This window comes from Heptranchias perlo, unplaced genomic scaffold (genome assembly GCF_035084215.1).
Source record: "Heptranchias perlo isolate sHepPer1 unplaced genomic scaffold, sHepPer1.hap1 HAP1_SCAFFOLD_76, whole genome shotgun sequence".
NCBI classification, from domain to species: domain Eukaryota; kingdom Metazoa; phylum Chordata; class Chondrichthyes; order Hexanchiformes; family Hexanchidae; genus Heptranchias; species Heptranchias perlo.
Genome location: NW_027139793.1, coordinates 37,922 through 110,010, shown reverse-complemented (window position 1 = coordinate 110,010; position 72,089 = coordinate 37,922).

Here is a 72,089-nt window from a genome sequence, read left to right as displayed (position 1 = left end):
CTGGGGTGTGTATATATGAGTGTGATGTTCATATATGAACTGTGGGTGTGTATATATGAGTGTGATGTTTATATATGAACTGTGGGTGTGTATATATGAGTGTGATGTTTATATATGAACTGTGGGTGTGTATATATGAGTGTGATGTTTATATATGGACTGCGGCTGTGTATATATGAGTGTGATGTTTATATATGGACTGTGGGTGTGTATATATGAGTGTGATGTTTATATATTAACTGTGGGTGTGTGTATATGAGTGTGATGTTTAGATATGAACTGTGGGTGTGTATATATGAGTGTGATATATATATGATCTGTGGGTGTGTCGATATGAGTGTGATGTTTATGTATGAACTGTGGGTGTGTATACATGAGTGTGATGTTTATATATGAACTGTGGGTGTGTATATATGAGTGCGATGTTTATATATGGACTGTGGGTGTGTATATATGAGTGAGATGTTTATATATGGACTGTGGGTGTGTTTCCATGAGTGTGATGTTTATATATGAACTGTGGGTGTGTATATATGAGTGCGATGTTTATATATGAACTGTGGGTGCATATATATGAGTGTGATGTTTATATATGAACTGTGGGTGTGCATGTATGAGTGCGATGTTTATATATTAACTGTGGGTGCATATATATGAGTGTGATGTTTATATATTAACTGTGGGTGTGTATATATGAGTGTGATGTTTATGTATTAACTGTGGGTGTGTATATATGAGTGTGATGTTTTTATATGAACTGTGGGTGTGTATATATGAGTGTGATGTTTATATATGAACTGTGGGTGTGTGTATATGAGTGTGATCGTTTTTATATGAACTGTGGGTGTGTATATATGAGTGTGATGTTTATATATGAACTGTGGGTGTGTATATATGAGTGTGATGTTTTTATATGAACTGTGGGTGTGTAAATATGAGTGTGATGTTTATATATGAACTGTGGGTGTGTATATATGAGTGTGATGTTTTTATATGAACTGTGGGTGTGTATATATGAGTGTGATGTTTATATATGAACTGTGGGTGTGTTTATATGAGTGTGATGTTTTTATATGAACTGTGGGTGTGTATATATGAGTGTGATGTTTTTATATGAACTGTGGTTGTGTATATATGAGTGTGATGTTTATATATGAACTGAGGGTGTGTATATATGAGTGTGATGTTTTTATATGAACTGTGGGTGTGTATATATGAGTGTGATGTTTATATATGAACTGTGGGTGTGTATATATGAGTGTGATGTTTATATATGAACTGTGGGTGTGTATATATGAGTGTGATGTATTTATATGAACTTTGGGTGTGTGTATATGAGTGAGATGTTTATATATGAACTGTGGGTGTGTATATATGAGTGTGATGTTTTTATATGAACTGTGGGTGTGTATATATGAGTGTGATGTTGATATATGAACTGTGGATGTGTATATATGAGTGTGATGTTTTTATATGAACTGTGGGTGTGTATATATGAGTGCGATGTTTATATATGGACTGTGGGTGTGTATATATGAGTGTGATGTTTATATATTAACTGTGGGTGTGTGTATATGGGTGTGATGTTTATATATTAACTGTGGGTGTTTATATATGAGTGTGATGTTCATATATGAACTGTGGGTGTGCATATATGAGTGTGATGTTTATATATGAACTGTGGGTGTGTATATATGAGTGTGATGTTTATATATTAACTGTGGGTGTGTGTATATGAGTGTGATGTTTATATATTAACTGTGGGTGTGTATATATGAGTGCGATGTTTATATATGAACTGTGGGTGCATATATATGAGTGTGATGTTTATATATGAACTGTGGGTGTGTATATATGAGTGTGATGTTTATATATTAACTGTGGGTGCATATCTATGAGTGTGATGTTTATATATGAACTGTGGGTGTGAAGATATGAGTGTGATGTTTATATATTAACTGTGGGTGTGTATATATGAGTGTGATGTTTATATATTAACTGTGGGTGTGTATATATGAGTGTGATGTTTATATATTAACTGTGGGTGTGTATATATGAGTGTGATGTTTTTATATTAACTGTGGGTGTGTATATATGAGTGTGATGTTTATATATGAACTGTGGGTGTGTATATATGAGTGTGATGTTTTTATATTAACTGTGGGTGTGTATATATGAGTGTGATGTTTATATATTAACTGTGGGTGTGTATATATGAGTGTGATGTTTATATATTAACTGTGGGTGTGTATATATGAGTGTGATGTTTATATATTAACTGTGGGTGTGTACATATGAGTGTGATGTTTATATATGAACTGTGGGTGTGTATATATGAGTGTGATGTTTTTGTATGAACTGTGGGTGTGTATATATGAGTGTGATGTTTATATATGAACTGTGGGTGTGTATATATGAGTGTGATGTTTTTATATGAACTGTGGGTGTGTATATATGAGTGTGATGTTTTTAAATGAACTGTGGGTGTGTATATATTAGTGTGATGTTTATATATGAACTGTGGGTGTGTATATATGAGTGTGATGTATTTATATGAACTTTGGGTGTGTGTATATGAGTGAGATGTTTATATATGAACTGTGGGTGTGTATAAATGAGTGTGATGTTTACATATTAACTGTTGGTGCATATATATGAGTGTGATGTTTATATATGAACTGTGGGTGTGTATATATGAGTGTGATGTTTATATATGAACTGTGGGTGTGTATATATGAGTGTGATGTTTTTATATGAACTGTGGGTGTGTATATATGAGTGTGATGTTTATATATGAACTGTGGGTGTGTATATATGAGTGTGATGTTTTTATATGAACTGTGGGTGTGTATATATGAGTGTGATGTTTATATATTAACTGTGGGTGTGTATATATGAGTGTGATGTTTATATATTAACTGTGGGTGTGTATATATGAGTGTGATGTTTTTATATGAACTGTGGGTGTGTATATATGAGTGTGATGTTTATATATGAACTGTGGGTGTGTATATATGAGTGTGATGTTTTTATATGAACTGTGGGTGTGTATATATGAGTGTGATGTTTATATATGAACTGTCGGTGTGTATATATGAGTGTGATGTTTTTATATGAACTGTGAGTGTGTATATATGATTGTGATGTTTATATATGAACTGTGGGTGTGTATATATGAGTGTGATGTTTATATATGAACTGTGGGTGTGTATATATGAGTGTGATGTTTTTGTATGAACTGTGGGTGTGTATATATGAGTGTGATGTTTTTATATGAACTGTGGGTGTGTATATATGAGTGTGATGTTTATATATTAACTGTGGGTGTGTGTATATGGGTGTGATGTTTATATATTAACTGTGGGTGTTTATATATGAGTGTGATGTTCATATATGAACTGTGGGTGTGCATATATGAGTGTGATGTTTATATATGAACTGTGGGTGTGTATATATGAGTGTGATGTTTATATATGAACTGTGGGTGTGTATTTATGAGTGTGATGTTTATATATGAACTGTGGGTGTGTATATATGAGTGTGATGTTTTTATATGAACTGTGGGTGTGTATATATGAGTGTGATGTTTATATATGAACTGTGGGTGTGTATATATGAGTGTGATGTTTTTATATGAACTGTGGGTGTGTATATATGAGTGTGATGTTTATATATGAACTGTGGGTGTGTATATATGAGTGTGATGTTTATATATTAACTGTGGGTGTGTATATATGAGTGTGATGTTTATATATTAACTGTGGGTGTGAAAATATGAGTGTGATGTTTTTATATGAACTGTGGGTGTGTATATATGAGTGTGATGTTTATATATGAACTGTGGGTGTGTATATATGAGTGTGATGTTTTTATATGAACTGTGGGTGTGTATATATGAGTGTGATGTTTATATATGAACTGTGGGTGTGTAGAGATGAGTGTGATATTTATATATGAACTGGGGTGTGTATATATGAGTGTGATGTTCATATATGAACTGTGGGTGTGTATATATGAGTGTGATGTTTATATATGAACTGTGGGTGTGTATATATGAGTGTGATGTTTATATATGAACTGTGGGTGTGTATATATGAGTGTGATGTTTATATATGGACTGCGGCTGTGTATATATGAGTGTGATGTTTATATATGGACTGTGGGTGTGTATATATGAGTGTGATGTTTATATATTAACTGTGGGTGTGTGTATATGAGTGTGATGTTTAGATATGAACTGTGGGTGTGTATATATGAGTGTGATATATATATGATCTGTGGGTGTGTCGATATGAGTGTGATGTTTATGTATGAACTGTGGGTGTGTATACATGAGTGTGATGTTTATATATGAACTGTGGGTGTGTATATATGAGTGCGATGTTTATATATGGACTGTGGGTGTGTATATATGAGTGAGATGTTTATATATGGACTGTGGGTGTGTTTCCATGAGTGTGATGTTTATATATGAACTGTGGGTGTGTATATATGAGTGAGATGTTTATATATGAACTGTGGGTGCATATATATGAGTGTGATGTTTATATATGAACTGTGGGTGTGCATGTATGAGTGCGATGTTTATATATTAACTGTGGGTGCATATATATGAGTGTGATGTTTATATATTAACTGTGGGTGTGTATATATGAGTGTGATGTTTATGTATTAACTGTGGGTGTGTATATATGAGTGTGATGTTTTTATATGAACTGTGGGTGTGTATATATGAGTGTGATGTTTATATATGAACTGTGGGTGTGTGTATATGAGTGTGATCGTTTTTATATGAACTGTGGGTGTGTATATATGAGTGTGATGTTTATATATGAACTGTGGGTGTGTATATATGAGTGTGATGTTTTTATATGAACTGTGGGTGTGTAAATATGAGTGTGATGTTTATATATGAACTGTGGGTGTGTATATATGAGTGTGATGTTTTTATATGAACTGTGGGTGTGTATATATGAGTGTGATGTTTATATATGAACTGTGGGTGTGTTTATATGAGTGTGATGTTTTTATATGAACTGTGGGTGTGTATATATGAGTGTGATGTTTTTATATGAACTGTGGTTGTGTATATATGAGTGTGATGTTTATATATGAACTGAGGGTGTGTATATATGAGTGTGATGTTTTTATATGAACTGTGGGTGTGTATATATGAGTGTGATGTTTATATATGAACTGTGGGTGTGTATATATGAGTGTGATGTTTATATATGAACTGTGGGTGTGTATATATGAGTGTGATGTATTTATATGAACTTTGGGTGTGTGTATATGAGTGAGATGTTTATATATGAACTGTGGGTGTGTATATATGAGTGTGATGTTTTTATATGAACTGTGGGTGTGTATATATGAGTGTGATGTTGATATATGAACTGTGGATGTGTATATATGAGTGTGATGTTTTTATATGAACTGTGGGTGTGTATATATGAGTGCGATGTTTATATATGGACTGTGGGTGTGTATATATGAGTGTGATGTTTATATATTAACTGTGGGTGTGTGTATATGGGTGTGATGTTTATATATTAACTGTGGGTGTTTATATATGAGTGTGATGTTCATATATGAACTGTGGGTGTGCATATATGAGTGTGATGTTTATATATGAACTGTGGGTGTGTATATATGAGTGTGATGTTTATATATTAACTGTGGGTGTGTGTATATGAGTGTGATGTTTATATATTAACTGTGGGTGTGTATATATGAGTGCGATGTTTATATATGAACTGTGGGTGCATATATATGAGTGTGATGTTTATATATGAACTGTGGGTGTGTATATATGAGTGTGATGTTTATATATTAACTGTGGGTGCATATCTATGAGTGTGATGTTTATATATGAACTGTGGGTGTGAAGATATGAGTGTGATGTTTATATATTAACTGTGGGTGTGTATATATGAGTGTGATGTTTATATATTAACTGTGGGTGTGTATATATGAGTGTGATGTTTATATATTAACTGTGGGTGTGTATATATGAGTGTGATGTTTTTATATTAACTGTGGGTGTGTATATATGAGTGTGATGTTTATATATGAACTGTGGGTGTGTATATATGAGTGTGATGTTTTTATATTAACTGTGGGTGTGTATATATGAGTGTGATGTTTATATATTAACTGTGGGTGTGTATATATGAGTGTGATGTTTATATATTAACTGTGGGTGTGTATATATGAGTGTGATGTTTATATATTAACTGTGGGTGTGTACATATGAGTGTGATGTTTATATATGAACTGTGGGTGTGTATATATGAGTGTGATGTTTTTGTATGAACTGTGGGTGTGTATATATGAGTGTGATGTTTATATATGAACTGTGGGTGTGTATATATGAGTGTGATGTTTTTATATGAACTGTGGGTGTGTATATATGAGTGTGATGTTTTTATATGAACTGTGGGTGTGTATATATTAGTGTGATGTTTATATATGAACTGTGGGTGTGTATATATGAGTGTGATGTATTTATATGAACTTTGGGTGTGTGTATATGAGTGAGATGTTTATATATGAACTGTGGGTGTGTATAAATGAGTGTGATGTTTACATATTAACTGTTGGTGCATATATATGAGTGTGATGTTTATATATGAACTGTGGGTGTGTATATATGAGTGTGATGTTTATATATGAACTGTGGGTGTGTATATATGAGTGTGATGTTTTTATATGAACTGTGGGTGTGTATATATGAGTGTGATGTTTATATATGAACTGTGGGTGTGTATATATGAGTGTGATGTTTTTATATGAACTGTGGGTGTGTATATATGAGTGTGATGTTTATATATTAACTGTGGGTGTGTATATATGAGTGTGATGTTTATATATTAACTGTGGGTGTGTATATATGAGTGTGATGTTTTTATATGAACTGTGGGTGTGTATATATGAGTGTGATGTTTATATATGAACTGTGGGTGTGTATATATGAGTGTGATGTTTTTATATGAACTGTGGGTGTGAAAATATGAGTGTGATGTTTATATATGAACTGTCGGTGTGTATATATGAGTGTGATGTTTTTATATGAACTGTGAGTGTGTATATATGATTGTGATGTTTATATATGAACTGTGGGTGTGTATATATGAGTGTGATGTTTATATATGAACTGTGGGTGTGTATATATGAGTGTGATGTTTTTGTATGAAATGTGGGTGTGTATATATGAGTGTGATGTTTTTATATGAACTGTGGGTGTGTATATATGAGTGTGATGTTTATATATTAACTGTGGGTGTGTGTATATGGGTGTGATGTTTATATATTAACTGTGGGTGTTTATATATGAGTGTGATGTTCATATATGAACTGTGGGTGTGCATATATGAGTGTGATGTTTATATATGAACTGTGGGTGTGTATATATGAGTGTGATGTTTATATATGAACTGTGGGTGTGTATTTATGAGTGTGATGTTTATATATGAACTGTGGGTGTGTATATATGAGTGTGATGTTTTTATATGAACTGTGGGTGTGTATATATGAGTGTGATGTTTATATATGAACTGTGGGTGTGTATATATGAGTGTGATGTTTTTATATGAACTGTGGGTGTGTATATATGAGTGTGATGTTTATATATTAACTGTGGGTGTGTATATATGAGTGTGATGTTTATATATTAACTGTGGGTGTGTATATATGAGTGTGATGTTTTTATATGAACTGTGGGTGTGTATATATGAGTGTGATGTTTTTATATGAACTGTGGGTGTGTATATATGAGTGTGATGTTTATATATGAACTGTGGGTGTGTATATATGAGTGTGATGTTTTTATATGAACTGTGGGTGTGTATATATGAGTGTGATGTTTATATATTAACTGTGGGTGTGTATATATGAGTGTGATGTTTATATATTAACTGTGGGTGTGTATATATGAGTGTGATGTTTTTATATGAACTGTGGGTGTGTATATATGAGTGTGATGTTTATATATGAACTGTGGGTGTGTATATATGAGTGTGATGTTTTTATATGAACTGTGGGTGTGTATATATGAGTGTGATGTTTATATATGAACTGTCGGTGTGTATATATGAGTGTGATGTTTTTATATGAACTGTGAGTGTGTATATATGATTGTGATGTTTATATATGAACTGTGGGTGTGTATATATGAGTGTGATGTTTATATATGAACTGTGGGTGTGTATATATGAGTGTGATGTTTTTGTATGAACTGTGGGTGTGTATATATGAGTGTGATGTTTTTATATGAACTGTGGGTGTGTATATATGAGTGTGATGTTTATATATTAACTGTGGGTGTGTGTATATGGGTGTGATGTTTATATATTAACTGTGGGTGTTTATATATGAGTGTGATGTTCATATATGAACTGTGGGTGTGCATATATGAGTGTGATGTTTATATATGAACTGTGGGTGTGTATATATGAGTGTGATGTTTATATATGAACTGTGGGTGTGTATATATGAGTGTGATGTTTATATATGAACTGTGGGTGTGTATATATGAGTGTGATGTTTTTATATGAACTGTGGGTGTGTATATATGAGTGTGATGTTTATATATGAACTGTGGGTGTGTATATATGAGTGTGATGTTTTTATATGAACTGTGGGTGTGTATATATGAGTGTGATGTTTATATATTAACTGTGGGTGTGTATATATGAGTGTGATGTTTATATATTAACTGTGGGTGTGTATATATGAGTGTGATGTTTTTATATGAACTGTGGGTGTGTATATATGAGTGTGATGTTTTTATATGAACTGTGGGTGTGTATATATGAGTGTGATGTTTATATATGAACTGTCGGTGTGTATATATGAGTGTGATGTTTTTATATGAACTGTGGGTGTGTATATATGAGTGTGATGTTTATATATAAACTGTGGGTGTGTATATATGAGTGTGATGTTTTTATATGAACTGTGGGTATGTATATATGAGTGTGATGTTTATATATGAACTGTGGGTGTGTATATATGAGTGTCATGTTTTTGTATGAACTGTGGGTGTGTATATATGAGTGTGATGTTTTTATATGAACTGTGGGTGTGTATATATGAGTGTGATGTTTATATATGAACTGTGGGTGTGTATATATGAGTGTGATGTATTTATATGAACTTTGGGTGTGTGTATATGAGTGAGATGTTTATATATGAACTGTGGGTGTGTATATATGAGTGTGATGTTTTTATATGAACTGTGGGTGTGTATATATGAGTGTGATGTTGATATATGAACTGTGGATGTGTATATATGAGTGTGATGTTTTTATATGAACTGTGGGTGTGTATATATGAGTGCGATGTTTATATATGGACTGTGGGTGTGTATATATGAGTGTGATGTTTATATATTAACTGTGGGTGTGTGTATATGGGTGTGATGTTTATATATTAACTGTGGGTGTTTATATATGAGTGTGATGTTCATATATGAACTGTGGGTGTGCATATATGAGTGTGATGTTTATATATGAACTGTGGGTGTGTATATATGAGTGTGATGTTTATATATTAACTGTGGGTGTGTGTATATGAGTGTGATGTTTATATATTAACTGTGGGTGTGTATATATGAGTGTGATGTTTATATATTAACTGTGGGTGTGTATATATGAGTGTGATGTTTATATATTAACTGTGGGTGTGTATATATGAGTGTGATGTTTTTATATTAACTGTGGGTGTGTATATATGAGTGTGATGTTTATATATGAACTGTGGGTGTTTATATATGAGTGTGATGTTTTTATATTAACTGTGGGTGTGTATATATGAGTGTGATGTTTATACATTAACTGTGGGTGTGTATATATGAGTGTGATGTTTATATATTAACTGTGGGTGTGTATATATGAGTGTGATGTTTATATATTAACTGTGGGTGTGTACATATGAGTGTGATGTTTATATATGAACTGTGGGTGTGTATATATGAGTGTGATGTTTTTGTATGAACTGTGGGTGTGTATATATGAGTGTGATGTTTTTATATGAACTGTGGGTGTGTATATATGAGTGTGATGTTTATATATGAACTGTGGGTGTGTATATATGAGTGTGATGTATTTATATGAACTTTGGGTGTGTGTATATGAGTGAGATGTTTATATATGAACTGTGGGTGTGTATATATGAGTGTGATGTTTACATATTAACTGTTGGTGCATATATATGAGTGTGATGTTTATATATGAACTGTGGGTGTGTATATATGAGTGTGATGTTTATATATGAACTGTGGGTGTGTATATATGAGTGTGATGTTTTTATATGAACTGTGGGTGTGTATATATGAGTGTGATGTTTATATATGAACTGTGGGTGTGTATATATGAGTGTGATGTTTTTATATGAACTGTGGGTGTGTATATATGAGTGTGATGTTTATATATTAACTGTGGGTGTGTATATATGAGTGTGATGTTTATATATTAACTGTGGGTGTGTATATATGAGTGTGATGTTTTTATATGAACTGTGGGTGTGTATATATGAGTGTGATGTTTATATATGAACTGTGGGTGTGTATATATGAGTGTGATGTTTTTATATGAACTGTGGGTGTTTATATATGAGTGTGATGTTTTTATATTAACTGTGGGTGTGTATATATGAGTGTGATGTTTATACATTAACTGTGGGTGTGTATATATGAGTGTGATGTTTATATATTAACTGTGGGTGTGTATATATGAGTGTGATGTTTATATATTAACTGTGGGTGTGTACATATGAGTGTGATGTTTATATATGAACTGTGGGTGTGTATATATGAGTGTGATGTTTTTGTATGAACTGTGGGTGTGTATATATGAGTGTGATGTTTTTATATGAACTGTGGGTGTGTATATATGAGTGTGATGTTTATATATGAACTGTGGGTGTGTATATATGAGTGTGATGTATTTATATGAACTTTGGGTGTGTGTATATGAGTGAGATGTTTATATATGAACTGTGGGTGTGTATATATGAGTGTGATGTTTACATATTAACTGTTGGTGCATATATATGAGTGTGATGTTTATATATGAACTGTGGGTGTGTATATATGAGTGTGATGTTTATATATGAACTGTGGGTGTGTATATATGAGTGTGATGTTTTTATATGAACTGTGGGTGTGTATATATGAGTGTGATGTTTATATATGAACTGTGGGTGTGTATATATGAGTGTGATGTTTTTATATGAACTGTGGGTGTGTATATATGAGTGTGATGTTTATATATTAACTGTGGGTGTGTATATATGAGTGTGATGTTTATATATTAACTGTGGGTGTGTATATATGAGTGTGATGTTTTTATATGAACTGTGGGTGTGTATATATGAGTGTGATGTTCATATATGAACTGTGGGTGTGTATATATGAGTGTGATGTTTTTATATGAACTGTGGGTGTGTATATATGAGTGTGATGTTTTTATATGAACTGTCGGTGTGTATATATGAGTGTGATGTTTTTATATGAACTGTGGGTGTGTATATATGATTGTGATGTTTATATATGAACTGTGGGTGTGTATATATGAGTGTGATGTTTTTATATGAACTGTGGGTATGTATATATGAGTGTGATGTTTATATATGAAGTGTGGGTGTGTATATATGAGTGTGATGTTTTTGTATGAACTGTGGGTGTGTATATATGAGTGTGATGTTTTTATATGAACTGTGGGTGTGTATATATGAGTGTGATGTTTATATATTAACTGTGGGTGTGTGTATATGGGTGTGATGTTTATATATTAACTGTGGGTGTTTATATATGAGTGTGATGTTCATATATGAACTGTGGGTGTGCATATATGAGTGTGATGTTTATATATGAACTGTGGGTGTGTATATATGAGTGTGATGTTTATATATTAACTGTGGGTGTGTCTATATGAGTGTGATGTTTATATATTAACTGTGGGTGTGTATATATGAGTGCGATGTTTATATATGAACTGTGGGTGCATATATATGAGTGTGATGTTTATATATGAACTGTGGGTGTGTATATATGAGTGTGATGTTTATATATGAACTGTGGGTGTGAAGATATGAGTGTGATGTTTATATATTAACTGTGGGTGTGTATATATGTGTGTGATGTTTATATATTAACTGTGGGTGTGTATATATGAGTGTGATGTTTATATATCAACTGTGGGTGTGTATATATGAGTGTGATGTTTTTATATTAACTGTGGGTGTGTATATATGAGTGTGATGTTTATATATGAACTGTGGGTGTGTATATATGAGTGTGATGTTTTTATATTAACTGTGGGTGTGTATATATGAGTGTGATGTTTATATATTAACTGTGGGTGTGTATATATGAGTGTGATGTTTATATATTAACTGTGGGTGTGTATATATGAGTGTGATGTTTATATATTAACTGTGGGTGTGTATATATGAGTGTGATGTTTATATATGGACTGGGGTGTTTATATATGAGTGTGATGTTTATATATGGACTGTGGGTGTGTATATATGAGTGTGATGTTTATATATGAACTGTGGGTGTGTATATATGAGTGTGACGTTTATACATGGACTGTGGGTGTGTATATATGAGTGTGATGTTTATATATTAACTGTGGGTGTGTATATATGAGTGTGATGTTTATATATGGACTGTGGGTGTGTATATATGAGTGTGATGTTTATATATGAACTGTGGGTGTGTATATATGAGTGTGATGTTTATATATGAAATGTGGGTGTGTATATATGAGTGCAATATTTATATATGAACTGTGGGTGTGTAGATATGAGTGTGATGTTTATATATTAACTCTGGGTTGTTTTTATGACTGTGATGTTTATATATGAATTGTGGGTGTGTGCATATGAGTGTAATGTTTATATATGAACTGTGGGTGTGTACCTCTGAGTGCGATGTTTATATATGAACTGTTGGTGTGTATATATGAGTGTGATGTTTATATATGAACTGTGGGTGCATATATATGAGTGTGATGTTTATATATGAAATGTGGGTGTGTATATATGAGTGTGATGTTTATATATGAACTGTGGGTCTGTATATATGAGTGTGATGTTTATATATGAACTGTGGGTGTGTATATATGAGTGTGATGTTTATATATGAACTGTGGGTCTGTATATATGAGTGTGATGTTTATATATCAACTGTGGGTGCATATATATGAGTGTGATGTTTATATATGAACTGTGGGTGTGTATATATGAGTGTGATGTTTGCATATTAACTGTTGGTGCATATATATGAGTGTGATGTTTATATATGAACTGTGGGTGTGTATATATGAGTGTGATGTTTATATATGAACTGTGGGTGTGTATATATGAGTGTGATGTTTTTATATGAACTGTGGGTGTGTATATATGAGTGTGATGTTTATATATGAACTGTGGGTGTGTATATATGAGTGTGATGTTTTTATATGAACTGTGGGTGTGTATATATGAGTGTGATGTTTATATATTAACTGTGGGTGTGTATATATGATTGTGATGTTTATATATTAACTGTGGGTGTGTATATATGAGTGTGATGTTTTTATATGAACTGTGGGTGTGTATATATGAGTGTGATGTTTATATATGAACTGTGGGTGTGTATATATGAGTGTGATGTTTTTATATGAACTGTGGGTGTGTATATATGAGTGTGATGTTTATATATGAACTGTCGGTGTGTGTATATGAGTGTGATGTTTATATATGAACTGTGGGTGTGTATATATGAGTGTGATGTTTATATATGAACTGTGGGTGTGTATATATGAGTGTGATGTTTTTGTATGAACTGTGGGTGTGTATATATGAGTGTGATGTTTATATATTAACTGTGGGTGTGTATATATGAGTGTGATGTTTATATATGAACTGAGGGTGCATATATATGAGTGTGATGTTTATATATGAACTGTGGGTGTGTATATATGAGTGTGATGTTTATATATGAACTGTGGGTCTGTATATATGAGTGTGATGTTTATATATGAACTGTGGGTGTGTATATATGAGTGCGATGTTTATATATGGACTGTGGGTGTGTGTATATGGGTGTGATGTTTATATATTAACTGTGGGTGTTTATATATGAGTGTGATGTTTATATATTAACTGTGGGTGTGTGTATATGGGTGTGATGTTTATATATTAACTGTGGGTGTGTGTATATGAGTGTGATGTTTATATATGAACTGTGGGTGTGTATATATGAGTGTGATGTTTATATATGAACTGTGGGTGTGTATATATGAGTGTGATGTTTTTGTATGAACTGTGGGTGTGTATATATGAGTGTGATGTTTATATATTAACTGTGGGTGTGTATATATGAGTGTGATGTTTGCATATTAACTGTTGGTGCATATATATGAGTGTGATGTTTATATATGAACTGTGGGTGTGTATATATGAGTGTGATGTTTATATATGAACTGTGGGTGTGTATATATGAGTGTGATGTTTTTATATGAACTGTGGGTGTGTATATATGAGTGTGATGTTTATATATGAACTGTGGGTGTGTATATATGAGTGTGATGTTTTTATATGAACTGTGGGTGTGTATATATGAGTGTGATGTTTATATATTAACTGTGGGTGTGTATATATGATTGTGATGTTTATATATTAACTGTGGGTGTGTATATATGAGTGTGATTTTTTTATATGAACTGTGGGTGTGTATATATGAGTGTGATGTTTATATATGAACTGTGGGTGTGTATATATGAGTGTGATGTTTTTATATGAACTGTGGGTGTGTATATATGAGTGTGATGTTTATATATGAACTGTCGGTGTGTGTATATGAGTGTGATGTTTATATATGAACTGTGGGTGTGTATATATGAGTGTGATGTTTATATATGAACTGTGGGTGTGTATATATGAGTGTGATGTTTTTGTATGAACTGTGGGTGTGTATTTATGAGTGTGATGTTTATATATTAACTGTGGGTGTGTATATATGAGTGTGATGTTTATATATGAACTGAGGGTGCATATATATGAGTGTGATGTTTATATATGAACTGTGGGTGTGTATATATGAGTGTGATGTTTATATATGAACTGTGGGTCTGTATATATGAGTGTGATGTTTATATATGAACTGTGGGTGTGTATATATGAGTGCGATGTTTATATATGGACTGTGGGTGTGTGTATATGGGTGTGATGTTTATATATTAACTGTGGGTGTTTATATATGAGTGTGATGTTTATATATTAACTGTGGGTGTGTGTATATGGGTGTGATGTTTATATATTAACTGTGGGTGTTTATATATGAGTGTGATGTTCATATATGAACTGTGGGTGTGCATATATGAGTGTGATGTTTATATATGAACTGTGGGTGTGTATATATGAGTGTGATGTTTATATATTAACTGTGGGTGTGTGTATATGAGTGTGATGTTTATATATTAACTGTGGGTGTGTATATATGAGTGCGATGTTTACATATGAACTGTGGGTGCATATATATGAGTGTGATGTTTATATATGAACTGTGGGTGTGTATATATGAGTGTGATATTTATATATGAACTGTGGGTGCATATATATGAGTGTGATGTTTATATATGAACTGTGGGTGTGAAGATATGAGTGTGATGTTTATATATTAACTGTGGGTGTGTATATATGAGTGTGATGTTTATATATTAACTGTGGGTGCATATATATGAGTGTGATGTTTATATATGAACTGTGGGTGTGAAGATATGAGTGTGATGTTTATATATTAACTGTGGCTGTGTATATATGAGTGTGATGTTTATATATTAACTGTGGGTGTGTATATATGAGTGTGATGTTTATATATTAACTGTGGGTGCATATATATGAGTGTGATGTTTATATATGAACTGTGGGTGTGTATATATGAGTGTGATGTTTATATATGAACTGTGGGTGTGTATATATGAGTGTGATGTTTTTATATTAACTGTGGGTGTGTATATATGTGTGTGATGTTTATATATTAACTGTGGGTGTGTATATATGAGTGTGATGTTTATATATTAACTGTGGGTGTGTATATATGAGTGTGATGTTTATATATTAACTGTGGGTGTGTATATATGAGTGTGATGTTTTTATATTAACTGTGGGTGTGTATATATGAGTGTGATGTTTATATATGAACTGTGGGTGTGTATATATGAGTGTGATGTTTTTATATGAACTGTGGGTGTGTATATATGAGTGTGATGTTTATATATGAACTGTGGATTTGTATATATGAGTGTGATGTTTTTATATGAACTGTGGCTGTGTATATATGAGTGTGATGTTTTTATATGAACTGTGGGTGTGTGTATATGAGTGTGATGTTTATATATGAACTGTGGGTGTGTTTTTATGAGTGTGATGTTTTTATATGAACTGTGGGTGTGTATATATGAGTGTGATGTTTATATATGAACTGTGGATGTGTATATATGAGTGTGATGTTTTTATATGAACTGTGGGTGTGCATATATGAGTGCGATGTTTATATATGGACTGTGGGTGTGTATATATGAGTGTGATGTTTATATATTAACTGTGGGTGTGTGTATATGAGTGTGATGTTTATATATTAACTGTGGGTGTGTATATATGAGTGTGATGTTTATATATGAACTGTGGGTGTGTATATATGAGTGTGATGTTTTTATATGAACTGCGGGTGTGTATATATGAGTGTGATGTTCACATATGAACTGTGGGTGTGTATATATGAGTGTGATGTTTATATATGAACTGTGGGTGTGTATATATGAGTGTGATGTTTATATATTAACTGTGGGTGTGTATATATGAGTGTGATGTTTATATATGAACTGAGGGTGCATATATATGAGTGTGATGTTTATATATGAACTGTGGGTGTGTATATATGAGTGTGATGTTTATATATGAATGGTGGGTGTGTATATATGAGTGCGATGTTTATATATGAACTGTGGGTGTGTATATATGAGTGTGATGTTTTTATATGAACTGTGGGTGTGTATATATGAGTGTGATGTTTATATATGAACTGTGGGTGTGTATATATGAGTGTGATGTTTTTATATGAACTGTGGGTATGTATATATGAGTGTGATGTTTATATATGAACTGTGGGTGTGTATAGATGAGTGTGATGTTTTTGTATGAACTGTGGGTGTGTATATATGAGTGTGATGTTTTTATATGAACTGTGGGTGTGTATATATGAGTGTGATGTTTATATATGAACTGTGGGTGTGTATATATGAGTGTGATGTATTTATATGAACTTTGGGTGTGTGTATATGAGTGAGATGTTTATATATGAACTGTGGGTGTGTATATATGAGTGTGATGTTTTCATATGAACTGTGGGTGTGTATATATGAGTGTGATGTTGATATATGAACTGTGGATGTGTATATATATGAGTGTGATGTTTATATATGAACTGTGGGTGTGTATATATGAGTGCGATGTTTATATATGGACTGTGGGTGTGTATATATGAGTGTGATGTTTTTATATGAACTGTGGGTGTGTATATATGAGTGCGATGTTTATATATGGACTGTGGGTGTGTATATATGAGTGTGATGTTTATATATTAACTGTGGGTGTGTGTATATGGGTGTGATGTTTATATATTAACTGTGGGTGTGTGTATATGAGTGTGATGTTTATATATTAACTGTGGGTGTGTATATATGAGTGCGATGTTTACATATGAACTGTGGGTGCATATATATGAGTGTGATGTTTATATATGAACTGTGGGTGTGTATATATGAGTGTGATGTTTATATATTAACTGTGGGTGCATATATATGAGTGTGATGTTTATATATGAACTGTGGGTGTGAAGATATGAGTGTGATGTTTATATATTAACTGTGGGTGTGTATATATGAGTGTGATGTTTATATATTAACTGTGGGTGTGTATATATGAGTGTGATGTTTATATATGAACTGTGGGTGTGTATATATGAGTGTGATGTTTTTATATTAACTGTGGGTGTGTATATATGTGTGTGATGTTTATATATTAACTGTGGGTGTGTATATATGAGTGTGATGTTTATATATTAACTGTGGGTGTGTATATATGAGTGTGATGTTTATATATTAACTGTGGGTGTGTATATATGAGTGTGATGTTTTTATATTAACTGTGGGTGTGTATATATGAGTGTGATGTTTATATATTAACTGTGGGTGCATATATATGAGTGTGATGTTTATATATGAACTGTGGGTGTGAAGATATGAGTGTGATGTTTATATATTAACTGTGGGTGTGTATATATGAGTGTGATGTTTATATATTAACTGTGGGTGTGTATATATGAGTGTGATGTTTATATATTAACTGTGGGTGTGTATATATGAGTGTGATGTTTATATATTAACTGTGGGTGCATATATATGAGTGTGATGTTTATATATGAACTGTGGGTGTGTATATATGAGTGTGATGTTTATATATGAACTGTGGGTGTGTATATATGAGTGTGATGTTTTTATATTAACTGTGGGTGTGTATATATGTGTGTGATGTTTATATATTAACTGTGGGTGTGTATATATGAGTGTGATGTTTATATATTAACTGTGGGTGTGTATATATGAGTGTGATGTTTATATATTAACTGTGGGTGTGTATATATGAGTGTGATGTTTTTATATTAACTGTGGGTGTGTATATATGAGTGTGATGTTTATATATGAACTGTGGGTGTGTATATATGAGTGTGATGTTTTTATATGAACTGTGGGTGTGTATATATGAGTGTGATGTTTATATATGAACTGTGGATTTGTATATATGAGTGTGATGTTTTTATATGAACTGTGGCTGTGTATATATGAGTGTGATGTTTTTATATGAACTGTGGGTGTGTGTATATGAGTGTGATGTTTATATATGAACTGTGGGTGTGTTTTTATGAGTGTGATGTTTTTATATGAACTGTGGGTGTGTATATATGAGTGTGATGTTTATATATGAACTGTGGATGTGTATATATGAGTGTGATGTTTTTATATGAACTGTGGGTGTGCATATATGAGTGCGATGTTTATATATGGACTGTGGGTGTGTATATATGAGTGTGATGTTTATATATTAACTGTGGGTGTGTGTATATGAGTGTGATGTTTATATATTAACTGTGGGTGTGTATATATGAGTGTGATGTTTATATATGAACTGTGGGTGTGTATATATGAGTGTGATGTTTTTATATGAACTGCGGGTGTGTATATATGAGTGTGATGTTCACATATGAACTGTGGGTGTGTATATATGAGTGTGATGTTTATATATGAACTGTGGGTGTGTATATATGAGTGTGATGTTTATATATTAACTGTGGGTGTGTATATATGAGTGTGATGTTTATATATGAACTGAGGGTGCATATATATGAGTGTGATGTTTATATATGAACTGTGGGTGTGTATATATGAGTGTGATGTTTATATATGAATGGTGGGTGTGTATATATGAGTGCGATGTTTATATATGAACTGTGGGTGTGTATATATGAGTGTGATGTTTTTATATGAACTGTGGGTGTGTATATATGAGTGTGATGTTTATATATGAACTGTGGGTGTGTATATATGAGTGTGATGTTTTTATATGAACTGTGGGTATGTATATATGAGTGTGATGTTTATATATGAACTGTGGGTGTGTATAGATGAGTGTGATGTTTTTGTATGAACTGTGGGTGTGTATATATGAGTGTGATGTTTTTATATGAACTGTGGGTGTGTATATATGAGTGTGATGTTTATATATGAACTGTGGGTGTGTATATATGAGTGTGATGTATTTATATGAACTTTGGGTGTGTGTATATGAGTGAGATGTTTATATATGAACTGTGGGTGTGTATATATGAGTGTGATGTTTTCATATGAACTGTGGGTGTGTATATATGAGTGTGATGTTGATATATGAACTGTGGATGTGTATATATATGAGTGTGATGTTTATATATGAACTGTGGGTGTGTATATATGAGTGCGATGTTTATATATGGACTGTGGGTGTGTATATATGAGTGTGATGTTTTTATATGAACTGTGGGTGTGTATATATGAGTGCGATGTTTATATATGGACTGTGGGTGTGTATATATGAGTGTGATGTTTATATATTAACTGTGGGTGTGTGTATATGGGTGTGATGTTTATATATTAACTGTGGGTGTGTGTATATGAGTGTGATGTTTATATATTAACTGTGGGTGTGTATATATGAGTGCGATGTTTACATATGAACTGTGGGTGCATATATATGAGTGTGATGTTTATATATGAACTGTGGGTGTGTATATATGAGTGTGATGTTTATATATTAACTGTGGGTGCATATATATGAGTGTGATGTTTATATATGAACTGTGGGTGTGAAGATATGAGTGTGATGTTTATATATTAACTGTGGGTGTGTATATATGAGTGTGATGTTTATATATTAACTGTGGGTGTGTATATATGAGTGTGATGTTTATATATGAACTGTGGGTGTGTATATATGAGTGTGATGTTTTTATATTAACTGTGGGTGTGTATATATGTGTGTGATGTTTATATATTAACTGTGGGTGTGTATATATGAGTGTGATGTTTATATATTAACTGTGGGTGTGTATATATGAGTGTGATGTTTATATATTAACTGTGGGTGTGTATATATGAGTGTGATGTTTTTATATTAACTGTGGGTGTGTGTATATGAGTGTGATGTTTATATATGAACTGTGGGTGTGTATATATGAGTGTGATGTTTTTATATGAACTGTGGGTGTGTATATATGAGTGTGATGTTTATATATGAACTGTGGATTTGTATATATGAGTGTGATGTTTTTATATGAACTGTGGCTGTGTATATATGAGTGTGATGTTTATATATGAACTGTGGGTGTGTTTTTATGAGTGTGATGTTTTTATATGAACTGTTGGTGTGCATATATGAGTGCGATGTTTATATATGGACTGTGGGTGTGTATATATGAGTGTGATGTTTATATATTAACTGTGGGTGTGTGTATATGAGTGTGATGTTTATATATTAACTGTGGGTGTGTATATATGAGTGTGATGTTTATATATGAACTGTGGGTGTGTATATATGAGTGTGATGTTTTTATATGAACTGCGGGTGTGTATATATGAGTGTGATGTTCACATATGAACTGTGGGTGTGTATATATGAGTGTGATGTTTATATATGAACTGTGGGTGTGTATATATGAGTGTGATGTTTATATATTAACTGTGGGTGTGTATATATGAGTGTGATGTTTATATATGAACTGAGGGTGCATATATATGAGTGTGATGTTTATATATGAACTGTGGGTGTGTATATATGAGTGTGATGTTTATATATGAATGGTGGGTGTGTATATATGAGTGCGATGTTTATATATTAACTGTGGGTGCATATATATGAGTGTGATGTTTATATATGAACTGTGGGTGTGTATATATGAGTGTGATGTTTATATATTAACTGTGGGTGTGTATATATGAGTGTGATGTTTTTATATGAACTGTGGGTGTGTATATATGAGTGTGATGTTTATATATGAACTGTGGGTGTGTATATATGAGTGTGATGTTTTTATATGAACTGTGGGTATGTATATATGAGTGTGATGTTTATATATGAACTGTGGGTGTGTATAGATGAGTGTGATGTTTTTGTATGAACTGTGGGTGTGTATATATGAGTGTGATGTTTTTATATGAACTGTGGGTGTGTATATATGAGTGTGATGTTTATATATGAACTGTGGGTGTGTATATATGAGTGTGATGTATTTATATGAACTTTGGGTGTGTGTATATGAGTGAGATGTTTATATATGAACTGTGGGTGTGTATATATGAGTGTGATGTTTTCATATGAACTGTGGGTGTGTATATATGAGTGTGATGTTGATATATGAACTGTGGATGTGTATATATATGAGTGTGATGTTTATATATGAACTGTGGGTGTGTATATATGAGTGCGATGTTTATATATGGACTGTGGGTGTGTATATATGAGTGTGATGTTTTTATATGAACTGTGGGTGTGTATATATGAGTGCGATGTTTATATATGGACTGTGGGTGTGTATATATGAGTGTGATGTTTATATATTAACTGTGGGTGTGTGTATATGGGTGTGATGTTTATATATTAACTGTGGGTGTGTGTATATGAGTGTGATGTTTATATATTAACTGTGGGTGTGTATATATGAGTGCGATGTTTACATATGAACTGTGGGTGCATATATATGAGTGTGATGTTTATATATGAACTGTGGGTGTGTATATATGAGTGTGATGTTTATATATTAACTGTGGGTGCATATATATGAGTGTGATGTTTATATATGAACTGTGGGTGTGAAGATATGAGTGTGATGTTTATATATTAACTGTGGGTGTGTATATATGAGTGTGATGTTTATATATTAACTGTGGGTGTGTATATATGAGTGTGATGTTTATATATGAACTTTGGGTGTGTATATATGAGTGTGATGTTTTTATATTAACTGTGGGTGTGTATATATGAGTGTGATGTTTATATATGAACTGTGGGTGTGTATATATGAGTGTGATGTTTTTATATTAACTGTGGGTGTGTATATATGAGTGTGATGTTTATATATTAACTGTGGGTGTGTATATATGAGTGTGATGTTTATATATTAACTGTGGGTGTGTATATATGAGTGTGATGTTTATATATTAACTGTGGGTGTGTATATATGAGTGTGATGTTTTTATATTAACTGTGGGTGTGTATATATGAGTGTGATGTTTATATATGAACTGTGGGTGTGTATATATGAGTGTGATGTTTTTATATGAACTGTGGGTGTGTATATAGGAGTGTGATGTTTATATATGAACTGTGGATTTGTATATATGAGTGTGATGTTTTTATATGAACTGTGGCTGTGTATATATGAGTGTGATGTTTTTATATGAACTGTGGGTGTGTGTATATGAGTGTGATGTTTATATATGAACTGTGGGTGTGTTTTTATGAGTGTGATGTTTTTATATGAACTGTGGGTGTGTATATATGAGTGTGATGTTTATATATGAACTGTGGATGTGTATATATGAGTGTGATGTTTTTATATGAACTGTGGGTGTGTATATATGAGTGCGATGTTTATATATGGACTGTGGGTGTGTATATATGAGTGTGATGTTTATATATTAACTGTGGGTGTGTGTATATGAGTGTGATGTTTATATATTAACTGTGGGTGTGTATATATGAGTGTGATGTTTATATATGAACTGTGGGTGTGTATATATGAGTGTGATGTTTTTATATGAACTGCGGGTGTGTATATATGAGTGTGATGTTCACATATGAACTGTGGGTGTGTATATATGAGTGTGATGTTTATATATGAACTGTGGGTGTGTATATATGAGTGTGATGTTTATATATGAACTGAGGGTGCATATATATGAGTGTGATGTTTATATATGAACTGGTGGTGTGTATATATGAGTGTGATGTTTATATATGAACGGTGGGTGTGTATATATGAGTGCGATGTTTATATATTAACTGTGGGTGCATATATATGAGTGTGATGTTTATATATGAACTGTGGGTGTGTATATATGAGTGTGATGTTTTTTTATTAACTGTGGGTGTGTATATATGAGTGTGATGTTTATATATGAACTGTGGGTGTGTATATATGAGTGTGATGTTTATATATGGACTGGGGTGTGTATGTATGAGTGTGATGTTTCTATATGAACTGTGAGTGTGTATATATGAGTGTGATGTTTATATATGAACTGTGGGTGTGTATATATGAGTGTGATGTTTATATATGAACTGAGGGTGTTTATATATGAGTGTGATGTTTATATATGGACTGTGGGTGTGTATATATGAGAGTGATGTTTATATATTAACTGTGGGTTGTTTTTATGACTGTGATGTTTATATATGAATTGTGGGTGTGTGTATATGAGTGTGATGTTTATATATGAACTTTGGGTGTGTATCTCTGAGTGCGATGTTTATATATGAACTGTGGGTGTGTATATATGAGTGTGATGTTTATATATGAACTGTGGGTGTGTATATATGAGTGTGATGTTTATATATGAACTGTGGGTCTGTATATATGAGTGTGATGTTTATATATTAACTGTGGGTGCATATATATGAGTGTGATGTTTATATATGAACTGTGGGTGTGTATATATGAGTGCGCTGTTTATATATGGACTGTGGGTGTGTATATATGAGTGTGATGTTTATATATTAACTGTGGGTGTGTGTATATGAGTGTGATGTTTATATATTAACTGTGGGTGTGTATATATGAGTGTGATGTTCATATATGAACTGTGGGTGTGTATATATGAGTGTGATGTTTATATATGAACTGTGGGTGTGTATATATGAGTGTGATGTTTATATATTAACTGTGGGTGTGTATATATGAGTGTGATGTTTATATATGAACTGAGGGTGCATATATATGAGTGTGATGTTTATATATGAACTGTGGGTGTGTATATATGAGCTCGATGTTTATATATTAACTGTGGGTGTGTATATATGAGTGTGATGTTTATATATGAACTGTGGGTGTGTATATATGAGTGTGATGTTTCTATATGGACTGGGGTGTGTATGTATGAGTGTGATGTTTATATATGAACTGTGAGTGTGTATATATGAGTGTGATGTTTATATATGAACTGTGGGTGTGTATATATGAGTGTGATGTTTATATATGGACTGGGGTGTTTATATATGAGTGTGATGTTTATATATGGACTGTGGGTGTGTATATATGAGTGTGATGTTTATATATGAACTGTGGGTGTGTATATATGAGTGTGATGTTTATATATGAACTTTGGGTGTGTATCTCTGAGTGAGATGTTTATATATGAACTGTGGGTGTGTATATATGAGTGTGATGTTTATATATGAACTGTGGGTGCATATATATGAGTGTGATGTTTATATATGAAATGTGGGTGTGTATATATGAGTGTGATGTTTATATATGAACTGTGGGTCTGTATATATGAGTGTGATGTTTATATATGAACTGTGGGTGTGTATATATGAGTGTGATGTTTATATATGAACTGTGGGTGTGTATATATGAGTGTGATGTTTATATATTAACTGTGGGTGCATATATATGAGTGTGATGTTTATATATGAACTGTGGGTGTGTATATATGAGTGTGATGTTTATATATGAACTGTGGGTGTGTATATATGAGTGTGATGTTTATATATGAACTGTGGGTGTGTATATATGAGTGTGATGTTTATATATGAACTGTGGGTGTGTATATATGAGTGTGATGTTTATATATTAACTGTGGGTGTGTATATATGAGTGTGATGTTTATATATGAACTGTGGGGGCATAGATATGAGTGTGATGTTTATATATGAACTGTGGGTGTGTATATATGAGTGTGATGTTTTTATATGAACTGCGGGTGTGTATATATGAGTGTGATGTTCACATATGAACTGTGGGTGTGTATATATGAGTGTGATGTTTATATATGAACTGTGGGTGTGTATATATGAGTGTGATGTTTATATATTAACTGTGGGTGTGTATATATGAGTGTGATGTTTATATATGAACTGAGGGTGCATATATATGAGTGTGATGTTTATATATGAACTGTGGGTGTGTATATATGAGTGTGATGTTTATATATGAATGGTGGGTGTGTATATATGAGTGCGATGTTTATATATTAACTGTGGGTGCATATATATGAGTGTGATGTTTATATATGAACTGTGGGTGTGTATATATGAGTGTGATGTTTATATATTAACTGTGGGTGTGTATATATGAGTGTGATGTTTTTATATGAACTGTGGGTGTGTATATATGAGTGTGATGTTTATATATGAACTGTGGGTGTGTATATATGAGTGTGATGTTTTTATATGAACTGTGGGTATGTATATATGAGTGTGATGTTTATATATGAACTGTGGGTGTGTATAGATGAGTGTGATGTTTTTGTATGAACTGTGGGTGTGTATATATGAGTGTGATGTTTTTATATGAACTGTGGGTGTGTATATATGAGTGTGATGTTTATATATGAACTGTGGGTGTGTATATATGAGTGTGATGTTTATATATGAACTGTGGGTGTGTATATATGAGTGTGATGTTTATATATGAACTGTGGGTGTGTATATATGAGTGTGATGTTTTTATATGAACTGTGGGTATGTATATATGAGTGTGATGTTTATATATGAACTGTGGGTGTGTATAGATGAGTGTGATGTTTTTGTATGAACTGTGGGTGTGTATATATGAGTGTGATGTTTTTATATGAACTGTGGGTGTGTATATATGAGTGTGATGTTTATATATGAACTGTGGGTGTGTATATATGAGTGTGATGTATTTATATGAACTTTGGGTGTGTGTATATGAGTGAGATGTTTATATATGAACTGTGGGTGTGTATATATGAGTGTGATGTTTTCATATGAGCTGTGGGTGTGTATATATGAGTGTGATGTTGATATATGAACTGTGGATGTGTATATATATGAGTGTGATGTTTATATATGAACTGTGGGTGTGTATATATGAGTGCGATGTTTATATATGAACTGTGGGTGTGTATATATGAGTGCGATTTTTATATATGGACTGTGGGTGTGTATATATGAGTGTGATGTTTATATATTAACTGTGGGTGTGTATATATGAGTGCGATGTTTACATATGAACTGTGGGTGTGTATATATGAGTGTGATGTTTTTATATTAACTGTGGGTGTGTATATATGAGTGTGATGTTTATATATTAACTGTGGGTGTGTATATATGAGTGTGATGTTTATATATTAACTGTGGGTGTGTATATATGAGTGTGATGTTTATATATTAACTGTGGGTGCATATATATGAGTGTGATGTTTATATATGAACTGTGGGTGTGTATATATGAGTGTGATGTTTATATATTAACTGTGGGTGCATATATATGAGTGTGATGTTTATATATGAACTGTGGGTGTGAAGATATGAGTGTGATGTTTATATATTAACTGTGGGTGTGTATATATGAGTGTGATGTTTATATATTAACTGTGGGTGTGTATATATGAGTGTGATGTTTATATATTAACTGTGGGTGTGTATATATGAGTGTGATGTTTTTATATTAACTGTGGGTGTGTATATATGAGTGTGATGTTTATATATGAACTGTGGGTGTGTATATATGAGTGTGATGTTTTTATATTAACTGTGGGTGTGTATATATGAGTGTGATGTTTATATATTAACTGTGGGTGTGTATATATGAGTGTGATGTTTATATATTAACTGTGGGTGTGTATATATGAGTGTGATGTTTATATATGAACTGTGGATGTGTATATATGAGTGTGATGTTTTTATATGAACTGTGGGTGTGTATATATGAGTGCGATGTTTATATATGGACTGTGGGTGTGTATATATGAGTGTGATGTTTATATATTAACTGTGGGTGTGTGTATATGAGTGTGATGTTTATATATTAACTGTGGGTGTGTATATATGAGTGTGATGTTTATATATGAACTGTGGGTGTGTATATATGAGTGTGATGTTTTTATATGAACTGCGGGTGTGTATATATGAGTGTGATGTTCACATATGAACTGTGGGTGTGTATATATGAGTGTGATGTTTATATATGAACTGTGGGTGTGTATATATGAGTGTGATGTTTATATATGAACTGAGGGTGCATATATATGAGTGTGATGTTTATATATGAACTGTGGGTGTGTATATATGAGTGTGATGTTTATATATGAACGGTGGGTGTGTATATATGAGTGCGATGTTTATATATTAACTGTGGGTGCATATATATGAGTGTGATGTTTATATATGAACTGTGGGTGTGTATATATGAGTGTGATGTTTATATATTAACTGTGGGTGTGTATATATGAGTGTGATGTTTATATATGAACTGTGGGTGTGTATATATGAGTGTGATGTTTATATATGGACTGGGGTGTGTATGTATGAGTGTGATGTTTCTATATGAACTGTGAGTGTGTATATATGAGTGTGATGTTTATATATGAACTGTGGGTGTGTATATATGAGTGTGATGTTTATATATGGACTGGGGTGTTTATATATGAGTGTGATGTTTATATATGGACTGTGGGTGTGTATATATGAGTGTGATGTTTATATATTAACTGTGGGTTGTTTTTATGACTGTGATGTTTATATATGAATTGTGGGTGTGTGTATATGAGTGTGATGTTTATATATGAACTTTGGGTGTGTATCTCTGAGTGCGATGTTTATATATGAACTGTGGGTGTGTATATATGAGTGTGATGTTTATATATGAACTGTGGGTGCATATATATGAGTGTGATGTTTATATATGAAATGTGGGTGTGTATATATGAGTCTGATGTTTATATATGAACTGTGGGTCTGTATATATGAGTGTGATGTTTATATATGAACTGTGGGTGTGTATATATGAGTGTGATGTTTATATATGAACTGTGGGTCTGTATATATGAGTGTGATGTTTATATATTAACTGTGGGTGTGTATATATGAGTGCGCTGTTTATATATGGACTGTGGGTGTGTATATATGAGTGTGATGTTTATATATTAACTGTGGGTGTGTGTATATGAGTGTGATGTTTATATATGAACTGGGGTGTGTATATATGAGTGTGATGTTCATATATGAACTGTGGGTGTGTATATATGAGTGTGATGTTTATATATGAACTGTGGGTGTGTATATATGAGTGTGATGTTTATATATTAACTGTGGGTGTGTATATATGAGTGTGATGTTTATATATGAACTGAGGGTGCATATATATGAGTGTGATGTTTATATATGAACTGTGGGTGTGTATATATGAGCTCGATGTTTATATATTAACTGTGGGTGCATATATATGAGTGTGATGTTTATATATGAACTGTGGGTGTGTATATATGAGCGCGATGTTTATATATTAACTGTGGGTGCATATATATGAGTGTGATGTTTATATATGAACTGTGGGTGTGTATATATGAGTGTGATGTTTATATATTAACTGTGGGTGTGTATATATGAGTGTGATGTTTATATATGAACTGTGGGTGTGTATATATGAGTGTGATGTTTCTATATGGACTGGGGTGTGTATGTATGAGTGTGATGTTTATATATGAACTGTGAGTGTGTATATATGAGTGTGATGTTTATATATGAACTGTGGGTGTGTATATATGAGTGTGATGTTTATATATGGACTGGGGTGTTTATATATGAGTGTGATGTTTATATATGGACTGTGGGTGTGTATATATGAGTGTGATGTTTATATATGAACTGTGGGTGTGTATATATGAGTGTGATGTTTATATATGAACTTTGGGTGTGTATCTCTGAGTGAGATGTTTATATATGAACTGTGGGTGTGTATATATGAGTGTGATGTTTATATATGAACTGTGGGTGCATATATATGAGTGTGATGTTTATATATGAAATGTGGGTGTGTATATATGAGTGTGATGTTTATATATGAACTGTGGGTCTGTATATATGAGTGTGATGTTTATATATGAACTGTGGGTGTGTATATATGAGTGTGATGTTTATATATGAACTGTGGGTGTGTATATTTGAGTGTGATGTTTATATATGAACTGTGGGGGCATAGATATGAGTGTGATGTTTATATATGAACTGTGGGTGTGTATATATGAGTGTGATGTTTTTATATGAACTGCGGGTGTGTATATATGAGTGTGATGTTCACATATGAACTGTGGGTGTGTATATATGAGTGTGATGTTTATATATGAACTGTGGGTGTGTATACATGAGTGTGATGTTTATATATTAACTGTGGGTGTGTATATATGAGTGTGATGTTTATATATGAACTGAGGGTGCATATATATGAGTGTGATGTTTATATATGAACTGTGGGTGTGTATATATGAGTGTGATGTTTATATATGAATGGTGGGTGTGTATATATGAGTGCGATGTTTATATATTAACTGTGGGTGCATATATATGAGTGTGATGTTTATATATGAACTGTGGGTGTGTATATATGAGTGTGATGTTTATATATGAACTGTGGGTGTGTATATATGAGTGTGATGTTTATATATTAACTGTGGGTGTGTATATATGAGTGTGATGTTTATATATGAACTGAGGGTGCATATATATGAGTGTGATGTTTATATATGAACTGTGGGTGTGTATATATGAGTGTGATGTTTATATATGAATGGTGGGTGTGTATATATGAGTGCGATGTTTATATATTAACTGTGGGTGCATATATATGAGTGTGATGTTTATATATGAACTGTGGGTGTGTATATATGAGTGTGATGTTTATATATTAACTGTGGGTGTGTATATATGAGTGTGATGTTTATATATGAACTGTGGGTGTGTATATATGAGTGTGATGTTTTTATATGAACTGTGGGTATGTATATATGAGTGTGATGTTTATATATGAACTGTGGGTGTGTATAGATGAGTGTGATGTTTTTGTATGAACTGTGGGTGTGTATATATGAGTGTGATGTTTTTATATGAACTGTGGGTGTGTATATATGAGTGTGATGTTTATATATGAACTGTGGGTGTGTATATATGAGTGTGATGTATTTATATGAACTTTGGGTGTGTGTATATGAGTGAGATGTTTATATATGAACTGTGGGTGTGTATATATGAGTGTGATGTTTTCATATGAACTGTGGGTGTGTATATATGAGTGTGATGTTGATATATGAACTGTGGATGTGTATATATATGAGTGTGATGTTTATATATGAACTGTGGGTGTGTATATATGAGTGCGATGTTTATATATGGACTGTGGGTGTGTATATATGAGTGTGATGTTTTTATATGAACTGTGGGTGTGTATATATGAGTGCGATGTTTATATATGGACTGTGGGTGTGTATATATGAGTGTGATGTTTATATATTAACTGTGGGTGTGTGTATATGAGTGTGATGTTTATATATTAACTGTGGGTGTGTATATATGAGTGCGATGTTTACATAAGAACTGTGGGTGTGTATATATGAGTGTGATGTTTTTATATTAACTGTGGGTGTGTATATATGAGTGTGATGTTTATATATTAACTGTGGGTGTGTATATATGAGTGTGATGTTTATATATTAACTGTGGGTGTGTATATATGAGTGTGATGTTTATATATTAACTGTGGGTGTGTATATATGAGTGTGATGTTTATATATTAACTGTGGGTGCATATATATGAGTGTGATGTTTATATATGAACTGTGGGTGTGTATATATGAGTGTGATGTTTATATATTAACTGTGGGTGCATATATATGAGTGTGATGTTTATATATGAACTGTGGGTGTGTATATATGAGTGTGATGTTTTTATATGAACTGTGGGTGTGTATATATGAGTGTGATGTTTATATATGAACTGTGGGTGTGTATATATGAGTGTGATGTATTTATATGAACTGTGGGTGTGTATATATGAGTGTGATGTATTTATATGAACTTTGGGTGTGTGTATATGAGTGAGATGTTTATATATGAACTGTGGGTGTGTATATATGAGTGTGATGTTTTCATATGAACTGTGGGTGTGTATATATGAGTGTGATGTTGATATATGAACTGTGGATGTGTATATATATGAGTGTGATGTTTATATATGAACTGTGGGTGTGTATATATGAGTGCGATGTTTATATATGGACTGTGGGTGTGTATATATGAGTGTGATGTTTTTATATGAACTGTGGGTGTGTATATATGAGTGCGATGTTTATATATGGACTGTGGGTGTGTATATATGAGTGTGATGTTTATATATTAACTGTGGGTGTGTGTATATGAGTGTGATGTTTATATATTAACTGTGGGTGTGTATATATGAGTGCGATGTTTACATATGAACTGTGGGTGTGTATATATGAGTGTGATGTTTTTATATTAACTGTGGGTGTGTATATATGAGTGTGATGTTTATATATTAACTGTGGGTGTGTATATATGAGTGTGATGTTTATATATTAACTGTGGGTGTGTATATATGAGTGTGATGTTTATATATTAACTGTGGGTGTGTATATATGAGTGTGATGTTTATATATTAACTGTGGGTGCATATATATGAGTGTGATGTTTATATATGAACTGTGGGTGTGTATATATGAGTGTGATGTTTATATATTAACTGTGGGTGCATATATATGAGTGTGATGTTTATATATGAACTGTGGGTGTGAAGATATGAGTGTGATGTTTATATATTAACTGTGGGTGTGTATATATGAGTGTGATGTTTATATATTAACTGTGGGTGTGTATATATGAGTGTGATGTTTATATATTAACTGTGGGTGTGTATATATGAGTATGATGTTTTTATATTAACTGTGGGTGTGTATATATGAGTGTGATGTTTATATATGAACTGTGGGTGTGTATATATGAGTGTGATGTTTTTATATTAACTGTGGGTGTGTATATATGAGTGTGATGTTTATATATTAACTGTGGGTGTGTATATATGAGTGTGATGTTTATATATTAACTGTGGGTGTGTATATATGAGTGTGATGTTTATATATGAACTGAGGGTGCATATATATGAGTGTGATGTTTATATATGAACTGTGGGTGTGTATATATGAGTGTGATGTTTATATATGAATGGTGGGTGTGTATATATGAGTGCGATGTTTATATATTAACTGTGGGTGCATATATATGAGTGTGATGTTTATATATGAACTGTGGGTGTGTATATATGAGTGTGATGTTTATATATTAACTGTGGGTGTGTATATATGAGTGTGATGTTTTTATATGAACTGTGGGTGTGTATATATGAGTGTGATGTTTATATATGAACTGTGGGTGTGTATATATGAGTGTGATGTTTTTATATGAACTGTGGGTATGTATATATGAGTGTGATGTTTATATATGAACTGTGGGTGTGTATATATGAGTGTGATGTATTTATATGAACTTTGGGTGTGTGTATATGAGTGAGATGTTTATATATGAACTGTGGGTGTGTATATATGAGTGTGATGTTGATATATGAACTGTGGATGTGTATATATATGAGTGTGATGTTTATATATGAACTGTGGGTGTGTATATATGAGTGCGATGTTTATATATGGACTGTGGGTGTGTATATATGAGTGTGATGTTTTTATATGAACTGTGGGTGTGTATATATGAGTGCGATGTTTATATATGGACTGTGGGTGTGTATATATGAGTGTGATGTTTATATATTAACTCTGGGTGTGTGTATATGAGTGTGATGTTTATATATTAACTGTGGGTGTGTATATATGAGTGCGATGTTTACATATGAACTGTGGGTGTGTATATATGAGTGTGATGTTTTTATATTAACTGTGGGTGTGTATATATGAGTGTGATGTTTATATATTAACTGTGGGTGTGTATATATGAGTGTGATGTTTATATATTAACTGTGGGTGTGTATATATGAGTGTGATGTTTATATATTAACTGTGGGTGTGTATATATGAGTGTGATGTTTATATATTAACTGTGGGTGCATATATATGAGTGTGATGTTTATATATGAACTGTGGGTGTGTATATATGAGTGTGATGTTTATATATTAACTGTGGGTGCATATATATGAGTGTGATGTTTATATATGAACTGTGGGTGTGAAGATATGAGTGTGATGTTTATATATTAACTGTGGGTGTGTATATATGAGTGTGATGTTTATATATTAACTGTGGGTGTGTATATATGAGTGTGATGTTTATATATTAACTGTGGGTGTGTATATATGAGTGTGATGTTTTTATATTAACTGTGGGTGTGCATATATGAGTGTGATGTTTATATATGAACTGTGGGTGTGTATATATGAGTGTGATGTTTTTATATTAACTGTGGGTGTGTATATATGAGTGTGATGTTTATATATTAACTGTGGGTGTGTATATATGAGTGTGATGTTTATATATTAACTGTGGGTGTGTATATATGAGTGTGATGTTTATATATTAACTGTGGGTGTGTATATATGAGTGTGATGTTTATATATTAACTGTGGGTGTGTATATATGAGTGTGATGTTTTTATATTAACTGTGGGTGTGAAAATATGAGTGTGATGTTTATATATGAACTGTGGGTGTGTATATATGAGTGTGATGTTTTTATATGAACTGTGGGTGTGTATATATGAGTGTGATGTTTATATATGAACTGTGGATTTGTATATATGAGTGTGATGTTTTTATATGAACTGTGGCTGTGTATATATGAGTGTGATGTTTTTATATGAACTGTGGGTGTGTGTATATGAGTGTGATGTTTATATATGAACTGTGGGTGTGTTTTTATGAGTGTGATGTTTATATATTAACTGTGGGTGTGTATATATGAGTGTGATGTTTATATATTAACTGTGGGTGTGTATATATGAGTGTGATGTTTATATATTAACTGTGGGTGTGTATATATGAGTGTGATGTTTATATATTAACTGTGGGTGCATATATATGAGTGTGATGTTTATATATGAACTGTGGGTGTGTATATATGAGTGTGATGTTTATATATTAACTGTGGGTGCATATATATGAGTGTGATGTTTATATATGAACTGTGGGTGTGAAGATATGAGTGTGATGTTTATATATTAACTGTGGGTGTGTATATATGAGTGTGATGTTTATATATTAACTGTGGGTGTGTATATATGAGTGTGATGTTTATATATTAACTGTGGGTGTGTATATATGAGTGTGATGTTTTTATATTAACTGTGGGTGTGCATATATGAGTGTGATGTTTATATATGAACTGTGGGTGTGTATATATGAGTGTGATGTTTTTATATTAACTGTGGGTGTGTATATATGAGTGTGATGTTTATATATTAACTGTGGGTGTGTATATATGAGTGTGATGTTTATATATTAACTGTGGGTGTGTATATATGAGTGTGATGTTTATATATTAACTGTGGGTGTGTATATATGAGTGTGATGTTTATATATTAACTGTGGGTGTGTATATATGAGTGTGATGTTTTTATATTAACTGTGGGTGTGAAAATATGAGTGTGATGTTTATATATGAACTGTGGGTGTGTATATATGAGTGTGATGTTTTTATATGAACTGTGGGTGTGTATATATGAGTGTGATGTTTATATATGAACTGTGGATTTGTATATATGAGTGTGATGTTTTTATATGAACTGTGGCTGTGTATATATGAGTGTGATGTTTTTATATGAACTGTGGGTGTGTGTATATGAGTGTGATGTTTATATATGAACTGTGGGTGTGTTTTTATGAGTGTGATGTTTTTATATGAACTGTGGGTGTGTAATATATGAGTGTGATGTTTATATATGAACTGTGGATGTGTATATATGAGTGTGATGTTTTTATATGAACTGTGGGTGTGTATATATGAGTGCGATGTTTATATATGGACTGTGGGTGTGTATATATGAGTGTGATGTTTATATATTAACTGTGGGTGTGTGTATATGAGTGTGATGTTTATATATTAACTGTGGGTGTGTATATATGAGTGTGATGTTTATATATGAACTGTGGGTGTGTATATATGAGTGTGATGTTTTTATATGAACTGCGGGTGTGTATATATGAGTGTGATGTTCACATATGAACTGTGGGTGTGTATATATGAGTGTGATGTTTATATATGAACTGTGGGTGTGTATATATGAGTGTGATGTTTATATATGAACTGAGGGTGCATATATATGAGTGTGATGTTTATATATGAACTGTGGGTGTGTATATATGAGTGTGATGTTTATATATGAACGGTGGGTGTGTATATATGAGTGCGATGTTTATATATTAACTGTGGGTGCATATATATGAGTGTGATGTTTATATATGAACTGTGGGTGTGTATATATGAGTGTGATGTTTATATATTAACTGTGGGTGTGTATATATGAGTGTGATGTTTATATATGGACTGGGGTGTGTATGTATGAGTGTGATGTTTCTATATGAACTGTGAGTGTGTATATATGAGTGTGATGTTTATATATGAACTGTGGGTGTGTATATATGAGTGTGATGTTTATATATGGACTGGGGTGTTTATATATGAGTGTGATGTTTATATATGGACTGTGGGTGTGTATATATGAGTGTGATGTTTATATATTAACTGTGGGTTGTTTTTATGACTGTGATGTTTATATATGAATTGTGGGTGTGTGTATATGAGTGTGATGTTTATATATGAACTTTGGGTGTGTATCTCTGAGTGCGATGTTTATATATGAACTGTGGGTGTGTATATATGAGTGTGATGTTTATATATGAACTGTGGGTGCATATATATGAGTGTGATGTTTATATATGAAATGTGGGTGTGTATATATGAGTGTGATGTTTATATATGAACTGTGGGTCTGTATATATGAGTGTGATGTTTATATATGAACTGTGGGTGTGTATATATGAGTGTGATGTTTATATATGAACTGTGGGTCTGTGTCTATGAGTGTGATGTTTATATATTAACTGTGGGTGCATATATATGAGTGTGATGTTTATATATGAACTGTGGGTGTGTATATATGAGTGCGCTGTTTATATATGGACTGTGGGTGTGTATATATGAGTGTGATGTTTATATATTAACTGTGGGTGTGTGTATATGAGTGTGATGTTTATATATTAACTGTGGGTGTGTATATATGAGTGTGATGTTCATATATGAACTGTGGGTGTGTATATATGAGTGTGATGTTTATATATGAACTGTGGGTGTGTATATATGAGTGTGATGTTTATATATTAACTGTGGGTGTGTATATATGAGTGTGATGTTTATATATGAACTGAGGGTGCATATATATGAGTGTGATGTTTATATATGAACTGTGGGTGTGTATATATGAGCTCGATGTTTATATATTAACTGTGGGTGCATATATATGAGTGTGATGTTTATATATGAACTGTGGGTGTGTATATATGAGTGCGATGTTTATATATTAACTGTGGGTGCATATATATGAGTGTGATGTTTATATATGAACTGTGGGTGTGTATATATGAGTGTGATGTTTATATATTAACTGTGGGTGTGTATATATGAGTGTGATGTTTATATATGAACTGTGGGTGTGTATATATGAGTGTGATGTTTCTATATGGACTGGGGTGTGTATGTATGAGTGTGATGTTTATATATGAACTGTGAGTGTGTATATATGAGTGTGATGTTTATATATGAACTGTGGGTGTGTATATATGAGTGTGATGTTTATATATGGACTGGGGTGTTTATATATGAGTGTGATGTTTATATATGGACTGTGGGTGTGTATATATGAGTGTGATGTTTATATATGAACTGTGGGTGTGTATATATGAGTGTGATGTTTATATATGAACTTTGGGTGTGTATCTCTGAGTGAGATGTTTATATATGAACTGTGGGTGTGTATATATGAGTGTGATGTTTATATATGAACTGTGGGTGCATATATATGAGTGTGATGTTTATATATGAAATGTGGGTGTGTATATATGAGTGTGATGTTTATATATGAACTGTGGGTCTGTATATATGAGTGTGATGTTTATATATGAACTGTGGGTGTGTATATATGAGTGTGATGTTTATATATGAACTGTGGGTGTGTATATATGAGTGTGATGTTTATATATTAACTGTGGGTGCATATATATGAGTGTGATGTTTATATATGAACTGTGGGTGTGTATATATGAGTGTGATGTTTATATATGAACTGTGGGTGTGTATATATGAGTGTGATGTTTTTATATGAACTGTGGGTGTGTATATATGAGTGTGATGTTTATATATGAACTGTGGGTGTGTATATATGAGTGTGATGTTTATATATTAACTGTGGGTGTGTATATATGAGTGTGATGTTTATGTATGAACTGTGGGGGCATAGATATGAGTGTGATGTTTATATATGAACTGTGGGTGTGTATATATGAGTGTGATGTTTTTATATGAACTGTGGGTGTGTATATATGAGTGTGATGTTTATATATGAACTGTCGGTGTGTATATATGAGTGTGATGTTTATATATGAACTGTGGGTGTGTGTATATGAGTGTGATGTTTATATATGAACTGTGGGTGTGTATATATGAGTGTGATGTTTTTATATGAACTGTGGGTGTGTATATATGAGTGTGATGTTTATATATGAACTGTCGGTGTGTATATATGAGTGTGATGTTTTTATATGAACTGTGGGTGTGTATATATGAGTGTGATGTTTATATATGAAATGTGGGTGTGTATATATGAGTGTGATGTTTATATATGAACTGTGGGTCTGTGTATATGAGTGTGATGTTTATATATGAACTGTGGGTGTGTATATATGAGTGTGATGTTTATATATGGACTGTGGGTGTGTATATATGAGTGTGATGTTTATATATTAACTGTGGGTGTGTGTATATGAGTGTGATGTTTATATATTAACTGTGGGTGTTTATATATGAGTGTGATGTTCATATATGAACTATGGGTGTGCATATATGAGTGTGTTGTTTATATATGAACTGTGGGTGTGTATATATGAGTGTGATGTTTATATATTAACTGTGGGTGTGTGTATATGAGTGTGATGTTTATATATTAACTGTGGGTGTGTATATATGAGTGTGATGTTTATATATGAACTGTGGGTGTGTATATATGAGTGTGATGTTTATATATTAACTGTGGGTGTGTATATATGAGTGTGATGTTTCTATATGAACTGAGGGTGCATATATATGAGTGTGATGTTTATATATGAACTGTGGGTGTGTATATATGAGTGTGATGTTTATATATGAACGGTGGGTGTGTATATATGAGTGCGATGTTTATATATTAACTGTGGGTGCATATATATGAGTGTGATGTTTATATATGAACTGTGGGTGTGTATATATGAGTGTGATGTTTATATATTAACTGTGGGTGTGTATATATGAGTGTGATGTTTATATATGAACTGTGGGTGTGTATATATGAGTGTGATGTTTATATATGGACTGGGGTGTGTATATATGAGTGTGATGTTTATATATGAACTGTGAGTGTGTATATATGAGTGTGATGTTTATATATGAACTGTGGGTGTGTATATACGAGTGTGATGTTTATATATGGACTGTGGGTGTGTATATATGAGTGTGATGTTTATATATGAACTGTGAGTGTGTATATATGAGTGTGATGTTTATATATGAACTGTGGGTGTGTATATATGAGTGTGATGTTTTTATATGGACTGTGGGTGTGTATATATGAGTGTGATGTTTATATATGAACTGTGGGTGTGTATATATGAGTGTGATGTTTATATATGAACTGTGGGTGTGTATATATGAGTGTGATGTTTATATATGAACTGTGGGTGTGTATATATGAGTGTGATGTTTATATATGAACTGTGGGTGTGTATATATGAGTGTGATGTTTATATATGAATTGTGGGTGTGTATATATGAGTGTGATGTTTTTTATGAACTGTGGGTGTGTATATACGAGTGTGATGTTTATAGAGGAACTGTGGGTGTGTATATATGAGTGTGATGTTTTTTATGAACTGTGGGTGTGTATATACGAGTGTGATGTTTATATATGAACTGTGGGTGTGCATATACGAGTGTGATGTTTATATATGAACTGTGGGTGTGTATATATGAGTGCGATGTTTATATATGAACTGTGGGTGTGTATATATGAGTGTGATGTTTATATATTAACTGTGGGTGTGTATATATGAGTGCGATGTTTATATATGAACTGAGGGTGCATATATATGAGTGTGATGTTTATATATGAACTATGGGTGTGTATATATGAGTGTGATGTTTATATATGAACGGTGGTTGTGTATATATGAGTGCGATATTTATATATTAACTGTGGGTGCATATATATGAGTGTGATGTTTATATATGAACTATGGGTGTGTATATATGAGTTTGATGTTTATATATGAACGGTGGTTGTGTATATATGAGTGCGATATTTATATATTAACTGTGGGTGCATATATATGAGTGTGATGTTTATATATGAACTGTGGGTGTGTATATATGAGTGTGATGTTTATATATTAACTGTGGGTGTGTATATATGAGTGTGATGTTTATATATGAACTGTGGGTGTGTATATATGAGTGTGATGTTTATATATGGACTGGGGTGTGTATATATGAGTGTGATGTTTTTATATGGACTGTGGGTGTGTATATATGAGTGTGATGTTTATATATGAACTGTGGGTGTGTATATATGAGTGTGATGTTTATATATGAACTGTGGGTGTGTATATATGAGTGTGATGTTTATATATGAACTGTGGGTGTGTATATATGAGTGTGATGTTTATATATGAACTGTGGGTGTGTATATATGAGTGTGATGTTTATATATGAATTGTGGGTGTGTATATATGAGTGTGATGTTTTTTATGAACTGTGGGTGTGTATATACGAGTGTGATGTTTATAGAGGAACTGTGGGTGTGTATATATGAGTGTGATGTTTTTTATGAACTGTGGGTGTGTATATACGAGTGTGATGTTTATATATGAACTGTGGGTGTGCATATACGAGTGTGATGTTTATATATGAACTGTGGGTGTGTATATATGAGTGCGATGTTTATATATGAACTGTGGGTGTGTATATATGAGTGTGATGTTTATATATTAACTGTGGGTGTGTATATATGAGTGCGATGTTTATATATGAACTGAGGGTGCATATATATGAGTGTGATGTTTATATATGAACTATGGGTGTGTATATATGAGTGTGATGTTTATATATGAACGGTGGTTGTGTATATATGAGTGCGATATTTATATATTAACTGTGGGTGCATATATATGAGTGTGATGTTTATATATGAACTATGGGTGTGTATATATGAGTTTGATGTTTATATATGAACGGTGGTTGTGTATATATGAGTGCGATATTTATATATTAACTGTGGGTGCATATATATGAGTGTGATGTTTATATATGAACTGTGGGTGTGTATATATGAGTGTGATGTTTATATATTAACTGTGGGTGTGTATATATGAGTGTGATGTTTATATATGAACTGTGGGTGTGTATATATGAGTGTGATGTTTATATATGGACTGGGGTGTGTATATATGAGTGTGATGTTTATATATGAACTGTGAGTGTGTATATATGAGTGTGATGTTTATATATGAACTGTGGGTGTGTGTATATGAGTGTGATGTTTATATATGGACTGTGGGTGTGTATATATGAGTGTGATGTTTATATATGAACTGTGAGTGTGTATATATGAGTGTGATGTTTATATATGAACTGTGGGTGTGTATATATGAGTGTTATGTTTATATATGGACTGTGGGTGTGTATATATGAGTGTGATGTTTATATATGGACTGGGGTGTTTATATATGAGTGTGATGTTTATATATGGACTGTGGGTGTGTATATATGAGTGTGATGTTTATATATGAACTGTGGGTGTGTATATATGAGTGTGATGTTTATATATGAACTGTGAGTGTGTATATATGAGTGTGATGTTTATATATGAATTGTGGGTGTGTATATATGAGTGTGATGTTTATATATGAACTTTGGGTGTGTATCTATGAGTGCGATGTTTATATATGAACTGTGGGTGTGTATATATGAGTGTGATGTTTATATATGAACTGTGGGTGCGTATATATGAGTGTGATGTTTATATATGGACTGTGGGTGTGTATATACGAGTGTGATGTTTATATATGAACTGTGGGTGTGTATATATGAGTGTGATGTTTATATATGAACTGTGGGTGTGTATATATGAGTGTGATGTTTATATATGAACTGTGGGTGTGTATATACGAGTGTGATGTTTATATATGGACTGTGGGTGTGTATATATGAGTGTGATGTTTATATATGAACTGTGAGTGTGTATATATGAGTGTGATGTTTATATATGAACTGTGGGTGTGTGTATATGAGTGTGATGTTTATATATTAACTGTGGGTGTGTATATATGAGTGTGATGTTTATATATGAACTGTGGGTGTGTATATATGAGTGTGATGTTTATATATTAACTGTGGGTGTGTATATATGAGTGTGATGTTTCTATATGAACTGAGGGTGCATATATATGAGTGTGATGTTTATATATGAACTGTGGGTGTGTATATATGAGTGTGATGTTTATATATGAACGGTGGGTGTGTATATATGAGTGTGATGTTTATATATGAACTGTGGGTGTGTATATATGAGTGTGATGTTTATATATGGACTGGGGTGTGTATATATGAGTGTGATGTTTATATATGAACTGTGAGTGTGTATATATGAGTGTGATGTTTATATATGAACTGTGGGTGTGTATATACGAGTGTGATGTTTATATATGGACTGTGGGTGTGTATATATGAGTGTGATGTTTATATATGAACTGTGAGTGTGTATATATGAGTGTGATGTTTATATATGAACTGTGGGTGTGTATATATGAGTGTGATGTTTATATATGAACTGTGGGTGTGTATATATGAGTGTGATGTTTATATATGAACTGTGGGTGTGTATATATGAGTGTGATGTTTATATATGGACTGTGGGTGTGTAAATATGAGTGTGATGTTTATATATGGACTGGGGTGTTTATATATGAGTGTGATGTTTATATATGGACTGTGGGTGTGTATATACGAGTGTGATGTTTATATATGAACTGTGGGTGTGTATATATGAGTGTGATGTTTATATATGAACTGTGGGTGTGTATATATGAGTGTGATGTTTATATATGAACTGTGGGTGTGTATATACGAGTGTGATGTTTATATATGGACTGTGGGTGTGTATATATGAGTGTGATGTTTATATATGAACTGTGAGTGTGTATATATGAGTGTGATGTTTATATATGAACTGTGGGTGTGTGTATATGAGTGTGATGTTTATATATTAACTGTGGGTGTGTATATATGAGTGTGATGTTTATATATGAACTGTGGGTGTGTATATATGAGTGTGATGTTTATATATTAACTGTGGGTGTGTATATATGAGTGTGATGTTTCTATATGAACTGAGGGTGCATATATATGAGTGTGATGTTTATATATGAACTGTGGGTGTGTATATATGAGTGTGATGTTTATATATGAACGGTGGGTGTGTATATATGAGTGTGATGTTTATATATGAACTGTGGGTGTGTATATATGAGTGTGATGTTTATATATGGACTGGGGTGTGTATATATGAGTGTGATGTTTATATATGAACTGTGAGTGTGTATATATGAGTGTGATGTTTATATATGAACTGTGAGTGTGTATATATGAGTGTGATGTTTATATATGAACTGTGGGTGTGTATATACGAGTGTGATGTTTATATATGGACTGTGGGTGTGTATATATGAGTGTGATGTTTATATATGAACTGTGAGTGTGTATATATGAGTGTGATGTTTATATATGAACTGTGGGTGTGTATATATGAGTGTGATGTTTATATATGGACTGTGGGTGTGTATATATGAGGGTGATGTTTATATATGAACTGTGGGTGTGTATATATGAGTGTGATGTTTATATATGAACTGTGGGTGTGTATATATGAGTGTGATGTTTATATATGAACTGTGGGTGTGTATATATGAGTGTGATGTTTATATATGAACTGTGGGTGTGTATATATGAGTGTGATGTTTATATATGAACTGTGGGTGTGTATATATGAGTGTGATGTTTTTTATGAACTGTGGGTGTGTATATACGAGTGTGATGTTTATAGAGGAACTGTGGGTGTGTATATATGAGTGTGATGTTTTTTATGAACTGTGGGTGTGTATATACGAGTGTGATGTTTATATATGAACTGTGGGTGTGCATATACGAGTGTGATGTTTATATATGGACTGTGGGTGTGTATATATGAGTGTGATGTTTATATATGAACTGTGGGTGTGTATATACGAGTGTGATGTTTATATATGAACTGTGGGAGTGTATATATGAGTGCGATGTTTATATATGAACTGTGGGTGTGTATATATGAGTGTGATGTTTATATATTAACTGTGGGTGTGTATATATGAGTGCGATGTTTATATATGAACTGAGGGTGCATATATATGAGTGTGATGTTTATATATGAACTATGGTTGTGTATATATGAGTGTGATGTTTATATATGAACGGTGGTTGTGTATCTATGAGTGCGATATTTATATATTAACTGTGGGTGCATATATATGAGTGTGATGTTTATATATGAACTATGGGTGTGTATATATGAGTGTGATGTTTATATATGAACGGTGGTTGTGTATATATGAGTGCGATATTTATATATTAACTGTGGGTGCATATATATGAGTGTGATGTTTATATATGAACTGTGGGTGTGTATATATGAGTGTGATGTTTATATATGGACTGGGGTGTGTATATATGAGTGTGATGTTTATATATGAACTGTGAGTGTGTATATATGAGTGTGATGTTTATATATGAACTGTGGGTGTGTATATATGAGTGTGATGTTTATATATGGACTGTGGGTGTGTATATATGAGTGTGATGTTTATATATGGACTGGGGTGTTTATATATGAGTGTGATGTTTATATATGGACTGTGGGTGTGTATATATGAGTGTGATTTTATATATGAACTGTGGGTGTGTATATATGAGTGTGATGTTTATATATGAACTGTGAGTGTGTATATATGAGTGTGTTGTTTATATATGAATTGTGGGTGTGTATATATGAGTGTGATGTTTATATATGAACTTTGGGTGTGTATCTATGAGTGCGATGTTTATATATGAACTGTGGGTGTGTCTATATGAGTGTGATGTTTATATATGAACTGTGGGTGCGTATATATGAGTGTGATGTTTATATATGGACTGTGGGTGTGTATATACGAGTGTGATGTTTATATATGAACTGTGGGTGTGTATATATGAGTGTGATGTTTATATATGAACTGTGGGTGTGTATATATGAGTGTGATGTTTATATATGAACTGTGGGTGTGTATATACGAGTGTGATGTTTATATATGGACTGTGGGTGTGTATATATGAGTGTGATGTTTATATATGAACTGTGAGTGTGTATATATGAGTGTGATGTTTATATATGAACTGTGGGTGTGTATATATGAGTGTGATGTTTATATATGAACTGTGGGTGTGTATATATGAGTGTGATGTTTATATATGAACTGTGGGTGTGTATATATGAGTGTGATGTTTATATATGAACTGTGGGTGTGTATATATGAGTGTGATGTTTATATATGAACTGTGGGTGTGTATATATGAGTGTGATGTTTATATATGAACTGTGGGTGTGTATATATGAGTGTGATGTTTATATATGAACTGTGGGTGTGTATATATGAGTGTGATGTTTTTTATGAACTGTGGGTGTGTATATACGAGTGTGATGTTTATAGAGGAACTGTGGGTGTGTATATATGAGTGTGATGTTTTTTATGAACTGTGGGTGTGTATATACGAGTGTGATGTTTATATATGAACTGTGGGTGTGTATATACGAGTGTGATGTTTATATATGGACTGTGGGTGTGTATATATGAGTGTGATGTTTATATATGAACTGTGGGTGTGTATATACGAGTGTGATGTTTATATATGAACTGTGGGTGTGTATATATGAGTGCGATGTTTATATATGAACTGTGGGTGTGTATATATGAGTGTGATGTTTATATATGAACTGTGGATGTGTATATATGAGTGTGATGTTTATATATGAACTGTGGGTGTGTATATATGAGTGTGATGTTTTTATATGAACTGTGGGTGTGTATATATGAGTGTGATGTTTATATATGAACTGTGGGTGTGTATATATGAGTGTGATGTTTTTATATGAACTGTGGGTGTGTATATATGAGTGTGATGTTTATACATTAACTGTGGGTGTGTATATATGAGTGTGATGTTTATATATTGACTGTGGGTGTGTATATATGAGTGTGATGTTTATATATGAAATGTGGGTGTGTATATATGAGTGTGATGTTTATATATGAACTGTGGGTGTGCATATATGAGTGTGATGTTTTTATATGAACTGTGGGTGTGTATATATGAGTGTGATGTTTATATATGAACTGTCGGTGTGTATATATGAGTGTGATGTTTTTATATGAACTGTGGGTGTGTACATATGAGTGTGATGTTTATATATGAACTGTCGGTGTGTATATATGAGTGTGATGTTTATATATGAACTGTCGGTGTGTATATATGAGTGTGATGTTTTTATATGAACTGTGGGTGTGTATATATGAGTGTGATGTTAAAATATGAACTGTGGGTGTGTATATATGAGTGTGATTTTTTTGTATGAACTGTGGGTGTGTATATATGAGTGTGATGTTTATATATGAACTGTGGATGTGTATATATGAGTGTGATGTTTATATATGAACTGTGGGTGTGTATATATGAGTGTGATGTTTATATATGAACTGTGGGTGTGTATATATGAGTGTGATGTTTATATATGAACTGTGGATGTGTATATATGAGTGTGATGTTTATATATGGACTGTGGGTGTGTATATATGAGTGTGATGTTTATATATGAACTGTGGGTGTGTATATATGAGTGTGATGTTTATATATGGACTGTGGGTGTGTATATATGAGTGTGATGTTTATATATTAACTGTGGGTGTGTGTATATGAGTGTGATGTTTATATATTAACTGTGGGTGTGTGTATATGAGTGTGATGTTTATATATTAACTGTGGGTGTTTATATATGAGTGTGATGTTCATATATGAACTGTGGGTGTGCATATATGAGTGTGTTGTTTATATATGAACTGTGGGTGTGTATATATGAGTGTGATGTTTATATATGAACTGTGGGTGTGTGTATATGAGTGTGATGTTTATATATTAACTGTGGGTGTGTGTATATGAGTGTGATGTTTATATATTAACTGTGGGTGTGTATATATGAGTGTGATGTTTATATATGAACTGTGGGTGTGTATATATGAGTGTGATGTTTATATATTAACTGTGGGTGTGTATATATGAGTGAGATGTTTATATATGAACTGTGGGTGTGTATATATGAGTGTGTTGTTTATATATGAACTGTGGGTGTGTATATATGAGTGTGATGTTTATATATGAACTGTGGGTGTGTATATATGAGTGTGATGTTTCTATATGAACTGAGGGTGCATATATATGAGTGTGATGTTTATATATTAACTGTGGGTGTGTATATATGAGTGTGATGTTTATATATGAACTGTGGGTGTGTATATATGAGTGTGTTGTTTATATATGAACTGTGGGTGTGTATATATGAGTGTGATGTTTCTATATGAACTGAGGGTGCATATATATGAGTGTGATGTTTATATATGAACTGTGGGTGTGTATATATGAGTGTGATGTTTATATATGAACTGTGGGTGTGTGTATATGAGTGTGATGTTTATATATTAACTGTGGGTGTGTGTATATGAGTGTGATGTTTATATATTAACTGTGGGTGTGTATATATGAGTGTGATGTTTATATATGAACTGTGGGTGTGTATATATGAGTGTGATGTTTATATATTAACTGTGGGTGTGTATATATGAGTGTGATGTTTCTATATGAACTGAGGGTGTGTATATATGAGTGTGATGTTTATATATGAACTGTGGGTGTGTATATATGAGTGTGATGTTTATATATGAACGGTGGGTGTGTATATATGAGTGCGATGTTTATATATTAACTGTGGGTGCATATATATGAGTGTGATGTTTATATATGAACTGTGGGTGTGTATATATGAGTGTGATGTTTATATATTAACTGTGGGTGTGTATATATGAGTGTGATGTTTATATATGAACTGTGGGTGTGTATATATGAGTGTGATGTTTATATATGGACTGGGGTGTGTATATATGAGTGTGATGTTTATGTATGAACTGTGAGTGTGTATATATGAGTGTGATGTTTATATATGAACTGTGGGTGTGTCTCTATGAGTGTGATGTTTATATATGAACTGTGGGTGTGTATATATGAGTGTGATGTTTATATATGAACTGTGGGTGTATATATATGAGTGTGATGTTTTTATATGAACTGTGGGTGTGTATATATGAGTGTGATTTTTTTGTATGAACTGTGGGTGTGTATATATGAGTGTGATGTTTATATATGAACTGTGGATGTGTATATATGAGTGTGATGTTTATATATGAACTGTGGGTTTGTATATCTGAGTGTGATGTTTATATATGAACTGTGGGTGTGTATGTATGAGTGTGATGTTTATATATGAACTGTGGATGTGTATATATGAGTGTGATGTTTATATATGGACTGTGGGTGTGTATATATGAGTGTGATGTTTATATATGAACTGTGGGTGTGTATATATGAGTGTGATATTTATATATGGACTGTGGGTGTGTATATATGAGTGTGATGTTTATATATTAACTGTGGGTGTGTGTATATGAGTGTGATGTTTATATATTAACTGTGGGTGTGTGTATATGAGTGTGATGTTTATATATTAACTGTGGGTGTTTATATATGAGTGTGATGTTCATATATGAACTGTGGGTGTGCATATATGAGTGTGTTGTTTATATATGAACTGTGGGTGTGTATATATGAGTGTGATGTTTATATATGAACTGTGGGTGTGTGTATATGAGTGTGATGTTTATATATTAACTGTGGGTGTGTGTATATGAGTGTGATGTTTATATATTAACTGTGGGTGTGTATATATGAGTGTGATGTTTATATATGAACTGTGGGTGTGTATATATGAGTGTGATGTTTATATATTAACTGTGGGTGTGTATATATGAGTGAGATGTTTATATATGAACTGTGGGTGTGTATATATGAGTGTGTTGTTTATATATGAACTGTGGGTGTGTATATATGAGTGTGATGTTTATATATGAACTGTGGGTGTGTATATATGAGTGTGATGTTTCTATATGAACTGAGGGTGCATATATATGAGTGTGATGTTTATATATTAACTGTGGGTGTGTATATATGAGTGTGATGTTTATATATGAACTGTGGGTGTGTATATATGAGTGTGTTGTTTATATATGAACTGTGGGTGTGTATATATGAGTGTGATGTTTCTATATGAACTGAGGGTGCATATATATGAGTGTGATGTTTATATATGAACTGTGGGTGTGTATATATGAGTGTGATGTTTATATATGAACTGTGGGTGTGTATATATGAGTGTGATGTTTTTTATGAACTGTGGGTGTGTATATACGAGTGTGATGTTTATAGAGGAACTGTGGGTGTGCATATATAAGTGTGATGTTTTTTATGAACTGTGGGTGTGTATATACGAGTGTGATGTTTATATATGAACTGTGGGTGTGTATATACGAGTGTGATGTTTATATATGGACTGTGGGTGTGTATATATGAGTGTGATGTTTATGTATGAACTGTGGGTGTGTATATACGAGTGTGATGTTTATATATGAACTGTGGGTGTGTATATATGAGTGCGATGTTTATATATGAACTGTGGGTGTGTCTATATGAGTGCGATGTTTATATATGAACTGTGGGTGTGTATATATGAGTGCGATGTTTATATATGAACTGTGGGTGTGTCTATATGAGTGCGATGTTTATATATGAACTGTGGGTGTGTATATATGAGTGCGATGTTTATATATGAACTGTGGGTGTGTATATATGAGTGCGATGTTTATATATGAACTGTGGGTGTGTCTATATGAGTGTGATGTTTATATATGAACTGTGGGTGTGTATATATGAGTGTGATGTTTATATATGAACTGTGGGTGTGTCTATATGAGTGTGATGTTTATATATGAACTGTGGGTGTGTATATATGAGTGCGATGTTTATATATGAACTGTGGGTGTGTCTATATGAGTGTGATGTTTATATATGAACTGTGGGTGTGTCTATATGAGTGCGATGTTTATATATGAACTGTGGGTGTGTATATATGAGTGCGATGTTTATATATGAACTGTGGGTGTGTCTATATGAGTGCGATGTTTATATATGAACTGTGGGTGTGTATATATGAGTGCGATGTTTATATATGAACTGTGGGTGTGTATATATGAGTGTGATGTTTATATATGAACTGTGGGTGTGTATATATGAGTGTGATGTTTATATATGAACTGTGGGTGTGTCTATATGAGTGTGATGTTTATATATGAACTGTGGGTGTGTATATATGAGTGCGATGTTTATATATGAACTGTGGGTGTGTCTATATGAGTGTGATGTTTATATATGAACTGTGGGTGTGTCTATATGAGTGCGATGTTTATATATGAACTGTGGGTGTGTATATATGAGTGCGATGTTTATATATGAACTGTGGGTGTGTCTATATGAGTGCGATGTTTATATATGAACTGTGGGTGTGTATATATGAGTGCGATGTTTATATATGAACTGTGGGTGTGTATATATGAGTGCGATGTTTATATATGAACTGTGGGTGTGTCTATATGAGTGTGATGTTTATATATGAACTGTGGGTGTGTATATATGAGTGTGATGTTTATATATGAACTGTGGGTGTGTCTATATGAGTGTGATGTTTATATATGAACTGTGGGTGTGTATATATGAGTGCGATGTTTATATATGAACTGTGGGTGTGTCTATATGAGTGTGATGTTTATATATGAACTGTGGGTGTGTCTATATGAGTGCGATGTTTATATATGAACTGTGGGTGTGTATATATGAGTGCGATGTTTATATATGAACTGTGGGTGTGTCTATATGAGTGCGATGTTTATATATGAACTGTGGGTGTGTATATATGAGTGCGATGTTTATATATGAACTGTGGGTGTGTATATATGAGTGCGATGTTTATATATGAACTGTGGGTGTGTCTATATGAGTGTGATGTTTATATATGAACTGTGGGTGTGTATATATGAGTGTGATGTTTATATATGAACTGTGGGTGTGTCTATATGAGTGTGATGTTTATATATGAACTGTGGGTGTGTATATATGAGTGCGATGTTTATATATGAACTGTGGGTGTGTCTATATGAGTGTGATGTTTATATATGAACTGTGGGTGTGTCTATATGAGTGCGATGTTTATATATGAACTGTGGGTGTGTATATATGAGTGCGATGTTTATATATGAACTGTGGGTGTGTCTATATGAGTGCGATGTTTATATATGAACTGTGGGTGTGTATATATGAGTGCGATGTTTATATATGAACTGTGGGTGTGTCTATATGAGTGTGATGTTTATATATGGACTGTGGGTGTGTATATATGAGTGCGATGTTTATATATGGACTGTGGGTGTGTATATATGAGTGCGATGTTTATATATGGAGTGCGGAATGAACGGGAGGTGTACTGCCTCCCGGTGATTTAACTTCTTCGAAGACAAAAACACACAGTTCAATTTGATGTGGAGCCGAAATCGGTCATTTGGGCGAGCGTTCGACTGAAGATTGCGGGTTTCGGCAGTTTTAGTTTCTTCTTTGGGTCGATTCTCGCATTTATTTACAGTGAAATTTGTTACCCGCAACTGAAGGATTGGGGATGGAATAGAGAGGCATCAAGGATGGGAAATATTTCTATCGTCTCTATTTGGCTTTTATTTCTCTGTTTCCTTCTGCCTTTTTCTCTTGGTTTTGTCTCTCTCGGTGCCGGGTGACTATTTGATTTGATGGATGCCTTTTCCACATCTTGCGGCGGTCAGACACGCTCTGTCTGTCTATTGCTGCTGAGGGTCATTCATGGGAACAGGCCGCGAGTTAAACGTTTATCTGCAAACTGGAGAAAGATAAATAAAAAAAACACGTGTTCTTCCGGCCCAGGGGCAAAGTTACAATGGATGTTATTCAAAAAACTGTCCCCGTGAATTTGTCTGTGAATTTTTTTGTAAAGCTTCGATTTTAAAAGTTTCAAAAACCAAAAATAAACTACAAGAATCGATCAATGATCATGGCATTACAGCACATTCTAAGCAAATGAGTTAACCAGACGGACCAACGGTCCAATCGACTATTTAATTAATTCTTGATGTGGAGATGCCGGTGATGGACTGGGGTGGACAAATGTAAGGAATCTTACAACACCAGGTTATAGTCCAACAGTTATATTTGAAATCACAAGCTTTCGGAGGCTTCCTCCTTCGTCAGGTGACCTGGTGTTGTAAGACTAATTAATTCTTGTACTTGTCCGTTTGTTAGTAGTGGTACATGGACCCCTAAATCTCTCTGTTGCTCCACAATTCCTAGTTTTTCACCATTTAGAAAATACTCTAATTTATAATTTCGATTTAAAGTGGATGACCTCGCTCTCCCCCACATTGAACTCTCTTTGCCGCAGTTTTGTCCACTCACTTAATATATTAATTCCCACTTTTACGACTTCATGCTTCTATCCACATTACTGATTGCGCCACCAGTAGACTGCGTGTTCAAATCATGGGGTAACCGTTGCTTTTCGAGCTGATAGGATTCTGGATCGTTCCGGAATGAATGTTTTATCTGCTTTTTCTCAATAAACAGAACCTTGCTCTGAAGTCTGCTTCCCTGGTTCCCAAATGTCAGGAAGGCATCTCATTCTGCCCTCGACTTTTGATCTTAAACTGCGAATGAAAGCTTTGCAAAGAGAGATAAGAATCCCCAAATCACTCCACCTGAATCTCAAACGCTTTGCGAAGAAGTTCAGTTCAAACAATCAGGACTTTAAAGGCAACTCAATGACCTGCACTTTCTTTGAATGAGTTTTGTTCGCCTTTGCATTCGATGGTGAAATCGCTCTCAGTTTTCATCTCAATGAACCAAGAGTATGACCGCCTTGTATCTGTCAGTGTGTAAGTGGTGAGGTTGGGGTCAGCACGGGTCGTTTTCAACTTTTGAAATCTCACCAAGCACCAGAGAAAATAGACGTGGAATCAAACTGTCCCGGTCAGTGATGAATTGAAGTGAATATCGCCCCAAGCAGATCTGGACAACAAGCAGTGCAGCCGTACAAGAGTTTCAAATCCTCCATCTCGCCACTTGGCAATCGCATTAATGAAGCTTTAACTCTGTCCCAATATCACCGCGCTGAAATCGACTTTACCACGAGGGGACCGAATCTTCCATCGTACAGGTGTTTAATGGCAAGGTGAGTTGAATGTTCAGAAATAATACAGCACAGATTTCCACTAGTGCAAGCTTCACACCCTTTAGTTTGGAAAATTAAGCTGATAGTAGAGAGATGATATATTGATCGCTGCAAGCTGAATTTTTAGCTGGTGAAATAATGGTTCAATAGCAAACTTGTAGTGTCTCTATGGCGCAATTGATTAGCGCGTTCGGCATTTAACCGAAATGGTTGATAGTTCGAGCCCACCCAGGACAACTTTTACCATAAGATTCATTGTCTTGCTTTTTCTGGTTTCGAATTTGTGTTTTGGCTGCCAGAGAAATGCACGGTTTAGTTGCCCAGCTGAGCACAGCCGATATTCCACCATTTAACCTGTGATTGGCTTCACGGAAATCAGCATTCTCCTTGTGAGATAAGGTCCGAAGGTTGCAGGAGAGCCGCTTCACTCTGACATGGACATTTCCGCCGTGAGTGACACCAGACTGTTTCCACAATGAATGTCACGCCCTTTATTCTGGAAACGTAACATTATATTCAAATTCCGAAGGGTTTCAGTTCATTACCTTTCAAAACTGTGGCAGATGGAATTCAATGTGGGAAAGTGTGAGGCCAGCCACTTTGGATCGAAGAATGGTCGATCAGAGGTTTATTTTAAAAATGGTGAGAAGCTGGGAACTGTAAATGAGCAGAAATATTTGGGGGCCCAAATCAGGAAAATGTATTTCACGGGTACAAAAAACTTGAAAAGGCTAATGGAACACGAAGGGTGAAAGTTATGTTGCAGCTGTACAGAGTTCTGAATAGAACCCATTTAGTGCACTCTGTTCCGTTCTGGGCACTGCACCGCACGGAGGATAGATTGGCCTTGAAATGGGTGCAACGCAGATTCGCCATAAATAAACTGATAGTTGAGAGATGTTGTCTTGGTCGCGGCAACCTGAATTTTTAACTGGTTAAATCAGTCGTTCACTCATGACTCTGGAGCGCAATCGGTTAGCGCGGTTCGGCTATTAACTGAAAGGTTGGTGGTTCAAGCCTACCCAGGGACGGTAGGGGAAAGTTTTACTCTAAGATTCATGTTCTCGCGTGTCCTGGTTTCGAATGCGTGTTTTGGCTGCAAAAAAAGTGCACGGTTCAGATGGCCAGCTGAGGACGGCCAATCTTCCACCATTTAACCTGTGATTGGATTCACCGAAATCAGAATTCTCCTTGTCAGACAAGGTCTGAAGGTTGCAGGAGAGCCGCTTCACTCTGACATGGACATTTCTGCAGTGACCGATACCAGACTGTTTCCACAATCAATGTCACTCCCTTTATTTTGGAAACGCTAAATTGTATTCACATTCCGAAGGGTTTCGATTATTTTTGTAAGAGATCATTAAAGGATCCTGCAGCACTGCCTCGGATAATAACAACAGTTCGAAGCCAAATTTCACTCGCGGCAACAAATCCTTACATCCATTTATCTGCACCCTTAAATCCAAGCATCTGCACCCTTACACCGGAGTGTCTGCACCCTTACATCGGAGTATCTGCACCCTTACACCGGAGTATCTGCACCCTTACATCGGAGTATCTGCACCCTTACACCAGAGTATCTGCACCCTTAAATCCAAGCATCTGCACCCTTACACCGGAGTGTCTGCACCCTTACACCAGAGTATCTGCACCCTTAAATCCAAGCATCTGCACCCTTACATCGGAGTATCTGCACCCTTACACCGGCGTATCTGCACCCTTAAATCCAAGCATCTGCACCCTTACACCGGAGTGTCTGCACCCTTACATCGGAGTATCTGCACCCTTACATCGGAGTATCTGCACCCTTACACCAGAGTATCTGCACCCTTAAATCCAAGCATCTGCACACTTACACCGGAGTGTCTGCACCCTTACACCGGAGTATCTGCACCCTTAAATCCAAGCATCTGCACCCTTACGCCGGAGTATCTGCACACTTACACCGGAGTATCTGCACCCTTACACCGGAGTATCTGCACCCTTACATCGGAGTATCTGCACACTTACATCGGAGTATCTGCACCCTTACATCGGAGCATCTGCACCCTTACACCAGAGTATCTGCACCCTTACACCGGAGTATCTGCACCCTTACATCGGAGTATCTGCACCCTTACATCGGAGTATCTGCACCCTTACACCGGCGTATCTGCACACTTATATCGGAGTATCTGCACCCTTACACCGGCGTATCTGCACACTTACATCGCAGTATCTGCACCCTTACACCGGCGTATCTGCAGCCTTAAATCCAAGCATCTGCACCCTTACACCGGAGTGTCTGCACCCTTACATCGGAGTATCTGCACCCTTACACCGGCGTATCTGCACCCTTAAATCCAAGCATCTGCACCCTTACACCGGAGTGTCTGCACCCTTACATCGGAGTATCTGCACCCTTACATCGGAGTATCTGCACCCTTACACCAGAGTATCTGCACCCTTAAATCCAAGCATCTGCACACTTACACCGGAGTGTCTGCACCCTTACATCGGAGTATCTGCACCCTTACACCAGCGTATCTGCACCCTTAAATCCAAGCATCTGCACCCTTACACCGGAGTGTCTGCACCCTTACATCGGAGTATCTGCACCCTTACATCGGAGTATCTGCACCCTTACACCAGAGTATCTGCACCCTTAAATCCAAGCATCTGCACACTTACACCGGAGTGTCTGCACCCTTACACCGGAGTATCTGCACCCTTAAATCCAAGCATCTGCACCCTTACGCCGGAGTATCTGCACCCTTACACCGGAGTATCTGCACCCTTACACCGGAGTATCTGCACACTTACATCGGAGTATCTGCACCCTTACACCGGAGTATCTGCACCCTTACATCGGAGTATCTGCACCCTTACATCGGAGTATCTGCACCCTTACATCGGAGTATCTGCACCCTTACACCAGAGTATCTGCACCCTTAAATCCAAGCATCTGCACCCTTACACCAGAGTGTCTGCACCCTTAAATCCAAGCATCTGCACACTTACACCGGAGTGTCTGCACCCTTACACCGGAGTATCTGCACCCTTAAATCCAAGCATCTGCACCCTTACGCCGGAGTATCTGCACACTTACACCGGAGTATCTGCACCCGTACACCGGAGTATCTGCACCCTTACATCGGAGTATCTGCACACTTACATCGGAGTATCTGCACCCTTACATCGGAGCATCTGCACCCTTACACCAGAGTATCTGCACCCTTACACCAGAGTATCTGCACCCTTACACCGGAGTATCTGCACCCTTACATCGGAGTATCTGCACCCTTACATCGGAGTATCTGCACCCTTACACCGGCGTATCTGCACACTTATATCGTAGTATCTGCACCCTTACACCGGCGTATCTGCACACTTACATCGCAGTATCTGCACCCTTACACCGGCGTATCTGCACCCTTAAATCCAAGCATCTGCACCCTTACACCGGAGTATCTGCACACTTACACCGGAGTATCTGCACCCTTACACCGGAGTATCTGCACCCTTACATCGGTGCATCTGCACCCTTACACCGGAGTATCTGCACCCTTACACCGGAGTATCTGCACCCTTACATCAGAGTATCTGCACCCTTACATCAGAGTATCTGCACCCTTACACCGGCGTATCTGCACCCTTACACCGGCGTATCTGCACCCTTACATCGGAGTATCTGCACCCTTACACCGGCGTATCTGCACACTTACATCGGAGTATCTGCACCCTTACATCGGAGTATCTGCACCCTTACACCGGAGCATCTGCACCCTTACACCAGCGTATCTACACCCTTACATCGGAGTATCTGCACCCTTACATCGGAGTATCTGCACCCTTACACCAGCGTATCTGCACCCTTACATCGGAGTATCTGCACCCTTACATCGGAGCATCTGCACCCTTACACCGGCGTATCTGCACCCTTACACCGGCGTATCTGCACCCTTAAATCCAAGCATCTGCACCCTTACACCGGCGTATCTGTACCCTTACGCCGGAGTATCTGCACCCTTACATCGGAGTATCTGCACCCTTACATCGGAGTATCTGCACCCTTACACCGGAGTATCTGCACCCTTAAATCCAAGCATCTGCACACTTACACCGGAGTATCTGCACCCTTACACCGGAGTATCTGCACCCTTACGCCGGAGTATCTGCACACTTACACCGGAGTATCTGCACCCTTACATCGGAGCATCTGCACACTTACACCGGAGTATCTGCACCCTTACATCGGAGTATCTGCATACTTACATCGGAGTATCTGCACCCTTACATCGGAGTATCTGCACCCTTACACCGGCGTATCTGCACCCTTACACCGGCGTATCTGCACACTTACATCGGAGTATCTGCACACTTACACCGGAGCATCTGCACCCTTACATTGGAGTATCTGCACCCTTACACCGGCGTATCTGCACACTTACATCGGAGTATCTGCACCCTTACACCGGAGCATCTGCACCCTTACATCGGAGTATCTGCACCCTTACACCGGCGTATCTGCACCCTTAAATCCACGTATCTGCACCCTTACATCGGAGCATCTGCACCCTTACACCAGTGTATCTGCACCCTTAAATCCAAGTATCTGCACCCTTACACCGGCGTATCTGCACCCTTACATCGGAGTATCTGCACCCTTACATCGGAGCATCTGCACCCTTACACCGGTGTATCTGCACCCTTAAATCCAAGTATCTGCACCCTTACACCGGCGTATCTGCACCCTTACACCGGAGTATCTGCACCCTTACATCGGAGTATCTGCACCCTTACATCGGAGTATCTCCACCCTTACATCGGAGTATCTGCACCCTTACATCGGAGTATCTGCACCCTTACATCGGAGTATCTGCACCCTTATACCCGTTAATTGAGTAACCGTCCCCAATCACCTTTAACAGCATCTGGAACCCTAAACAAAAGCCAACACAGAAGAAATTAGCTTTATAAATTTTCACTTATGTACGGACACATTTTTATTTCCTGTACTTTAAGGGAGACTTGGGAAAGTGGGCGCTGATACTCAGAAACTCTCCTTCGCGTGTCGCTACTTGGTGCTATTTTTTCAGCAGGCTCGTTGGTCTACGGGTATGATTCTCGCTTCGGGTTTGCTGATTGAAAAATGCGAGAGATCTGGGACAGCCCTCATTTTCCCAACAACTTTTGATCTTGACCTGCTGTTAAAACTAGCAATTTCGGCGCTGGAAAGTAAAATTTTGCAGCAAAACAGCAACAGCATCATTAATATTGGTCAAGGAGGGGAAATACTCCCCCCCCCGCCACTTCCTCTTACACAAGAGGCTGCAGTCCCACCCGAATTTATAATGCTTAATCCACTCGGAGCTGGATTGGCGAAACACTGTCAAGAAGGAGGCTCTCATCTGCTCACCGCAAAAGTCAATCTCCTGGACTTCTAGCTCTGTCAGACTGCATGTTCCCTCAGACAGGTTTTCAACTGGACACATGCATCCGGCTGCCGTGCGAGCATTGGTGCTTGAGGGGTAGAATTCGTGCTTGCAGTAATTCTATTTCTGTAATAGTAGCTCCAGAAGATCGCAAGATGGAAAGTACCGTGGCTGAGCGGTCTAACGCGCTGGTTTAAAGCTCAAGCTAAATCCCATAATTTGTAGATGGATCAAAATAATAGTTTGTAGCTCCAATTCCGCAGTCTACCTCCTGTAAAATATTAACACTAAACATCTCATGTGCTATTGCAAAAGCGGAGTCCGGAGGAACCACATGGCAATACAAATAAGTAGATGCATTTTGGAACACACCAATTGTACCTTCAACTGCGGTCAAAATGTTCACAAGGAAAAAGATTGGTTGATCAAAGTGAGACCCGACTAACAGCCTCGGTATTTCCCGACCCTGTCCTGTCATCTAAGGACCGCGCACTGACTGATTGCGCCGCAAGAGCCCGGTCACCCGGTCACCCTGATCACCTGTCCCACTCTGCTGGAAAGAATATTAAGGTGAGAGGCCCTCACCTGTGGAAACGAGTCCTGTCCCCGTGATGAAAATATTATCTGCAATTTCACTTTCAGCTTCTTTCACATCCTCTGCTCCATCGCACTACAATCGGGTTTTCTGTGAACATTGCCAGAAATTCTAACAGCAGTGGGATTCAAACCCACGCCGACATAGAAATTTGATGGAATACCTTAGAACGCGAGGCCACGCTACCATAATGTCAGAGGAATGTCTAAAAAGCTGTTTAATGCACAAATAAATGAATTGAAGCTAATTGACCGCATTTACCCCGTGCTGGGGTTGTTCTCCTTGGAGCAGAGAACGTTAAGAGGAGATTTGATAGAAGTGTTCAAAATCATGAAGGGTTTAGATAAAGTAAATAAAGAGAAGGGTCGAGAACCAGAGGACACAGATTTAAGGTGATTGGCAAAAGAATCAAAGGCGACATGAGGAAATACTTTTTTTACCCGGCCAGTGTTTATAACCCGCAATCCGCTGCCGGAGAGGGTGGTGGAAGCAGATTCAATCGTGGCTTTCAAAAAGGAATTTGATAAATAGTTGAAGGGAAAAATTGCAGGGCTACGGAGAAGGAGCGGGAGAATGGGACTAATTGGATTGCTCTTACAATGAACCGGCACGGGCATGATGGGCCGAATAGCCTCCTTCTGTGCTGTTGTCATTTTATGATTTATGGTCTATAAATTATTTGCATGCATTTCTCTATATCTCCCTGTCTCTGTCTCTTTTATTGACCCCTGATGGACTTCTCAGGCTTCCTTGAACGGCGATGGCTGATCTAATCTGCAACACCAGCAGAGAAGGTTAAAGAACGATTGAGACGGTAGGAAAAGTACAGGGACAACCCAGCTGCTGCAGCCAATGTCTACATATTAATGTCTCTTCGCTCTCACAGTGAAACAAAGCACCAATTTGATTATGGTAGAGTGTATATTAACACCATGCCGAGACAGACGGCAATCAAATCATAGAATCATACAATCATAGAATTTAACGCCACAGAAGGAGGCCGTTCTGCCCATCATGTCTGTGCCTTCCGAAAAAAAACAGGCATCTAGCCTCATCCCACATTCCAGAGTTTGGTCTGTCGTCTTTTCGGTTCCGGCTTTTCAAATGCATATTCAAGTTGTTTTTAAATGCGATGAGGGTTTCTGCCTCTACCACCCTCTCAGGTAGTGAAATTCCAGACCCCCACCTCCCTCTGGGTGAAAAAAATTCTCCTGCGCTCCCCTCCAATCCTTCTACCAATTAAATTAAACCTATGCCACCTGATTGTTGACCTCTCTGCTAAGGGAAGTAGGTCCTTCCTATCCAATCTATCCAGGCCCGTCATTATTTTATACGCCTCAATTAAATCTCTCCTCACCCTGCTCGGTTCCAAAGAAAACAACCCCAGCCTATCCAATCTATCCTCATAACTAAAATTCTCCAGTCCTGGAAACATCGTCGTAAATCTCCTCTGTACCTTCTCCAGTGCAATCACATCTTTCCTGTAGTTTGGTGACCAGAAGTGTACACAGTACTCTAGCTGTGACCTAACTAGTGTTTTATACTGGTCTAGCATATCCTCCCTGCTCTCATATACTATGCCTCGGCTAATTAAGGAATGTATCCTGTATGCCTTCTTAACCACCTTACCTCCTTGTCCTCTTACCTTCAGGGGTCTGTGGACATGCACTAAAAGGTCCCTCTGTTCATCCACATCTCTCCCTATCCTCCCAAGCAATGTAGTTTCAGAGCAACTAATTCTGAAACGTCTTACTTGATAATTCAAGTCGTACACGCGAAACAAATTTGGTAAAGGGAAACTAATATTGGTGATTGGAAATAGTTAGTTTACAACATGAAATTGCTGTACACCGGAATAGAAATGCGATTGGCTGGACAGAATAGGACTGAAAGGATAGCCGATCGGCCCTGGGAAGTAACGAACCATTACACTGGCTGCACGATTCGACCAACAGCGGCTTGTTGGTCTCGGGGTCTGACTCTTGCTTAGTTGGTAGCATTGATTAATAGTCAAAAGGTCTTGGGTTCCAATCGCGGACGAGTCCTGCTGTTTCTCTATAATTACTGAAAAGTCATCAATTGGTTTATGACCGCTTTTCCGTGTCGCTGTTGGTAGAATTGAATTCTATCCAGAGGATGTTTGAGCTCCAGAGGACAGAGTGAGGAAGTTTCCAAGGTGCAACACACGGGAAGGAAATAAAATGTCTCGAGATGATGTGGAGATTGAAGCTCAATGTGAATTTACCCCAGTTCAGGCGGTCTCATTGATATTAGATAACGGGATAGAGAGCCACATATCCAAGTTTGCTGATGGCCCCAAGATGGGCAGCATTGTAAGCAGTGCAGCTGGAAGCATAAAATTACAAAGAGACATTAATATAATAAATGAATGGGCAAAACTGTGGCAATTGGATTTCAATTTAGGCAAGTGTGAGGTCATCCACTTTGGACCTAAAAAGTGTAGATCAGAATACGATCCAAATGGTGAAAAGTTCGAAACCCCTGTGGAGCTCCAAAAGGACTTAGGGATCCATGTATATCGATCATTAAAATGTCATGGACAGGTATAGAAAATAATCAAAGAGGCTAATGGAACGCTGGTCTTTATATCTAGAGGACTAGAATACAAGTGGATAGACATTATGCTATCACCATACAAAGCCCTGATTAGACCAGCGCTGGAGTGCTGTGTTCAGTTCTGGGCACCGCACCTTAGAAAGAATATATTGGCCGTGGAAGGAGTGCACTGTAGATTTACTAGAATGATACCTGGACGCTAAGCGTTAAATTACGAGGGGGGATTACACAAATTAGGGATGTATTCCCTGGAATGTAGTGGATTAAGAGCTGATTTGATCGAAATTTTCAAGATATTAATGGGAACTGATGGGGTAGATAGAGAGAAACTATTTCCGCTCGTTGGGATGTCTAGGACTTCGGGAAATAGACTAAACATTAGATTCAGGACTTTCAGGAGTGAAGTTAGGAAACACTTTTTCAAGCAAAGGGTTGTAGAAGTTTGGAACTCTCTTCCACAAACGACAGTTGTTGCGAGCTCAATTATTAATTTCAAATCAGTGATTTATAGATTTTTATTAACCAAAGGTATTAAGGGAGATGGGCTTAAGACGGTTAAATGGAGTTAGGTCACATATCAGCCGTGATCTCATTGAATTGCGGAACAGGCTCGAAGGGCTAAATGGCCTATTCCTGTTCCTAAGTTTCTCATTGGTGCAGAATGCAAAATGACCATGTATTGGCCGGGAGTTCAACCCGGGTCTCCCGCGTGGCAGTTGAGAACTCCACCCCTGAACAACCAATGTTGGGATGGGTAGTAGCAGTGTGTGTCCATTTGGAATCCAGTCTGAACGAACACGCCGTTTACAGTGCGATGGCTGAGTGGTTAAACAGTTGGTCTCAAAATTCCAATGGGGTTTTCCTGCGTAGGTTTGAATTCTGCTCGCAGAGCTACTGTTTAAAGATCTCTTCAATGATCAAATCGATTAATTGGAGTTAATTGACAGCATTTACCTCTCTCCCAGAATGAGAGATACAACAGCGTGTCTGCTGCATTTTACTGGGTGTCCAATCTTCTCTTGCAAGATTTCAAGACCCGAGCAGGAATCCCTCCTAATCTGTAACTTAAATTCTGCTAGTTTGCAAAGCCTGACATTTATACTCTTTATTTTCTTTGATTGCATCTCTCTATCTCTCCCTGTCTCTGTCTCTTGTCTCTTTGTGTTTTCCCCGATGGACTTCTCAGGCTTCCTTGAACAGCGAAGTCTGATCTAACCTGCAACACCAGCATCGAAGGGTAAAGAAAAAACGGACTGAGACGGTAGGAAAAGTAAAGGTGAGATCCAGCTGCTGCAGCCAATGTCGAAATATCAATGTCTCTTTGCTCTCACAGTGAAACAAAACACCAATTTGATTAAAGTACACTTATGGTAGAGTGTATATTATCACGATGCCGAGACAGACGGCAAACATGTCAGAGAATAGAAATTTACGCCACAGAAAGAAGCCATTCGGCCCATCGTGTCTGTGCCGGACGAAAAATGCATCTAGCCTCATCCCACTTTCCGGCCTTTGGTCCGTAGTCTTGTAGGTTACGGCTCTTCAAGTGCACATTGAAGTGCTTTTTCAATGCGATGAGGGTTTCTGCCTTTCCTATCCTTTCAAGCATTGAAGTTCCCGACTCCCACCACCCTCTGGTTGAAAACATTTCCCCTCGGCCCCCCTCAAATCCTTCCATCAATTACCTTAAATCTATGTCCCCTGATTATTGACATCTCTGCTCAGGGAAAGAGGCCCTTCCTGTCCCCTCTATCTAGGCCCGACATCATTTCATACACCTCAATGAAATCTACCCTCAGCCTCCTCGGTTCCAAAGAAAACAACCCCAGCCTATCCAATCTATTCTCATAACTATAATTCTCCAGACCTGGCAACATCATCGTAAATCTCCTCTGTACCCTCTCTAGTTCAATCACATCTTGTAATATGGTGGCCAGAACTGTGCACAGTACTCTAGCAGTGACCTAACCAGAATATTATACAGTTCTAGTATAACCTCCCTGCTCTTATTTTCTAGACCTCGGCTAATAAAGGAGAGTATCCTGTATGCCTTCTGAACCACCTTATCTACCTGTCCTGCTGCTTCCAGGGATCTGTGTAACGTACACTCCAAGGTCTCTCTGTTCATCTACACCTCTCAGTATCCTCCCAAGCAATGTAGTTTCAGAGCAACTAATTCTGAAACGTCTTACTTGATAATTCAAGTCGTACAGTCGAAACCAATTTGGCAAAGGGAGATTAATATTGATGAGTGGAAATAGTTAGTGTCCAACTTGATACTGCTGTGCACCAGAACAGAAAACGTGATTGGATGGACAGAAGAGGTCTGAAAAGCTGGCCGATCGGCCGTGGCTGCAGGACTCCACTGACAGCAGCTCGTTGGTTCAGGGACCTCTTTCTCGCTTCAGGGGTTTCATTGGTTGATATGCGAGAGGTTCCGTGTTCAACTCCCAGACGAGCCCTGCTGACTTACTGTTTCAGTGAAAATCACCAATTGACTTCCGACATCTTTTCAGTGCGGCTTTTGGTAGAATTGAATTCTATCGAGAGGATGTTTGAGTTGTGGAGGACGGAGTGCTGAGGTTTTCAAGGTGCAACACAGGTGAATTAAATAAGATGCCTCGAGATCAGAGAATCATAGAATCATAGAAGTTACAACATGGAAACAGGCCCTTCGGCCCAACATGTCCATGTCGCCCAGTTTATACCACTAAGCTAGTCCCAATTGCCTGCACTTGGCCCATATCCCTCGATACCCATCTTCCCCATGTAACTGTCCAAATGCTTTTTAAAAGACAAAATTGTACCCGCCTCTACTACTGCCTCTGGCAGCTCGTTCCAGACACTCACCACCCTTTGAGTGAAAAAATTGCCCCTCTGGACCCTTTTGTATCTCTCCCCTCTCACCTTAAATCTGTGCCCCCTCGTTATAGACTCCCCTACCTTTGGGAAAAGATTTTGACTATCGACCTTATCTATGCCCCTCATTATTTTATAGACTTCTGTAAGATCACCCCTTAACCTCCTACTCTCCAGGGAATAAAGTCCCAGTCTGTCTAACCTCTCCCTGTAAGTCAAACCATCAAGTCCCGGTAGCATCCTAGTAAATCTTTTCTGCACTCTTTCTAGTTTAATAATATCCTTTCTATAATAGGGTGACCAGAACTGTACACAGTACTCCAAGTGTGGCCTCACCAATGCCCTGTACAACTTCAACAAGACATCCCAACTCCTGCATTCAATGTTCTGACCAATGAAACCAAGCATGCTGAATGCCTTCTTCACCACCCTATCCACCTGTGACTCCACTTTCAAGGAGCTATGAATCTGTACTCCTAGATCTCTTTGTTCTATTACTCTCCCCAACGCCCTACCATTAACGGAGTAGGTCCTGGCCCGATTCGATCTACCAAAATGCATCACCTCACATTTATCTAAATTAAACTCCATCTGCCATTCATCGGCCCACTGGCCCAATTTATCAAGATCCCGTTGCAATACTAGATAACCTTCTTCACTGTCCACAATGCCACCAATCTTGGTGTCATCTGCAAACTTACTAACCATGCCTCCTAAATTCTCATCCAAATCATTAATATAAATAACAAATAACAGCGGACCCAGCACCGATCCCTGAGGCACACCGCTGGACACAGGCATCCAGTTTGAAAAACAACCCTCGACAACCACCCTCTGTCTTCTGTCGTCAAGCCAATTTTGTATCCAATTGGCTACCTCACCTTGGATCCCATGAGATTTAACCTTATGTAACAACCTACCATGCGGTACCTTGTCAAATGCTTTGCTGAAGTCCATGTAGACCACGTCTACTGCACAGCCCTCATCTATCTTCTTGGTTACCCCTTCAAAAAACTCAATCAAATTCGTGAGACATGATTTTCCTCTCACAAAACCATGCTGACTGTTCCTAATTAGTCCCTGCCTCTCCAAATGCCTGTAGATCCTGTCCCTCAGAATACCCTCTAACAACTTACCCACTACAGATGTCAGGCTCACTGGTCTGTAGTTCCCAGGCTTTTCCCTGCCGCCCTTCTTAAACAAAGGCACAACATTTGCTACCCTCCAATCTTCAGGCACCTCACCTGTAGCGGTGGATGATTCAAATATCTCTGCTAGGGGACCCGCAATTTCCTCCCTAACCTCCCATAACGTCCTGGGATACATTTCATCAGGTCCCGGAGATTTATCTACCTTGATGCGCGTTAAGACTTCCAGCACCTCCCTCTCTGTAATATGTACACTCCTCAAGACATCACTATTTATTTCCCCAAGTTCCCTAACATCCATGCCTTTCTCAACCAATCTGATGAGCAGATTGAAGCTGGATGTGAACTTACCCCAATTCAGGCGGTCTCATTGATATTAGATGACGGGATAGAGAGCCACATATTCAATTTTGCCGATGACACCAAGAAGGGCAGCATTGTAAGCAGTGCAGATGGAAGCATAAAATTACAGAGGGACGTTAATATAATAAATGAATGGGCAAAACTCTGGCAAATGGATTTCAATTTAGGCAAGTGTGAGGTCATCCACTTTGGACCTAAAAAGTGTAGATCAGAATACCTTCTAAACCGGCTCTGTGCAAGAACAATCCAGCTGGTCCCACTCCCCCGCCCTATCCCCGTTGCGCTGCATTTTTTTCCTTTTAAGTACTTATCCAGTTCCCTTTTGAAGGCCATGATTGAATCTGCCTCCACCACCCCCTCAGGCAGTGCATTCCAGATCCTAAACACTCGCTGTGTTAAAAAAAAAGTTTTTCCTCATGTCACCTTTGGTTCTTTTGCCAATCACCTTAAATCTATGTCCTCTGGTCCTTGACCGCTCTGCCAATGGGAACAGTTTCTCTCTATCTACTCTGTCTAGACCCTTCATGATTTTGAATACCTCTATCAAATCTCCTCTCAACCTTCTCTGCTCTAAGGAGAACAACTCCAGCTTCTCCAGTCTATCCACGTAACTAAAGTCCCTCATCCCTGGAATCATTCTAGTAAATCTCTTCTGCGCCCTAAGGCCTTCACATCTTTCCTAAAGTGCGTGCCCAGAACTGGACTCAATACTCCAGCTGTGGCCGAGCCAATGTTTTATAAAAGTACATCATGACTTCCTTGCTTGTGTACTCTATGCCTCTATTTATAAAGCCCAGGATCCCGTATGCTTTTTTAACCACTTTCTCAACCTGCCCTGCCACTTTCAATGATTTGTGTACATATACCCCCAGATCTCTCTGTTCCTGCACCCCTTTTAGAATTGTACCCTTTAGTTTATATTGCCTCTCCTCGTTCTTCCTACCGAAATGTATCACTTTGCATTTTAATGCATTAAATTTCATCTGCCATGTGTCGGCCCATTCCACCAGCCTGTCTGTATCATCTTGAAGTCTATCACTATCCTCCTCACTGTTTACTACACTTCCAAGTTTTGTGTCATTTGCAAATTTTGAAATTGTGCCCTGGACACCCAAGTCCAAGTCATTAATATATATCAAGGAAAGCAGTGGTCCCAGCACCGACCCCTGGGGAACAACACTGTACACCTCCCTCCAGTCCGAAAAACAACCGTTCACCACAACTCTCTGTTTCCTGTCACTTACCCAATTTTGTACCCATGCTGCCACTGCCCCCTTTATTCCATGGACTTCAATCTTGATGACAAACCGATAATGTGGCACTTTATCAAACGCCTTTTGAAAGCCCATATACACCACATCAATTGCATTGCCCTCATCAACCTGCTCTTACCTCGTCAAAAATCTCAATCAAGTTTGTTAAACAAATCCGTGCTGGCTTTCCTTAATTAATCCACACTTGTCCAATTGACTGTTAATTCTGTCCCAGATTATCGTTTCTAAAAGTTTCCCCACCACTGGGGTTAAACTGACTGGCCTATAGTTTCCGGGTTTATCCTTAAATTCTTTTTTGAACGAGGGTGTAATATTTGCAATTCTCCAGTCCTCTGGCACCATATTTAAGGAGGATTGGAAGATTACGGCCAGTACCTCTGCAATTTATAGCCTTACTTCCTGCAACATCATCAGAAACATCAATCACTGTCCAGATATCTCCCTGAGGGTGGGACTGAGGGACACCAGCCACTGTCCAGATATCTCCCTGAGGATGGGACTGAGGGACACCAGCCACTGTACAGATATCTCCCTGAGGATGGGACTGAGGGACACCAGCCACTGTACAGATATCTCCCTGAGGATGGAACTGAGGGACACCAGCCACTGTACAGATATCTCCCTGAGGATGGGACCGAGGGACACCAGCCACTGTACAGATATCTCCCTGAGGATGGGACCGAGGGACACCAGCCACTGTACAGATATCTCCCTGAGGATGGGACTGAGGGACACCAGCCACTGTACAGATATCTCCCTGAGGATGGAACTGAGGGACACCAGCCACTGTACAGATATCTCCCTGAGGATGGGACCGAGGGACACCAGCCACTGTACAGATATCTCCCTGAGGATGGGACTGAGGGACACCAGCCACTGTCCAGATATCTCTCTGAGGAAGAAACGGAGAGATATCTATAATTGAACAAATATCTCTGTGAGGAACGGAATGGGAGACATCAGCATATGTACAGATACCACCCCGAGGAAGGGACTGTGGGACATCAATCACTGAACAGATATCTCTCTGAGGAAGGGACTGTGGGACACCACTCACTGTCCAGATGAAAGGTCTTCGACCTGAAATCTTAACTCTGTTTCTTTCTCTATAGATGCTACCTAACTTGCTGAGCTTCTCCAGCATTTTCTGTTTTTATAATCGCTGTACAGATATCTCCCTGAGGAAGGGACTGAGGGATATCAATCACTGTACAGATATCTCCCAGTGGAAGGGACTGAAGAACAGTCAGTAACACAGGGCGCTTGAGGAGAGGGGTTACTGAGAGACAGTGTGAGGGAGCTGGATTAACATCAGTAGAGATGCAGTCAGTAACACAGGGAGCTGGGGGAGAGGGGTTACTGAGAGACAGTGTGAGGGTGCTAGATTAACATCAGTAGAGATACAGTCAGTAACACAGGGCGCATTGGGATGGGTTACTGAGAGACAGTGTGAGGGAGAGGGATTAACATCAGTAGAGATAAAGTCATTAACACAGGGCGCTGGAGGAGAGGGGTAACTGAGTGACAGTGTGAGGGAGAGGGATTAACATCAGTAGAGATAAAGTCATTAACACAGGGCGCTGGGGGGAGAGGGGTTACTGAGTGACAGTGTGAGGGAGAGGGATTAACATCAGTAGAGATACAGTCGGTAACAAAGAGTGCTGGGGGGAGAGGGGTTACTGAGAAACTGTGTGAGGGAGAGGGATTAACATCAGTAGAGATACAGTCAGTAACACAGGGCGCATTGGGAGGGGTTACTGAGTGACAGTGTGAGGGAGAGGGATTAACATCAATAGAGATACAGTCAGTAACACAGGGCACTGGGGGAAGAGGGCCTAGACCCCGATATAATAAAACCCACGAGGACACAGACTTCACACACACTGAGTGAGGGCCCAGACAATCGGATATAATAAACCCCGGGAGGTGCAAACTCTGACTGGGTTCAGTTCTACACTCACTGGTTCCCCTCTCTCCCCTCCCCTGAAGGTGCTGACTCTGACTGGGTTCAGTTCCACACTCACTGGTTCCCCTCTCTCTCCTCCCCTGAAGGTGCTGACTCTGACTGGGTTCAGTTCCACACTCACTGGTTCCCCTCTCTCTCCTCCCCTGAAGGTGCTGACTCTGACTGGGTTCAGTTCCACACTCACTGGTTCCCCTCTCTCTCCTCCCCTGAAGGTGCTGACTCTGACTGGGTTCAGTTCCACACTCACTGGTTCCCCTCTCTCTCCTCCCCTGAAGGTGCTGACTCTGACTGGGTTCAGTTCGACACTCACTGGTTCCCCTCTCCCTCCCTCTCCCTGAAGGTGCTGACTCTGACTGGGTTCAGTTCTACACTCACTGGTTCCCCTCTCTCCCCTCCCCTGAAGGTGCTGACTCTGACTGGGTTCAGTTCTACACTCACTGGTTCCCCTCTCCCTCCCTCTCCCTGAAGGTGCTGACTCTGACTGGGTTCAGTTCCACACTCACTGGTTCCCCTCTCCCTCCCTCTCCCTGAAGGTGCTGACTCTGACTGGGTTCAGTTCCACACTCACTGGTTCCCCTCTCTCTCCTCCCCTGAAGGTGCTGACTCTGACTGGGTTCAGTTCTACACTCACTGGTTCCCCTCTCCCTCCCTCTCCCTGAAGGTGCTGACTCTGACTGGGTTCAGTTCCACACTCACTGGTTCCCCTCTCTCTCCTCCCCTGAAGGTGCTGACTCTGACTGGGTTCAGTTCCACACTCACTGGTTCCCCTCTCTCTCCTCCCCTGAAGGTGCTGACTCTGACTGGGTTCAGTTCCACACTCACTGGTTCCCCTCTCTCTCCTCCCCTGAAGGTGCTGACTCTGACTGGGTTCAGTTCCACACTCACTGGTTCCCCTCTCCCTCCCTCTCTCTCCCTGAAGGTGCTGACTCTGACTGGGTTCAGTTCCACACTCACTGGTTCCCCTCTCCCTCCCTCTCCCTGAAGGTGCTGACTCTGGGTTCATTGGATCCCCTCTATCTCCTCACCTTCACCAATCCATGCTGACTCTCTTTGATCAGCTCAGATTTGTTCAAGTGCTGTCAGTTTGTCTTTGTTTGTTTCGCTTATTGACGTTAGTTTTTATTTATTTCATTATGACTCACTTCTCTCAGACAATCCTCAGATTCCCCGGTCTACGTACCCAGATCACTCGAGGTTTTCACCTCCGCCATCGTAACTGGAAGATCCAATGAGGTAACTGCTGGGGAGATCACATGATCAAGTACTGGGGAGATCACATGACGAGGTACTGGGGAGATCACATGATCAGGTACTTGGGTGATCACATGACTGGGTTTGGAGAGATCACATGATGAGGTACTGGAGAGATCACATGACCGGGTACTGGGGAGATCACATGATGAGGTCGCGGGTTTGGGAGGTGCTGTCGAAGAAGCCTTGGCGAGTTGCTGCAGTGCATCCTGTGGATGGTACACACTGCAGCCACAGTGCGCCGGTGGTGAAGGGAGTGAATGTTTAGGGTGGTGGATGAGTTGCCAATCAAGTGGCTGCTTTGTCCTGGATGGTGTCGAGCTTCTTGAGTGTTGTTGGAGCTGCACTCATCCAGGCAAGTGGAGAGTATTCCATCACACTCCTGACTTGTGCGTTGTAGATGGTGGAAAGGCTTTGGGAAGTCAGGAGGTGAGTCACTCGCTGCAGAATACCCAGCCTCTGACCTGCTCTTGTAGCCACAGTATTTATGTGGCTGGTCCAGTTAAGTTTCTGGTCAATGATGACCCCCAGGATGTTGATGGTGGGGGATTCGGCGATGGTAATGCCGTTGAATGTCATGGGGAGGTGGTTAGACTCTCTTGTTGGAGATGGTCATTGCCTGGCACTTGCCTGGCACGAATGTTACTTGCCACTTATGAGCCCAAGCCTGGATGTTGTCCAGGTCCTGCTGCATGCGGGCTCGGACTGCTTCATTATCTGAGGGGTTGCGAATGGAACTGAACACTGTGCAATCATCAGCGAACATCCCCATTTCTGACCTTATGATGGAGGGAAGGTCATTGATGAGCAGCTGAAGATGGTTGGGCCTAGGACACTGCCCTGAGGAACTCCTGCAACAATGTCCTGGGGCTGAGATGATTGGCCTCCAGCAACCACTACCAACTTCCTTTGTGCAAGGTATAGAAACATAGACTCATAGAAAATGGGAGCAAGAGTAGGCCATTTGGCCATTCGGGCCTGCTCCGCCATTCAAAATGATCATGGCTGATCGTCTAACTCAGTACCCTGTTCCCGCTTTTTCCCCATATCCCTTGATCCCTTTAGCATTAAGAAATATATCTAGCTCCTTTTCAAATACATCTAATGACTTGGCCTCCACTGCCTTCTGTAGTAGAGAATTTCACAGGTTCACCACCCTCTAAGTGAAGAAATTTCTGCTCATCTCGGTTCTAAATGAC